At 42.0% G+C, this 59030-nt stretch overlaps 5 protein-coding genes across 6 annotated transcripts; 2 read left to right on the forward strand and 3 right to left on the reverse strand.

Moving 5' to 3' along the window:
• Positions 1 to 27923: 27923 nt before the first annotated feature.
• LOC149662760 (uncharacterized) lies at positions 27924 to 28637 on the reverse strand. Its single transcript, XM_089842300.1, has one exon. It carries the CDS (start codon positions 28635 to 28637, stop codon positions 27924 to 27926), a length of 714 nt encoding a protein of 237 aa, XP_089698426.1.
• Positions 28638 to 34656: 6019 nt separating this feature from the next.
• On the reverse strand, positions 34657 to 35514 carry LOC149662761 (uncharacterized). The gene has a single exon (XM_089842301.1). The coding sequence runs from the start codon at positions 35512 to 35514 to the stop codon at positions 34657 to 34659; it is 858 nt and encodes a 285-aa protein (XP_089698427.1).
• A 607-nt stretch (positions 35515 to 36121) lies between these two features.
• LOC149662762 (uncharacterized) lies at positions 36122 to 36898 on the reverse strand. Its single transcript, XM_089842302.1, has one exon. The coding sequence runs from the start codon at positions 36896 to 36898 to the stop codon at positions 36122 to 36124; it is 777 nt and encodes a 258-aa protein (XP_089698428.1).
• Positions 36899 to 39468: 2570 nt separating this feature from the next.
• On the forward strand, positions 39469 to 39987 carry LOC149662763 (uncharacterized protein F54H12.2-like). Its single transcript, XM_089842303.1, has one exon. It carries the CDS (start codon positions 39469 to 39471, stop codon positions 39985 to 39987), a length of 519 nt encoding a protein of 172 aa, XP_089698429.1.
• LOC149662764 (uncharacterized protein F54H12.2-like) lies at positions 39947 to 41433 on the forward strand. 2 transcript variants are annotated; one of them, XR_016368661.1, is made up of 2 exons: positions 39947 to 40871; positions 40958 to 41433. XR_016368661.1 is itself a non-coding variant. In XM_089842360.1 (2 exons), the coding sequence occupies exons 1-2, from the start codon at positions 39990 to 39992 to the stop codon at positions 40767 to 40769; spliced, it is 708 nt and encodes a 235-aa protein (XP_089698486.1). In that variant the 5' UTR covers positions 39947 to 39989; the 3' UTR covers positions 40770 to 41433. The 2 variants fall into 2 exon arrangements, 1 of the variants encoding a protein (XP_089698486.1); XM_089842360.1 differs by having other exon boundaries at positions 39947 to 40266; positions 40339 to 41433.
• Positions 41434 to 59030: the final 17597 nt, after the last annotated feature.

The raw sequence follows: 59030 nt of genomic DNA on the forward strand, positions 1-59030 counted from the left end.
GATTTGAAACGTGCCTTTTGGCGCTGCAAATATCTGGGATTTGAAACGTTTCCGGGGGCTGCAAATATCTGGGATTTGAAACGTTTCTCGGGGGCTGCAAATATCTGGGATTTGAAACGTGCCCTTTGGCGCTGCAAATATCTGGGATTTCTTGGGGCTGCAAATATCTAGGATTTGGAACTTTCCCTTGGGGCCTTCAAATATCTGGGATTTGAAACGTTTCTCGGGGGCTGCAAATATGTGGGATTTGAAACGTTTCTCGGGTGCTGCAAATATCTGGGATTTGAAACGTTTCTCGGGGGCTGCAAATATCTGGGATTTGAAACGTGCCCTTGGAGGCTGCAAATATCTGGGATTTGAAACGTGCCCTTTGACGCTGCAAATATCTGGGATTTGAAACGTGCCATAGGGGGCTGCAAATATCCGGGATTTGAAACGTGTCCTTGGGGGCTGCAAATATCTTGGATTTAAAACGTGTCCTTGGGGGCTGCAAATATCTTGGATTTGAAATGTTTCTCGGGGGCTGCAAATATCTTGGATTTGAAATGTTTCTCGGGGGCCGCAAATATCTGGGATTTGAAAGGTTTCTCGGGGCTGCAAATATCTGGGATTTGAAACGTTTCTCGGAGGCTGCAAATATCTGGGATTTGAAACGTTTCTCGGAGGCTGCAAATTTCTGGGATTTGAAACGTTTCTCGGGGGCTGCAAATATCTGGGATTTGAAACGTTTCTCGGAGGCTGCAAATTTCTGGGATTTGAAACGTTTCTCGGGGGCTGCAAATATCTGGGATTTGAAACGTTTCTTGGGGGCTGCAAATATCTGGGATTTGAAACGTGCCCTTTGGCGCTGCAAATATCTGGGATTTGAAACGTTTCTTGGGGGCTGCAAATATCTGGGATTTGAAACGTTTCTTGGGGGCTGCAAATATCTGGCATTTGAAACGTTTCTCGGGGGCTGCAAATATCTGGGATTTGAAACGTGCCATAGGGGGCTGCAAATATCCGGGATTTGAAACGTGCCCTTGGGGGCTGCAAATATCTTGGATTTGAAACGTTTCTCGGGGGCTGCAAATATCTGGGATTTGAAACGTTTCTCGGGGCTGCAAATTTCTGGGATTTGAAACGTTTCTCGGGGGCTGCAAATATCTGGGATTTGAAACGTGCCTTTTGGCGCTGCAAATATCTGGGATTTGAAACGTGCCTTTTGGCGCTGCAAATATCTGGGATTTGAAACGTTTCCGGGGGCTGCAAATATCTGGGATTTGAAACGTTTCTCGGGGGCTGCAAATATCTGGGATTTGAAACGTGCCCTTTGGCGCTGCAAATATCTGGGATTTCTTGGGGCTGCAAATATCTAGGATTTGGAACTTTCCCTTGGGGCCTTCAAATATCTGGGATTTGAAACGTTTCTCGGGGGCTGCAAATATGTGGGATTTGAAACGTTTCTCGGGTGCTGCAAATATCTGGGATTTGAAACGTTTCTCGGGGGCTGCAAATATCTGGGATTTGAAACGTGCCCTTGGAGGCTGCAAATATCTGGGATTTGAAACGTGCCCTCGGGGGCTGCAAATATCTGGGATTTGAAACGTTTCTCGGGGCTGCAAATTTCTGGGATTTGAAACGTTTCTCGGGGGCTGCAAATATCTGGGATTTGAAACGTGCCTTTTGGCGCTGCAAATATCTGGGATTTGAAACGTGCCTTTTGGCGCTGCAAATATCTGGGATTTGAAACGTTTCCGGGGGCTGCAAATTACTGGGATTTGAAACGTTTCTCGGGGGCTGCAAATATCTGGGATTTGAAACGTGCCCTTTGGCGCTGCAAATATCTGGGATTTCTTGGGGCTGCAAATATCTGGGATTTGGAACTTTCCCTTGGGGCCTTCAAATATCTGGGATTTGAAACGTTTCTCGGGGGCTGCAAATATGTGGGATTTGAAACGTTTCTCGGGTGCTGCAAATATCTGGGATTTGAAACGTTTCTCGGGGGCTGCAAATATCTGGGATTTGAAACGTTTCTCGGGGGCTGCAAATATCTGGGATTTGAAACGTGCCCTTGGAGGCTGCAAATATCTGGGATTTGAAACGTGCCCTTGGAGGCTGCAAATATCTGGGAAACGTTTCTCGGGGGCTGCAAATATCTGGGATTTGAAACGTTTCTCGGGGGCTGCAAATATCTGGGATTTCTTGGGGGCTGCAAATATCTGGGATTTGAAACGTGCCCTTGGAGGCTGCAAATATCTGGGATTTGAAACGTGCCCTTGGAGGCTGCAAATATCTGGGATTTGAAACGTTTCTCGGGGGCTGCAAATATCTGGGATTTGAAACGTTTCTCGGGGGCTGCAAATATCTGGGATTTGAAACGTTTCTCGGGGGCTGCAAATATCTGGGATTTGAAACGTTTCTCGGGGGCTGCAAATATCTGGGATTTGAAACGCTTCTCGGGGGCTGCAAATATCTGGGATTTGAAACGTTTCTCGGGGGCTGCAAATATCTGGGATTTGAAACGTTTCTCGGGGGCTGCAAATATCTGGGATTTGAAACGTTTCTCGGGGGCTGCAAATATCTGGGATTTGAAACGTGCCCTTTGACGCTGCAAATATCTGGGATTTGAAACGTGCCATAGGGGACTGCAAATATCCGGGATTTGAAACGTGTCCTTGGGGGCTGCAAATATCTTGGATTTGAAACGTGTCCTTGGGGGCTGCAAATATCTTGGATTTGAAACGTGTCCTTGGGGCTGCAAATATCTGGGATTTGAAACGTTTCTTGGGGGCTGCAAATATCTGGGATTTGAAACGTTTCTCGGGGGCTGCAAATATCTGGGATTTGAAACGTTTCTCGGGGGCTGCAAATATCTGGGATTTGAAACGTTTTTCGGGGGCTGCAAATATCTGGGATTTGAAACGTTTCTCGGGGGCTGCAAATATCTGGGATTTGAAACGTTTCTTGGGGGCTGCAAATATCTGGGATTTGATACGTGCCCTTTGACGCTGCAAATATCTGGGATTTCAAACGTGCCATAGGGGGCTGCAAATATCCGGGATTTGAAACGTGCCCTTGGGGGCTGCAAATATCTTGGATTTGAAACGTTTCTCGGGGGCTGCAAATATCTGGGATTTGAAACGTTTCTCGGGGCTGCAAATTTCTGGGATTTGAAACGTTTCTCGGGGGCTGCAAATATCTGGGATTTGAAACGTGCCTTTTGGCGCTGCAATTATCTGGGATTTGAAACGTTTCCGGGGGCTGCAAATATCTAGGATTTGAAACGTTTCTCGGGGGCTGCAAATATCTGGGATTTGAAACGTGCCCTTTGGCGCTGCAAATATCTGGGATTTCTTGGGGCTGCAAATATCTGGGATTTGGAACTTTCCCTTGGGGCCTTCAAATATCTGGGATTTGAAACGTTTCTCGGGGGCTGCAAATATCTGGGATTTGAAACGTTTCTCGGGGGCTGCAAATATCTGGGATTTGAAACGTTTCTCGGGGCTGCAAATATCTGGGATTTGAAACGTTTCTTGGGGGCTGCAAATATCTGGGATTTGAAACGTTTCTTATGGGCTACAAATATCTGGGATGTGAAACGTGCCCTTTGGCGCTGCAAATATCTGGCATTTCTTGGGGGCTGCAAATATCTGGGATTTGAAACGTTTCTCGGGGGCTGCAAATATCTGGGATTTGGAACGGTTCTCGGGGGCTGCAAATATCTGGGATTTGAAACGTGCCCTTTGACGCTGCAAATATCTGGGATTTGAAACGTGCCATAGGGGGCTGCAAATATCCGGGATTTGAAACGTGTCCTTGGGGGCTGCAAATATCTTGGATTTGAAACGTGTCCTTGGGGGCTGCAAATATCTTGGATTTGAAATGTTTCTCGGGGGCTGCAAATATCTTGGATTTGAAATGTTTCTCGGGGGCCGCAAATATCTGGGATTTGAAAGGTTTCTCGGGGCTGCAAATATCTGGGATTTGAAACGTTTCTCGGAGGCTGCAAATATCTGGGATTTGAAACGTTTCTCGGAGGCTGCAAATTTCTGGGATTTGAAACGTTTCTCGGGGGCTGCAAATATCTGGGATTTGAAACGTTTCTCGGAGGCTGCAAATTTCTGGGATTTGAAACGTTTCTCGGGGGCTGCAAATATCTGGGATTTGAAACGTTTCTTGGGGGCTGCAAATATCTGGGATTTGAAACGTGCCCTTTGGCGCTGCAAATATCTGGGATTTGAAACGTTTCTTGGGGGCTGCAAATATCTGGGATTTGAAACGTTTCTTGGGGGCTGCAAATATCTGGCATTTGAAACGTTTCTCGGGGGCTACAAATATCTGGGATTTGAAACGTGCCATAGGGGGCTGCAAATATCCGGGATTTGAAACGTGCCCTTGGGGGCTGCAAATATCTTGGATTTGAAACGTTTCTCGGGGGCTGCAAATATCTGGGATTTGAAACGTTTCTCGGGGCTGCAAATTTCTGGGATTTGAAACGTTTCTCGGGGGCTGCAAATATCTGGGATTTGAAACGTGCCTTTTGGCGCTGCAAATATCTGGGATTTGAAACGTGCCTTTTGGCGCTGCAAATATCTGGGATTTGAAACGTTTCCGGGGGCTGCAAATATCTGGGATTTGAAACGTTTCTCGGGGGCTGCAAATATCTGGGATTTGAAACGTGCCCTTTGGCGCTGCAAATATCTGGGATTTCTTGGGGCTGCAAATATCTAGGATTTGGAACTTTCCCTTGGGGCCTTCAAATATCTGGGATTTGAAACGTTTCTCGGGGGCTGCAAATATGTGGGATTTGAAACGTTTCTCGGGTGCTGCAAATATCTGGGATTTGAAACGTTTCTCGGGGGCTGCAAATATCTGGGATTTGAAACGTGCCCTTGGAGGCTGCAAATATCTGGGATTTGAAACGTGCCCTTTGACGCTGCAAATATCTGGGATTTGAAACGTGCCATAGGGGGCTGCAAATATCCGGGATTTGAAACGTGTCCTTGGGGGCTGCAAATATCTTGGATTTAAAACGTGTCCTTGGGGGCTGCAAATATCTTGGATTTGAAATGTTTCTCGGGGGCTGCAAATATCTTGGATTTGAAATGTTTCTCGGGGGCCGCAAATATCTGGGATTTGAAAGGTTTCTCGGGGCTGCAAATATCTGGGATTTGAAACGTTTCTCGGAGGCTGCAAATATCTGGGATTTGAAACGTTTCTCGGAGGCTGCAAATTTCTGGGATTTGAAACGTTTCTCGGGGGCTGCAAATATCTGGGATTTGAAACGTTTCTCGGAGGCTGCAAATTTCTGGGATTTGAAACGTTTCTCGGGGGCTGCAAATATCTGGGATTTGAAACGTTTCTTGGGGGCTGCAAATATCTGGGATTTGAAACGTGCCCTTTGGCGCTGCAAATATCTGGGATTTGAAACGTTTCTTGGGGGCTGCAAATATCTGGGATTTGAAACGTTTCTTGGGGGCTGCAAATATCTGGCATTTGAAACGTTTCTCGGGGGCTGCAAATATCTGGGATTTGAAACGTGCCATAGGGGGCTGCAAATATCCGGGATTTGAAACGTGCCCTTGGGGGCTGCAAATATCTTGGATTTGAAACGTTTCTCGGGGGCTGCAAATATCTGGGATTTGAAACGTTTCTCGGGGCTGCAAATTTCTGGGATTTGAAACGTTTCTCGGGGGCTGCAAATATCTGGGATTTGAAACGTGCCTTTTGGCGCTGCAAATATCTGGGATTTGAAACGTGCCTTTTGGCGCTGCAAATATCTGGGATTTGAAACGTTTCCGGGGGCTGCAAATATCTGGGATTTGAAACGTTTCTCGGGGGCTGCAAATATCTGGGATTTGAAACGTGCCCTTTGGCGCTGCAAATATCTGGGATTTCTTGGGGCTGCAAATATCTAGGATTTGGAACTTTCCCTTGGGGCCTTCAAATATCTGGGATTTGAAACGTTTCTCGGGGGCTGCAAATATGTGGGATTTGAAACGTTTCTCGGGTGCTGCAAATATCTGGGATTTGAAACGTTTCTCGGGGGCTGCAAATATCTGGGATTTGAAACGTGCCCTTGGAGGCTGCAAATATCTGGGATTTGAAACGTGCCCTCGGGGGCTGCAAATATCTGGGATTTGAAACGTTTCTCGGGGCTGCAAATTTCTGGGATTTGAAACGTTTCTCGGGGGCTGCAAATATCTGGGATTTGAAACGTGCCTTTTGGCGCTGCAAATATCTGGGATTTGAAACGTGCCTTTTGGCGCTGCAAATATCTGGGATTTGAAACGTTTCCGGGGGCTGCAAATTACTGGGATTTGAAACGTTTCTCGGGGGCTGCAAATATCTGGGATTTGAAACGTGCCCTTTGGCGCTGCAAATATCTGGGATTTCTTGGGGCTGCAAATATCTGGGATTTGGAACTTTCCCTTGGGGCCTTCAAATATCTGGGATTTGAAACGTTTCTCGGGGGCTGCAAATATGTGGGATTTGAAACGTTTCTCGGGTGCTGCAAATATCTGGGATTTGAAACGTTTCTCGGGGGCTGCAAATATCTGGGATTTGAAACGTTTCTCGGGGGCTGCAAATATCTGGGATTTGAAACGTGCCCTTGGAGGCTGCAAATATCTGGGATTTGAAACGTGCCCTTGGAGGCTGCAAATATCTGGGAAACGTTTCTCGGGGGCTGCAAATATCTGGGATTTGAAACGTTTCTCGGGGGCTGCAAATATCTGGGATTTCTTGGGGGCTGCAAATATCTGGGATTTGAAACGTGCCCTTGGAGGCTGCAAATATCTGGGATTTGAAACGTGCCCTTGGAGGCTGCAAATATCTGGGATTTGAAACGTTTCTCGGGGGCTGCAAATATCTGGGATTTGAAACGTTTCTCGGGGGCTGCAAATATCTGGGATTTGAAACGTTTCTCGGGGGCTGCAAATATCTGGGATTTGAAACGTTTCTCGGGGGCTGCAAATATCTGGGATTTGAAATGCTTCTCGGGGGCTGCAAATATCTGGGATTTGAAACGTTTCTCGGGGGCTGCAAATATCTGGGATTTGAAACGTTTCTCGGGGGCTGCAAATATCTGGGATTTGAAACGTTTCTCGGGGGCTGCAAATATCTGGGATTTGAAACGTGCCCTTTGACGCTGCAAATATCTGGGATTTGAAACGTGCCATAGGGGACTGCAAATATCCGGGATTTGAAACGTGTCCTTGGGGGCTGCAAATATCTTGGATTTGAAACGTGTCCTTGGGGGCTGCAAATATCTTGGATTTGAAACGTGTCCTTGGGGCTGCAAATATCTGGGATTTGAAACGTTTCTTGGGGGCTGCAAATATCTGGGATTTGAAACGTTTCTCGGGGGCTGCAAATATCTGGGATTTGAAACGTTTCTCGGGGGCTGCAAATATCTGGGATTTGAAACGTTTTTCGGGGGCTGCAAATATCTGGGATTTGAAACGTTTCTCGGGGGCTGCAAATATCTGGGATTTGAAACGTTTCTTGGGGGCTGCAAATATCTGGGATTTGATACGTGCCCTTTGACGCTGCAAATATCTGGGATTTCAAACGTGCCATAGGGGGCTGCAAATATCCGGGATTTGAAACGTGCCCTTGGGGGCTGCAAATATCTTGGATTTGAAACGTTTCTCGGGGGCTGCAAATATCTGGGATTTGAAACGTTTCTCGGGGCTGCAAATTTCTGGGATTTGAAACGTTTCTCGGGGGCTGCAAATATCTGGGATTTGAAACGTGCCTTTTGGCGCTGCAATTATCTGGGATTTGAAACGTTTCCGGGGGCTGCAAATATCTAGGATTTGAAACGTTTCTCGGGGGCTGCAAATATCTGGGATTTGAAACGTGCCCTTTGGCGCTGCAAATATCTGGGATTTCTTGGGGCTGCAAATATCTGGGATTTGGAACTTTCCCTTGGGGCCTTCAAATATCTGGGATTTGAAACGTTTCTCGGGGGCTGCAAATATGTGGGATTTGAAACGTTTCTCGGGTGCTGCAAATATCTGGGATTTGAAACGTTTCTCGGGGGCTGCAAATATCTGGGATTTGAAACGTGCCCTTGGAGGCTGCAAATATCTGGGATTTGAAACGTTTCTCGGGGGCTGCAAATATCTGGGATTTGAAACGTTTCTCGGGGGCTGCAAATATCTGGGATTTGAAACGTTTCTCGGGGGCTGCAAATATCTGGGATTTGAAACGTTTCTCGGGGCTGCAAATTTCTGGGATTTGAAACGTTTCTCGGGGGCTGCAAATATCTGGGATTTGAAACGTGCCTTTTGGCGCTGCAAATATCTGGGATTTGAAACGTTTCCGGGGGCTGCAAATATCTAGGATTTGAAACGTTTCTCGGGGGCTGCAAATATCTGGGATTTGAAACGTGCCCTTTGGCGCTGCAAATATCTGGGATTTCTTGGGGCTGCAAATATCTGGGATTTGGAACTTTCCCTTGGGGCCTTCAAATATCTGGGATTTGAAACGTTTCTCGGGGGCTGCAAATATCTGGGATTTGAAACGTTTCTCGGGGCTGCAAATATCTGGGATTTGAAACGTTTCTCGGGGCTGCAAATATCTGGGATTTGAAATGTTTCTCGGGGGCTGCAAATATCTGGGATTTGAAACGTTTCTCGGGGCTGCAAATATCTGGGATTTGAAACGTTTCTCGGGGCTGCAAATATCTGGGATTTGAAACGTTTCTCGGGGGCTGCAAATATCTGGGATTGGAAACGTGCCCTTTGGCGCTGCAAATATCTGGGATTTGAAACGTGCCCTTGGGGGCTGCAAATATCCGGGATTTGAAACGTGTCCTTGGGGGCTGCAAATATCTTGGATTTGAAACGTGTCCTTGGGGGCTGCAAATATCTGGGATTTGAAACGTTTCTTGGGGGCTGCAAATATCTGGGATTTGAAACGTTTCTCGGGGGCTGCAAATATCTGGGATTTGAAACGTTTCTCGGGGGCTGCAAATATCTGGGATTTGAAACGTTTCTCGGGGGCTGCAAATATCTGGGATTTGAAACGTTTCTCGGGGGCTGCAAATATCTGGGATTTGAAACGTTTCTTGGGGGCTGCAAATATCTGGGATTTGATACGTGCCCTTTGACGCTGCAAATATCTGGGATTTGAAACGTGCCATAGGGGGCTGCAAATATCCGGGATTTGAAACGTGCCCTTGGGGGCTGCAAATATCTTGGATTTGAAACGTTTCTCGGGGGCTGCAAATATCTGGGATTTGAAACGTTTCTCGGGGCTGCAAATTTCTGGGATTTGAAACGTTTCTCGGGGGCTGCAAATATCTGGGATTTGAAACGTGCCTTTTGGCGCTGCAAATATCTGGGATTTGAAACGTTTCCGGGGGCTGCAAATATCTAGGATTTGAAACGTTTCTCGGGGGCTGCAAATATCTGGGATTTGAAACGTGCCCTTTGGCGCTGCAAATATCTGGGATTTCTTGGGGCTGCAAATATCTGGGATTTGGAACTTTCCCTTGGGGCCTTCAAATATCTGGGATTTGAAACGTTTCTCGGGGGCTGCAAATATCTGGGATTTGAAACGTTTCTCGGGGGCTGCAAATATCAGGGATTTGAAACGTTTCTCGGGGCTGCAAATATCTGGGATTTGAAACGTTTCTTGGGGGCTGCAAATATCTGGGATTTGAAACGTTTCTTATGGGCTACAAATATCTGGGATGTGAAACGTGCCCTTTGGCGCTGCAAATATCTGGCATTTCTTGGGGGCTGCAAATATCTGGGATTTGAAACGTGCCCTTGGAGGCTGCAAATATCTGGGATTTGAAACGTTTCTCGGGGCTGCAAATATCTGGGATTTGAAACGTTTCTCGGGGGCTGCAAATATCTGGGATTTGAAACGTTTCTCGGGGGCTGCAAATATCTGGGATTTGAAACGTTTCTCGGGGCTGCAAATATCTGGGATTTGAAACGTTTCTTGGGGGCTGCAAATATCTGGGATTTGAAACGTTTCTTATGGGCTACAAATATCTGGGATGTGAAACGTGCCCTTTGGCGCTGCAAATATCTGGCATTTCTTGGGGGCTGCAAATATCTTGGATTTGAAACGTGTCCTTGGGGCTGCAAATATCTGGGATTTGAAACGTTTCTCGGGGCTGCAAATATCTGGGATTTGAAACGTTTCTCGGGGCTGCAAATATCTGGGATTTGAAACGTTTCTCGGGGGCTGCAAATATCTGGGATTTGAAACGTTTCTCGGGGGCTGCAAATATCTGGGATTTGAAACGTTTCTCGGGGGCTGCAAATATCTGGGATTTGAAACGTTTCTCGGGGGCTGCAAATATCTGGGATTTGAAACGTTTCTTGGGGGCTGCAAATATCTGGGATTTGATACGTGCCCTTTGACGCTGCAAATATCTGGGATTTGAAACGTGCCATAGGGGGCTGCAAATATCCGGGATTTGAAACGTGCCCTTGGGGGCTGCAAATATCTTGGATTTGAAACGTTTCTCGGGGGCTGCAAATATCTGGGATTTGAAACGTTTCTCGGGGCTGCAAATTTCTGGGATTTGAAACGTTTCTCGGGGGCTGCAAATATCTGGGATTTGAAACGTGCCTTTTGGCGCTGCAAATATCTGGGATTTGAAACGTTTCCGGGGGCTGCAAATATCTAGGATTTGAAACGTTTCTCGGGGGCTGCAAATATCTGGGATTTGAAACGTGCCCTTTGGCGCTGCAAATATCTGGGATTTCTTGGGGCTGCAAATATCTGGGATTTGGAACTTTCCCTTGGGGCCTTCAAATATCTGGGATTTGAAACGTTTCTCGGGGGCTGCAAATATCTGGGATTTGAAACGTTTCTCGGGGGCTGCAAATATCTGGGATTTGAAACGTTTCTCGGGGCTGCAAATATCTGGGATTTGAAACGTTTCTTGGGGGCTGCAAATATCTGGGATTTGAAACGTTTCTTATGGGCTACAAATATCTGGGATGTGAAACGTGCCCTTTGGCGCTGCAAATATCTGGCATTTCTTGGGGGCTGCAAATATCTGGGATTTGAAACGTGCCCTTGGAGGCTGCAAATATCTGGGATTTGAAACGTTTCTCGGGGCTGCAAATATCTGGGATTTGAAACGTTTCTCGGGGGCTGCAAATATCTGGGATTTGAAACGTTTCTCGGGGGCTGCAAATATCTGGGATTTGAAACGTTTCTCGGGGCTGCAAATATCTGGGATTTGAAACGTTTCTTGGGGGCTGCAAATATCTGGGATTTGAAACGTTTCTTATGGGCTACAAATATCTGGGATGTGAAACGTGCCCTTTGGCGCTGCAAATATCTGGCATTTCTTGGGGGCTGCAAATATCTGGGATTTGAAACGTGCCCTTGGAGGCTGCAAATATCTGGGATTTGAAACGTTTCTCGGGGGCTGCAAATATCTGGGATTTGAAACGTTTCTCGGGGGCTGCAAATATCTGGGATTTGAAACGTTTCTCGGGGCTGCAAATATCTGGGATTTGAAACGTTTCTTGGGGGCTGCAAATATCTGGGATTTGAAACGTTTCTTATGGGCTACAAATATCTGGGATGTGAAACGTGCCCTTTGGCGCTGCAAATATCTGGCATTTCTTGGGGGCTGCAAATATCTTGGATTTGAAACGTGTCCTTGGGGCTGCAAATATCTGGGATTTGAAACGTTTCTCGGGGCTGCAAATATCTGGGATTTGAAACGTTTCTCGGGGGCTGCAAATATCTGGGATTTGAAACGTTTCTCGGGGGCTGCAAATATCTGGGATTTGAAACGTTTCTCGGGGCTGCAAATTTCTGGGATTTGAAACGTTTCTCGGGGGCTGCAAATATCTGGGATTTGAAACGTGCCTTTTGGCGCTGCAAATATCTGGGATTTGAAACGTTTCCGGGGGCTGCAAATATCTAGGATTTGAAACGTTTCTCGGGGGCTGCAAATATCTGGGATTTGAAACGTGCCCTTTGGCGCTGCAAATATCTGGGATTTGGAACTTTCCCTTGGGGCCTTCAAATATCTGGGATTTGAAACGTTTCTCGGGGGCTGCAAATATCTGGGATTTGAAACGTTTCTCGGGGGCTGCAAATATCTGGGATTTGAAACGTTTCTCGGGGCTGCAAATATCTGGGATTTGAAACGTTTCTTGGGGGCTGCAAATATCTGGGATTTGAAACGTGCCCTTGGAGGCTGCAAATATCTGGGATTTGAAACGTTTCTTGGGGGCTGCAAATATCTGGGATGTGAAACGTTTCTTGGGGGCTGAAAATATCTGGGATTTGAAACGTTTCTTGGGGGCTGCAAATATCTGGGATTTGAAACGTTTCTTGGGGGCTGCAAATATCTGGGATTTGAAACTTTTCTCGGGGGCTGCAAATATCTGGGATTTGAAATGTTTCTCGGGGGCTGCAAATATCTGGGATTTGAAACGTTTCTCGGGGCTGCAAATATCTGGGATTTGAAACGTTTCTCGGGGCTGCAAATATCTGGGATTTGAAACGTTTCTCGGGGGCTGCAAATATCTGGGATTGGAAACGTGCCCTTTGGCGCTGCAAATATCTGGGATTTGAAACGTGCCCTAGGGGGCTGCAAATATCCGGGATTTGAAACGTGCCCTTGGGGGCTGCAAATATCCGGGATTTGAAACGTGCCCTTGGGGGCTGCAAATATCTTGGATTTGAAACGTTTCTCGGGGCTGCAAATATCTGGGATTTGAAACGTTTCTCGGGGCCTGCAAATATCTGGGATTTGAAACGTTTCTCGGGGGCTGCAAATATCTGGGATTTGAAACGTTTCTCGGGGGCTGCAAATATCTGGGATTTGAAACGTTTCTTGGGGGCTGCAAATATCTGGGATTTGATACGTGCCCTTTGACGCTGCAAATATCTGGGATTTGAAACGTGCCATAGGGGGCTGCAAATATCCGGGATTTGAAACGTGCCCTTGGGGGCTGCAAATATCTTGGATTTGAAACGTTTCTCGGAGGCTGCAAATATCTGGGATTTGAAACGTTTCTCGGGGCTGCAAATTTCTGGGATTTGAAACGTTTCTCGGGGGCTGCAAATATCTGGGATTTGAAACGTGCCTTTTGGCGCTGCAAATATCTGGGATTTGAAACGTTTCCGGGGGCTGCAAATATCTGGGATTTGAAACGTTTCTCGGGGGCTGCAAATATCTGGGATTTGAAACGTGCCCTTTGGCGCTGCAAATATCTGGGATTTCTTGGGGCTGCAAATATCTGGGATTTGGAACTTTCCCTTGGGGCCTTCAAATATCTGGGATTTGGAACTTTCCCTTGGGGCCTTCAAATATCTGGGATTTGGAACTTTCCCTTGGGGCATTCATATATCTGGGATTTGAAACGTTTCTCGGGGGCTGCAAATATGTGGGATTTGAAACGTTTCTCGGGGGCTGCAAATATGTGGGATTTGAAACGTTTCTCGGGTGCTGCAAATATCTGGGATTTGAAACGTTTCTCGGGGGCTGCAAATATCTGGGATTTGAAACGTTTCTCGGGGGCTGCAAATATCTGGGATTTGAAACGTTTCTCGGGGGCTGCAAATATCTGGGATTTGAAACGTTTCTCGGGGGCTGCAAATATCTGGGATTTGAAACGTGCCCTTTGACGCTGCAAATATCTGGGATTTGAAACGTGCCATAGGGGGCTGCAAATATCTGGGATTTGAAACGTGCCATAGGGGGCTGCAAATATCCGGGATTTGAAACGTGTCCTTGGGGGCTGCAAATATCTTGGATTTGAAACGTGTCCTTGGGGGCTGCAAATATCTTGGATTTGAAATGTTTCTCGGGGGCTGCAAATATCTTGGATTTGAAATGTTTCTCGGGGGCTGCAAATATCTGGGATTTGAAAGGTTTCTCGGGGCTGCAAATATCTGGGATTTGAAACGTTTCTCGGAGGCTGCAAATTTCTCGGATTTGAAACGTTTCTCGGGGGCTGCAAATATCTGGGATTTGAAACGTTTCTTGGGGGCTGCAAATATCTGGGATTTGAAACGTGCCCTTTGGCGCTGCAAATATCTGGGATTTGAAACGTGCCATTTGGCGCTGCAAATATCTGGGATTTGAAACGTTTCCGGGGGCTGCAAATATCTGGGATTTGAAACGTTTCTCGGGGGCTGCAAATATCTGGGATTTGAAACGTGCCCTTTGGCGCTGCAAATATCTTGGATTTCTTGGGGGCTGCATATATCTGGGATTTCTTGGGGGCTGCATATATCTGGGATTTCTTGGGGGCTGCATATATCTGGGATTTCTTGGGGGCTGCAAATATCTGGGATTTGAAACGTGCCCTTGGAGGCTGCAAATACCTGGGATTTTAAACTTGCCCTTGGGGCCTGCAAATATCTGGGATTTGAAACTTGCCCTTGGGGCCTGCAAATATCTGGGATTTGAAACTTGCCCTTGGGGCCTGCAAATATCTGGGATTTGAAACGTTTCTCGGGGGCTGCAAATATCTGGGATTTGAAACGTTTCTCGGGGGCTGCAAATATCTGGGATTTGAAACGTGCCCTTTGGCGCTGCAAATATCTGGGATTTGAAACGTGCCCTTTGGCGCTGCAAATATCTGGGATTTGAAACGTGCCCTTTGGCGCTGCAAATATATGGGATTTGAAACGTGTCCTAGGGGGCTGCAAATATCCGGGATTTGAAACGTTCCATTGGGGGCTGCAAATATCTTGGATTTGAAACGTATCTCGGGGGCTGCAAATATCTGGGATTTGAAACGTTTCTCGGGGGCTGCAAATATCTGGGATTTGAAACGTTTCTCGGAGGCTGCAAATATCTGGGATTTGAAACGTTTCTCGGGGGCTGCAAATATCTGGGATTTGAAACGTTTCTTGGAGGCTGCAAATATCTGGGATTTGAAACGTTTCTCGGGGGCTGCAAATATCTGGGATTTGAAACGTTTCTCGGGGGCTGCAAATATCTGGGATTTGAAACGTTTCTCGGGGGCTGCAAATATCTGGGATTTGAAACCGCAAATACTGCGGTGGTCAGTTTATCTGCTAAGCCTTGGTTCCATTTTTTGCGGGAACTACGCTAGGTGAAAACGCTATAACGCTGGGCGACAACGTAAAAAACAAATCTGACGTTTGACGACCAGCTGCAAAGTAGTTTCGGTCAAGTGAAAACCATGCTTTAAGCGAAGCTAAAATAAGCTAAGGGCGCACAATTTCAAATAAAAATGAGTTATTATACTGCATGCGACGCATTAATTTCACTTGTATTGTATGTGTGTTGTCAGGCAGTCTTGGTAAAACGTAACAGGACGTGTCCACGTTACAAGGAACATTAACAACGGTGCCCTTTAACCCTTTTTCCGAATCACAGCCAAGAGATCGTATTTTAATGAAGGGAATTCTAAGGCTAACATCAGTCGCTCGAGATTAGATAGCCCTGTAATAGTCTCATTTACGACTGAAAAAAGCCATTAACGGGGCTGAATTTTCGAACCAACCCTTTAGATACGGCTGCGTGACAAGGCATGCACAATTCCACTAATTTGTTTATAAATAAGCTCCTTTTACACTTTTTAGTCGACGTATATATTTTGAAATTGTTCAGCAATTTTCATATCGTTAATTTTTCGATTTGCGGTAAGCTTTTAGGAAGCTTTTGTACTTTTCTTCTTACTCCTATGAATAAGATAGAGGGCGCTATACTGCCCGCATACGCTACTTTCTAGCCTCCGAAGTTGTTATTTACCAAAAGTCCATTTTCTGCAGTTTGAAGATAAAAATCTTATACTAGGCAGAAATGGTGGCAACCCGTAGCTATCGAAATAGTACCCTATACGAGCTCGGTCTATGAAAACCGAGCTCCGGTGAGAGCCCTTTTCGTAATGCTGATCTAGATTTATAATTAACGATGCGAAAACACCCAAAATGTTGGGCATATCTGATAAGGCGAGAATCATTTTTACGGTGGTAGTTGCTGACATTTTAATAATCTACAATTACGTTTCTATTTTTAACGATTTGAATCATTCTTTGAAATTCGGCGTATACAATACAGACTACAGCTTCGGGCAAAGGGTTAGCGAATCCTATGTCCAAACTTAATTGTCCTTGTTTAAAGGGATTCCAGTGGTTTGTTTCGCTAGTCGATAGGTCCGGTGTCAGATCAAAAGCGTACAAAGTTAACCCGTTGGCAAACTCTTTCGGAGTAATATCGTTACCGTCGTCTTTATAATGAATAGCGGTACCCGCGAACAATGTTTGATAAGCTTGTATATACAAGTTTTTACCGAAATCAGGCGTCAAAGGTGTAATCGCGCGCTTTCCACTGAGACCCGGAAACACACGACTAGGTAATTTCAGTGAAATCCAATGTATTTATTAACATGTAAATCCAGTTAAATTATATATACAATACGTTAGTAACAATAAATATACAATCCGTTAAATAACAATCATTAAGTAATAAAATCAATTAGTCTATAAAGTATTATTAACTGCTTCTGATGCCGGTACCTCTCCAACTGCCCCGATTCCCGGTCTACGTTTGAATATATCCCCTCGGACCTCTGGGGAAAAGCCAATCCAGGAGTCGAGCAGACGACAGGTCTAAGGTTCAGCTTTCCGGGCCGTCTAGCGGGGATCCCTGGTATCATTCTTTAGGTCGCTCCACCTGGTGGTGAACCCTTGTAACGGGCTCCCCGTTATATCCTCCCCCTCTGCAAGGAATAAGCAGAGGTCCCGAGTGACGAGAAAATGGCAATGTAACGCCATTGGGAGTATCTGAAAAAAATAAAGGGGACACAACCCAAATCTGGAAACCAAATACCCAACTCGAATAGACCACAAGGAAGGAGTTAGAGAGAAAATATTTATAAAGTCCGACGGTTACGTGGGGACATGCCCACTTTGGGGCTAGGGTACAAGAATAGACATATTTAAGACATTGAGATCAGAAAACAATGAGTAACAAGAAGAAATACATTTTTTTTGAATCAATGCATGTCCCAGTATTATGGGAAAAATTAAATAAGGTTGTTAGCACAAGTTGATCAAAATCAAGACGTGGTTGTGAAGGACTCCGGGAAATGGTGGTGTCCGAAATCACTCTTCCGGGTAAGTTAAGTGTCCAACAAAAAAAGATAGAGGAACAACACCGAGTTCCAACCAGGGGATGTAACAGAGAAGGTCAATATGACCCAATGATCAAATACAAAAATTAATTAATCGGACAATCCGGGAAAACAAATCTTTTGCCCCCTGGTTTAATCGGAATATCTGAACAATTTCTGAGAAGTAGACCACAGGGTAGCGGCCAGGTCCGCGACCTGTAAAGCCTTGGCTTGTGCAATCCGTTGGATTACAGTCAACGCCAGTCCAGGGGATGGCAACGCGGGGGAGGCTCGGGTCAGGGCAAACATCGGCGCCCCTGACTGCGCTAGCAGGCGCTCCACCGGGAGTCCGTGGAGGAACCTACACATATAATGCGGCTCCATAGCCGGGGATAGCGGAAGGGATAGACGTGGGAACCGGGCAAGAGGGGAGGGCTAGGGCCTGCTCCTCCACGGATGGGGTAGGTGTGGCAATCAAACCGGACGCTTGAGTGTCCTCCGCCTTCTCCGTCTCCTCAACTACCAATGGTGGTATCGTAGCCGACGCTTGAGCTACATCCACATTCTCAATCTCTCCGGTAACTTCAACTACTAGTGGTCGAGTCGACACGTAGCTAGGGACGCCGTCTTCGTCACTTGACGACGCGTCCATTAAACCAAAAAGTTGGCCCCAATACGTTTTTGGGCGTGAACTAGCCGCGGCCTGAAAGGTAAAAAGGTGAACTATAGACAGTTAGTCTCATCACGTTATAATCGAAAGGTCCATGCAAATGAAAATCAAATCGTAGTCCGACTGGTCGTGCTTCACCATAGAGCATGGCGGACAATCTCAAACGGGGGATACGCAATCGGTTGGGGCTTCATACTAAAATTCATTCCCAACCGGCGGGCTTGTTCGCGATGCGTTCCGAGAAAGGCTGAAATCTGTTTGTAGGATCGCAGCTTTTCCTTAATTGGTTCGGGGGTGTAATAGTACACGTCCCCAATACGACCTCTGGTATCCTTTCTCAAAACTAGTTCTCTTTTCCACCCAAACTGAAAAGGTGCCATTAACAAATCGTCCTGGGTAAACTCACTATGACCTATCCCCGTGGGAGTCCCTGATTTAGCTATACCCAACACCGGGTCCCTCTGAATCCCACGATTCCGCCTTCCTTCCCCGGAAGGACCTGCTATTGCTAGGTCTACCCCTTCCTCTTCCACAGCCTCAACTCGAACCCGGCGTCGGAGATTATATTACCGCCGTGGTATCGGGGTGGGAACCGGGTCGTTTTCTACTGGGATGCTATGATTCGGACCGGGTATATCCGGTTCTACATCTATCGAGGTCGACAGCCCATCAACTACCCCTTCTGCCTGGCTTTGACGAGGCCGGAAGTCATACACTCTAGCGGGCACCGCATCCCAGACATTCTCCTGTCCGTCCCGGAATATGCCTCAATAAACGACCTTTCGTCCTGCGTTACAACCATCTCAGGTCCTTGCTCGTCATCCGGGTCTACAACGGTCTCAAGCTCCTGTATTACCGGCGAGATTTCAAGTTCCGTGGTTTCCTGGGTTTCGAGGACCACAGAGTTCAGCAGTAGTTTCAACTGACTAATATGCCAAGTACCGGCCAAAGCCCCTGACTCCAAATCCATGATAACATAGGAAACTGGTGATAACTTTTCAACTACCCGATAGGGACCCTCCCATGCTGGGGCTAATTTAGCTGAGAACTTAGCTGCAGCGTTCGATAAGCTATGTCCTACCTTCCACACTAATTGCCCTACCTCTAGTTCCCCATCGGAATAGTTCCGGTCATAAAAACGTTTTTGTTTAGCACTGGCTTGCTCATTCATTTCCTGAGCGAAGTCAATGGACAACTGCCATTCCTGGAGTGGCCCATCCTCATAACCCCTTATTTCTCCTTCTATGTCCTCAGGGACACCGGCGAATGTACGCTCATCCCAGGGTAACGTAGGCTCAGAACCATGATGTAAATAAAAAGGGGATGAACCAGTAGAAGTATGAATGGCACTGTTAATGGCCAACTGAATAAGGAGCAAGCTTTCGTCCCACTTCGTATGGACATTCCCGGTATAAATGCTCATTATTTCGCCCATAACCCTGTTTGCCCGCTCGGTCATATTTGCCTGGGGATGATATGAAGACGTGAATTTTAATTAAATTTTTAACATTCGGCATAAACGCTTCCATAATACTGATATGAACTGAGGCCCATTGTCCGATAGTAAAGCTGTCATCGTACCATGACGTGAAACATATTGTAGTAAGATCTTACACAGTATAGGGGCGGTAACACTTCGTGCCGGGAATATCTCTACATACTTGGTGAAATAATCTACCATTTCCACTAAGAATCTATTATGGGATTTCGTTTCTGGTAATGGACCCATAATATCAATCCCTACCAAATCCCCGGGATGTATTTTATGAGAAGGATACATTAAACCTGGTTTCTTCGTATTCCTGCTCTTATATCTTTGACAAATTTCACACCCCCGGACGTAGTCTTTAACCAGGGAGTACAACTTAGGATGGTAGTATTTAGCTTGCACCCGTTTATAAGTTGCGGTGCTACCTCTATGACCCGAGAGCGGATGGTCATGGTAGGCCAGACATACCCGTGGTACTATCGCGGTTGGAATAACTACCTTTTCTGGTTGAAAACCCTGGGCTATCCGGTATAACATATCCTCCTTTAGTCTATACAATTTTGACGCCTTTCCATTTTCTAAGTCCTGTCTAATAGACTGCCAGTACGGATCACTAGCCTGTGCTAACTTAATATCGGCCTTAGTTGCTACGTCTAACGGGAGACCCTACGCTACCGGGTTACAAGACACCATATTGACCCGGACTGCCTGGGCTTCAGGACCGAGCGACTGAGCTATGTCGTCCGTTTCTAAGACCTTTGGACTGACTGTGTCCAAATATGAAACCGGGCATCGAGACGAGGAAAATTTTAATACCAGTTCGCCACCGGAAAATATGGGGAAAATATGTTTTATCCAGGACGGTTTTAACCGGTTTAAACCGTGGTTAAACTGAGGCATTAGCCTGCATAATTGAGGTATTGGCCAACGTCGTTACCGCCTCAGCCACTTTTGCTTGGGACGCGGCTATATATTCAAGGGCTTTCCTCATGCCTCCATATTCTATATATATTGGGTCTCCCCCAAATGCTCCGCTGCCCGTTCATAAGGGGCGTTTTGCGGCTTTCGGCCCTTCTCTTTTTTCGTGCCTCATTTAATTCTATACTTTTGTTCTTGTTAGTAAATGTCAGGATTAGCCCAAATTATTTGCTATATAAAAATACATTTTGCAGAATCTGCAACGGAGTTTGGCACAAAACCCATTTCATCGTTTCCGCTAGATTCTCCACCGGAAATCTCGCGGCGGGTTGGAGAAGTAATGGTTGGTTCTCCAACCTCCATTGTGACAATCGGTGCCACATCAACCTCGAAGTTGTCACCTAACGGAACAAATGACGAGGTGGATTCCTTGGAGGAGCCGTTGTCCGCAGGACAACGGAGGGATGAAGTTGATGGGGTAGGAACTTCGGGGAACCCAACGTCAATAGACTCTATGCCCGTGACCAACCCCTTGCCAAAAATTTGGATGAGCCTCCCTTCTAAATCCGTAATGGATTCCGGAGATGGCCCACCACCAATCTTGCCAATATTGGCCTTAGAGGCTTTGACTTTTACATGGGATTTCCATGCCGTAAAGCACTAACGGAGTTATTATGTTAAAATTTATATTAAAATGTATTTAAATTAACATACCTTCTTCCACTTTTCAACATTTTTCGTCGCTAAGTCCTCCCACATGGCCTCGTACTTAGCCCTATTAAATGTAGCGCTAAATTTCATGTCTACAAAATTTCTATGAGCTTCTAAAAACTCCACGTAAATTAATTGTTGCTTGGCGTGTACTTTAACACCCATTTTAAATTAATGTTCAAATGAAATTTAAAAATAAATATTTTTAAACCGAAAAAGAAGCACGTGCTTGTTTCTTAAGGAAAGAAATCGAAAGAGAGAAAATTTTCTTTGTATTGAATATATTCCCTATACAAAGACCTGTTTCCCAAATTTTCCACTCCTTGGGAAAAACCAAGGTGTCCATCCCTTCAATTTGAAAGCGCTCCTAATAAAACTGACCAATAAAGAAGAAGTGGGCGTGGAAAAGTACCACATGTAGTCTCACGTGATGAAAAAAAAACAACACGTGGCTTAAGAGGAAGTGACGTCCACTTGGATTGAGAGAAAATTTTCGAAGTATCCGAATGACGATAAGGTGAGGCCGATCCGAATCATAAGGATTCGGAGTGATCCGAATGATTTTCAATTTTTAGAGAATAGGGTCCCAGGAGCCAATGTATATTGGGGTAATACGATACGGAAACGTCCATTGACGAAATCTCCGGTCTTAAGGTTAGTCCACACTATGGCTTTTTTTTTGCGTCGCAAGCTACGTAACGCTCGCGCGCGCGGTACGTCGCTTCGCTCGGATCGTTTACACTATAGAAATTCGCTAAGGTATACGCCCTCGTTTTGACAAACTTCGCAGCATATCCGAGAGCTTCATTGGCTGAATATTATATCCGGGTTAACTTTAGACCTTAATAAATAATCAAACAGAGAAGGGGGTTAGTCAACAATATTGAACATATAGGGAATCATCATAAAGCTCTTTATATAACTGAAGTTTTGGAATTAAATGATGGTAATTACCAACTCTTTCTCTCTGCAAAAACTTCGCGAACCCATATCCTTCTTCTCGTGCAATTTCTATTAAGGTGATTTATTAATAAAAACGAAAATAGTTGTTGATTTCCACTCGTTTACGAGAAACACTAGGCCTATTAACTGGAGACATATTAGTTTTCGTGAAAGTATCTCGAATACACGGCGTCTGCGCCAACCAGGAGACCTCTGATTGGCTGCGAGGCTGCAATCCTTGCGAAAATGTTTGACACGCCAAAGATTTTCGCGAGGTTTGCAAGAACTTGCGAGCATGGCTTTGGCGCGAATTTCAGTAGTGTAAACGATCCGAGCAAAGCGACGTACCGCGCGCGCGAGCGTTACGTAGCTTGCGACGCGAAAGAAAGCCATAGTGTGGACGGACCTTTAGATCAAATCGGATGACGAATCCGATGTGGATAGAACGTACCATCTCCTTAAAAAAATTAATAAAAACGTTGTAACCCTCAATAGAAATTAACTAAAAAGGGAGATTCTACCGAGGGTCATTAAAATAGAATTAAAGACAACTTTTGTTTAATATCCAAAAATAGAAGAACACTCTTGTAAAGTATTTATTAATCAATTTTGACAAGGGATAAACGTGAACTTGTTCTTACTATATTGACTACGGAAAGAATAAATAAACTTGAAAAAATCACAGAAGATTTGAAGAGGAGGAGCATGTAACATGAAGGCATATATACCCTGCCAGATCCAAGGAGTAGAAACTCCAAGGAATCTGGCAACCATGTTACATTCCCCCCTCTTTAGGAACAATTTTTATCATAGCAAAGAATAACAAAAATGAAATAAAAAACGGTTACCCCGAGGAACCCTGAATGTTTTGGCAGGGGTTTAAAATTGAGTATTTAACAGTTTTTTTTCATTGCTTGCTTTGTGTTAGCCCGTCCACACCAACCGTTTTCGCGTTCTTCGCCACGTTCGCCGCATTCGCATTGTTCGCTTTCATCCATCGCGTTTCGTTCACACCAGAAAAAACGTCTACTAAGCGAGGCTTGCGAAGAGAGCAAAATTCTTTGGCGTGTATGCCCTTACGAATAACACAGTGAGCAAGCATGTTTAGAGTTTAAATAACGATTGGGCATTGTAACGGCCATATCGCAAACGCGAAATGACGTTACCCCTGGTAGGCCGTTGCTCCTCATAACGTTAAAATTAGCGAGCTTGGGGTGGCAGCGGAACGAGCATACGCTTGTAAAACTACCAGGGGGTCTAAGAAAGTTCTATAGCACCGCGCAACTGTCCTCGTCGGAATCCCGACAGAGACTTAACCCCTTGACCAAAATTCAAGGGGAAAGGAACCCTTATGCCCGACTCGAGACCTTGTGTCTATAAAAAAAGGGGCCGGGGACCAGGAGGTTATCTTTTGGCTGCTCACGGAAGAGAGAGCTCTTCCATTTTTATTTTGTTAAATTGTATACTTTAGTTTTTAAGCTAAAAAAGATGACTGGGTGAGTTGAAATACATTTTTGTATTGAAACAGTGCTGTATTACTCTAGGGTAATCCTACCAGTTTTGTGGGGCTTACAAACTTGCGCCCAACGTGGGGCATAAAGAACATAGAGTAATACATGTACTTAGTTTAATTTTTCTCTAAGTTTAATTTAAAATAGTGTTGTGGTCACGAGCCGATTTAGTTGATTGAAAGTTAGTTTAGTTTAGAAATTAGTGATTTTAGTATAGTGATACCACTATATTGAATTATGCCGGAAACTAGATCCGGGGTTTCCGCTAATAATGGTGAAGGCACTGAGTCCGGAGTCCCGGCTCAGCAAATGAGCCAACTTATTAGTGATGCCTTGCGTCAAGCCTTTCAAGGTTTTGTCTCAGGTAGTGGGGTAGCTAGTGTTGGAAATCCAACGCAAACACCTCAGGTAAGGTTGCGAGTAGACGCTCCAACCTATTTAGGACCCGCAGATGAGAAATCTCCGATGGATTTCCTCGAGGCTCTTCTGCGGTATCAATCAGCGACCGGCTATAGTGATAAGGATATCCTTTTTCACGTGATCCCTTTGTCTTTACAAGGGCCGGCCGATCGCTGGTTTAAATTTGGGGGGGGGGGGTTCAGCCGCTTTCAAAAATATTTCGGAATTCCGAGATTGTTTTAGAAAAGAGTATCAGGCTACTAATTACTCTAGGCGCATTCAAATTGAGTTGGATAACCGAACTCTAGGAGAAAATGAACCATTGACTCAGTACATCCATTGTTTATCGGAGTATTCTCACCGATTAGAAACACCGGAGTCTGAGTCGGTACAAATTCAGCGAGTCCTACGGCAGTGTCATCCGACGTACCGTAGAACGCTAAGGGGGAAAGCTTTCGCTTGCTGAATTGGCTGAGGAGGCTAAGATTATTCAATCTGATCTCCCAGCCGAGGTAATGTACAGACCCCCACCGTCAATGGCGGAATCCTTAGAACCTGGCTTGGCATATGGGGCAAGCGCTACGATTGAGCAATTGCATCAATCGGTTAGTAAAGCCGTCACTATGTCTGTTTCTGCGGATGCAAATGCATTTGCGGGAAACCAGGTGGGAGTAGGAATGGCAGCCTTGGATCCGTACTCTTATTTTTAGAGTACAGAGACAAGTGATGAGTGGAGTAAATACTCGCTCAGGTAGTAATTCTGGTGCAACTTTTAATGCACAATCCAATGGCGGAAATTCAGTCCAAAGGAGAGGTAATCGGGGTATTGGGCGCTGTTACAAGTGCAATAGAGAGTATAGCAGCCAGTATACGGACAAGCTGTCCGTATAAAGGCGGCATATATGGAGCCCTCATTAGGCGTTTACCCCCACCCACTTGGTGCCCCCCTTTTCTATCTCTTTCCTCTGGATGGTACCGTGCCTGAAGGAGGAAAATAGGGTTAGGGGGGGGGGGGTTGATGACGTCACGTATCACGTGATGTTGTTGGCGGGAAATTTGAATTTATAGGTGGTTTTTTTCGTGTATTGGTATGACGTCACGTAATTTACTGGTGTTGAAGGTATTCAGTGTCACTTAACTCTAGGGGTATTGTAGGATATTGTGTACATGTAGGGGATGATTTATATAGGTTCAGTAGGCCCTTTCTACACGCACGCTTCCCGTAATGTTATTATTATTAAGGTCTCTATGTATGCTTATGTCATACTAAAGAACTAGTTTTAATTGTGATATGGTTTACGTCGTTTATTATAGTTAGCAATTAAGTTACGACGCTGTACTACTGTAGGGTGTTATAGTTGGTAAACGAAAAACAGGGTTAAAACGATACATTTTAGTATCCTAAAAGTGGTATTACGGCATTTTTTACACAACTTAGTAGTTGATTAGATGCTAAAATGAAGCAGTACTGCTAAAACATCATAAATAAAATTTGATTCACATTAGTTTTGATACGATTTGGCGAATAAGCACAATTAGGTAGTTATTAAACTAAAAAGCCTCATAGGATTGACTGAACAATATATATTTTCTAATTAGCACACATTTTAAAGGATATTTTTACGAAAAAAGAATTACATATTACGTAAGGTGCATCGGAGGAAACACGTGATAGCCTTGTCCCCCACAATTTCTCTCCAGAATTCGGAATTGAAATGACTCTCTATAGTTTACAAAATCCCCTTTTGGGGCCACCCTCCAAATGTAGGTTATATAACATAAAGGGGTAAGAGGGTGTCGAACTTGGACCATAACAAAAGAATTTATCCCCATCTGTTTTTATTTATACGTAAACACGTTCAGACGTGTCCAGATTTTTTGAGATAGGGGGCGGGGAGGCAGGGCGACTTGATTCCTTGTAGTCTTATCAATGGAATTTATTTTTCTTTAAGTGGACCTCCAACCAGGTGGTTTAGGACATTAAAAGGGGGCGTGGCTAAACCAGTTGTATTGTTATCAATGGAATCTTAGTGATTTATGACTCATACAAACGTGTTAAGACATTCCATCGGCTTTTTATTTATACGTACCCACGCTCAGACGCGATGGCTCCGGGGAAGGTAGTGGTCGTACCATTTGTATTGCTATCAATGGAATTTATTCTGTGATTTATTGTTTTAATTGGTGACTCACTCTAACACCAAAACATTTAATCGTTTCCAGGTGTTTGCCCCGAGGGTAATGTTTGGAAAATTCTAAGATGTTTTTGTAGCGTTCGCAGAAATCAAGAAGTATTATTAGACCGAAGTATTAACATAATACGCACTATATTTATCAAAATTATCGACCTCGTAATCAAAAATTTGTGGAAAACGTAAAACGGTATTGAAATAAGCATCATTCACAACGCATTTCGGGTTAGAAGTAAAAAACAACCGAAACGTTTTTGATCATTTGGGTTACAATTGACCGACACGAAATAGATCATTTACAATTCCTAAAAACCCATAGGAATACATGGTAAAAATTAGCCCGTTAGGTTACATTTTATCGAAGCGAAAAGCGTCATTTGAAAAGCATTTCAAATTGTTAAAACGATTCGATAAATTTTAGCTTAATTTATCAAAATTACTCTGTTTCACCAAAAACACTTTTTAATTTAACAAAATCTCACACACTGATTAAGAATTTGGGATACATACCTTAACGGTGCATGCTTCAGCTAGGGGTGGAGGTCAATAGATATCTCGAGGGCATAATACACTTTTTTTTATTTCCCCCCCCCCACACCCCACCTCAAGGCAGGCTGAGGATCTGCACTAGTGCATAGAACCCTCGGAATAGTATTGCATCCCAGTTCTCATACACTAGTGCAACAGCCTGCGGCACCTCCAAAAAACGTACCCGGCGATACAGGGCCAGTTGACTCAGCTCGGGGGTTACACTAAGGAAGAGAGAGAGAGTAAAATTAGTTATTACTTGTTAATATTGTGTATATAAGAGGAAGAAATGTATTTAGCTTACCGGAACCCTCGGCAGTTAAAGGCCAGGAGGCTGTAATAGAAATTATAAAATTTAGTTTAAAATATCTAAGGAATAAAACCTTTAAAAAACACTTACTCATTAGGGATGAAAATTGTATGATTGTAGATGACCAGCCGAACTTGATTCAGCAAGCCATCTAAGAAATCATTATCCCTATTGACCTCCGCAAGTACCGCCAGGTACTGTTGGACTTGATAGATGAGGCTACGAGTAAATAGAGATTATAATTTCGCGTTATAATACCCAAAGATAAAAGGTTCACTTACAAGTCGCTGTTGATGTTTAAATCCGCCTCTCCCGGCCGAGGCATGGCTAACCATGGGTAATAAATGGCCGGGAGAGGTTGATATGGGGGCAGGGGTTCTGGACTCTGTGGTGGCGTCGGTGGCAGGCTGGGCGGTGGGGTCGGCGGCAAGCTGGGCGGTGGGGTCGGCGGCAAGCTGGGCGGCGGTGACGGGTTGCGTCGCCGCTGCGGCCCGACGACGCAATGAGGGCGTTGAGGGTAAACCTCGGGTGACCCCGAACGGGATGTCCCCGGCGAGATTTCGGACTCGCCGGGGGAGTACGGAGTGTCCACTCCGTGGACGTAGCTGTAGGGAAAGATTTTCTAAGTTTTTAAAAAGTTTTTTTTCTTACCTGGTTGAAGAAAGGTCCATGGGTTGTTGCTGCTGGTTCATTTTTGACTTTGGCTTGAGAGAATGTGATTTCTATGGGGGCTCAACCTCGTCGTTTTATACTTTTTACTAGGGTCAAGGCGTGTTCGAGATCAAACACGTCACTCCAAGATGGTTAGCATGTGCAAGGGTAAAAATTTTCGCGGGCAAAATTATCAGAAGCCTTGCTATTGGACTATTTTTTAGATGTCTTTCTTTTTGGATACATTTGGAAAAACAGCATTTCTTTGATCTACCGTACAAGGGTCTTTGGTTTAACCGTATTTACCATCTTGAATAGTGACAGTCCTTGTTAAAAGCTTAAAGATATAGTGAAAGGCGGGATTATGTCCTTAGCTTTGAAAATGATTTCAACGCGTTCATGGCGTCTTACGGCCATTTTCAAGTAGTGTTTCATTTCACTTTTGCAAAATCCTCCTCCTCGAAATAAATATAAACTAAACTTTGTAATCATTTTCCCCCTCTTATGAAATAAATAAACAATTGTTCTCAGTGCAATAATAATAACTTTGTTTTATTTTTCTTAATACAATCAACCACATCCTCTTGTTGTCCATATTTTTCAAATAGACTTACCAATGCAATTGGATGTGGTTTTTTACTTATATTTTTTAAGTGTGGGCAGGCTGACCATAGGTAGTAGGCAATGCGGGTTTTCCAGTGTGGCTTTTCAGGGTCAAGAACTCGGTGGTTTGATAAGATTATTACTGGTGTCCGGTTAATGTTCGTACTTGGTTTGTATTTTACGCGCGCGACGAGACTGTCGCCGCCGAACAACATTTTTAAATTTTCCTGCGCGGCGGGTTCCCAATTTGGTTCGTTGAACATTAAAATTCTTCGATTGACCGCGGAGTCTAACGGGAAGTTATTATATCTATTAAAATTACCAATTTCCCCGTAATTCAGAAAAAAAACTTTAACACAATCAAAAAAAAAGTTCTTGCCCCCGTTAGGCGGGGACTCTACGTAAATTGAATTTAGTTTGGGGATACGGCGATCGATTACGTTAATTAAAGTTGTAATAAAATTTGAAACTAATTTAGGGTCATTTTTAAATTGGAATAGCAAAAGTTTTTCAATTATATTCGTAGATTTTTTACCGAGTAGTAATAATCTAGAGCCGACATCTACCCGATTCGTTCGGTCAGATGACCCGACTCTTCGCGATGTATTCGATGTCGTTAATTTAAGGTATTCTAACATGTCTTTAATTGATTTCATCGAATACTTTGCAGAGTCAAAGAGTAGATTCGCCAGTTCATTCAATGACTATGTTTAGCCTTTGGTATTCTTTTTAAGGCTCTTTTAGTACAATGCAAGTAAAAACATCTTAGCTTCCGATCCCGTGCTTACCTAACATGTATATACCATAAAATGATAAAATTCTTGTAGAAGTCTAAAAAAAACGTTCCTTTCGGACATAACTACTTCGCTGTAGGCAAAAATAGGGAATAAATTCGATAACAAGCTAACGCTATTAAGGCAAGGACATATAAACATTTAAATTGAGGGTACAACTCCAACTTGTATCTTACTACAAACGCTACAGGACAATACAAATCTCGAAGAAGCTATAACACGCAGGCAATGGATGCTTTGTCAACGCAAGGTTCCACTCCTAAATTAGAATGAGTTCAACGCGTTCATAGCGTCTTACGGCCCTTTTCAACTAGTTTTAATTCTATTGTGATATATTTTTTTCTTGAAGAGGCTTGTTCGGGGAGAGGGGAGAGGCTATGTTCATTGTTTGGTATTCTATTTTAGGATCTTTTACCACAATTCATGTAAAAACATCTTCGTTCCCAATCCCGAGATTACCTAACAGGCGGATATCATAAAATTCCTCTACCTATTGTAGAAGTCTAAAAAAGCGTTCCTTTAGTGTGATATTATTCCGCAGTATGTGACAGTGTTGGGGAATAAATTCGATAACAAGCTAACGCCATTAGGGAAGGCTATATAAACAATTTAAAAAATGTAAGATATATACGAAATCAGTTGTATCTTACTACAAGCGCTACAGGGCCATTCAAATCTCTAGGCAACAGGCCTGGGCGTGGATGTTTTGTCAACGCAACGTTCCACTCTTAAATTCGGCTTAACCTTTTATGTTTGGTCGATAGTTAGCTTCTTCAACTCTTACACCCCCTCCCCTTTTTCAATTCGGAAGGTCAAAGTGAGAGATTTTACGAACATTTTAACATGTATGGTAGAGAGGTAGTTCTTAGGATTACTGAAGATCCCGTCGCTAGTGTATGTACCGTAACCAAATGTGTCCTTAGTAAGTACAGGCCTACAGACCACGTCCAAATTAGTTTAAAGAGTGCCACAAATATTTGCAGATCCGAACTTGAATTATCTTTTAGAAGAGCAGATCAAGTTGACCCTAATATTCTTTTTGACCAGCTTAGTGTTATGCTCTATGATGACGAAATGGAAGCATTTTTCCTAGGTCCTATTAAACTGATTTTTAGCATTGTAAGAATACCGGTGGGTAAAGGGCGCTCTGTAACCCGAGGGGTTAAACCTTTTAATCTATTCTGTAAAGATAGACGAGGTATTGTACGCATAGTCCTTGCAGATCATCTCTGTCAAGCCAGATCCCTTTGTGTGGCTATAGCGCATAGAGCTTATGCTGATGATACAACCGAAGACAAGATTATAAAGACCCATTACGAATCAATATCTAAATCTAGAGATGAGAACAAAATGCAGAAAGAAGCTGCTTTAGAACTATGTTATAAGGCCGACGTAAGGGTTAGTGAGTGTGGGACGGCAGAGTCTTTTCAAAAGTTCAAAATTTATTTAAATCAATATTCGATTTTCGTCTACAAATTCGAAAATAGCGTTCCTCTCTGTACACAAAGGTTGACAAGAATACGTCAGATCTTGGAGATCAACCCCCTAAAAGCTACTTATTGTATTATTTATTTTATTGATCTTGGGAATACTGGAATTCCTTAATCGCTGGTTTCAGAACTTGGACATAAAAATACGCTTACAGTCTAACATTGCAATAACTAAGGACAATAAATATTTCGCAATAGCTACGTAAGAAATTTAGTATAAAAAGCCCCTGACTCAATAGGGTCAAGTATCATTATTCGAGAAGACCTTAAACGTGCAAGATGGAAAATCAAGAAGCTGGCAAAAGGAAGATAGGTGTAACTAACGAACGGAAGATTCCATAAATCTAAAGAGTTGTTCTTAACAACTGGATTTGTAAACGGTACGCTGGATCCTGAGGTACGCCTATGTAGGAAACAATCTGTAAAAAGCTTCGCCATTTCAACAAGTACATGGGAAAAGCTGATTCCACGTTTACCCGTATTAGCGGGTTGGACGGCTGCCCATGAAGCCAAAAATTTTGAAATCGTGTTAAACGATAACCCCAATGAATAGACAATGGTTGTGGCATACCATAACGCATGTCACATTAAAGACATGTTAAAAGAAGACTCTATTGATTTGAATAGTATGAGTAGATAGGAAGTGTTACCTTTGGGACAGTGGCGTCAGACAGTGCCAGATGGCACATGATCTGGCACCAATAAATATGGCGTCAATGGGCGCCCATAACATTTTTCTTCTTATGGTGCCAGTGAATCAAACATTTTTCCCCCCAATCCTGTTGTGACGTCAGTGACGTGTCATCCTATAGCGCCAGTGAATCAATCATGGCGTCAATGTTAGGCTTAAGCGTCATATTCGACAACGTGGTAAATAACCTTTGTCATACACGTGGTTTAACTATAAGAACGTGATTGGTCTAAAAAGAGCGCCATGTTTACATGGTCAGAAAGTCAAGTGACATTAAAGTATAAAAGACGAGGACGGTTTAAAGATAAGGCATTCTACATCCATCCTTGAAGTACCGATCCAGATCCGAAAAATGTAAGTATAAATTTCTTTAAATATAAGTTTACGGTAGTTAAATCCTCCCGCATTTATCGATATGGATTTAAGTATGCAACACCCCTTTACCGGACTAGTGGCTGGAGTCACCGGCTGTGGGAAAAGTGTTTTCGTAGGAGAATTAATTAAGCATAAGGATATATGTATTTCGCCCACCCCCGAAAGAATAATTTGGTGCTACACGGAGTATCAGTCGAAACTTTACGGTGCTATACTATCCCATACTCCGAGTGTAGAATTTCACGAGGATTTATTAGATGTTAACACCCTAGATGCTAGTGTGAGGAACTTCGTTATATTAGACGACTTACTATGTGAAATAGCGAATAATAAGGACGTGACGAATCTTTTTATTAGGGGCTCGCACCATAGGAATACCTCAGTTTTAATTTTAATGCAGAATCTTTATTATCCTGGGAAGGAAATTCGTACCTTAAACTTAAATGCTCATTACTTGGTTATATTTAAAACACCACGTGATCAGTCTGCCATTAGTAAATACGTGGTAGACTCCTTTAGACAGGCGACTTTGGAACCTTACGGATATCTATTTGTAGACCTTAAGGCCCTAGATAACCACCGTCTAAGAACAGGTGTACTTCCAGGTCAACAAGCAGCACTGTTCACACCGAAATGACGGCCATCGTTGAAGCGAATTTTTTCCGGACTTAGGGGCAATGGGTAATCAAGGAGCTGACGATGTACGTGAAGGAGACCGACGTCCACGAAGTCTGGATCTTCCAATCCCCATGCAAGTTCTCAGAGTTATCCGTCAAGGATAAAAGGCAATGCAGGTGGCTCTCAAGGAACACTTGCGATCTAGCATTCGAGGAGGGAGACTACCCATACGAGACGACGCAGGAGGCCGCCGACTATATTCGAGCTAGAGCATCGTCATACGTGACGAAAGGAGCGGAGAAGGCCGAAACCCTATCAAGGTTCTTAGGGTGCGAAGTTATCAACGCCGAAGACTACGGTTGCCCGAGATTATCAAGTATCGAGTGCGATACCCCCAGGGCTTGCACTTTTCATAGGGACAGCAACAACTGTACCTTGGTGAAGGCGTCCAAACTAGCGGAATGGCTCCGTCAAAACGAGTCGACGATAATTTAAATTTTTTAAAATATATTGCAAATTGTAACTCATGTCAAAGAAATGCCGCAATTAAATTTGCCAATAAAGAAGCGATTAAATCTATTGTCGAGTGCTGTATAAATATCCTACGGGGCAATGTCCCTCTTTCAGTGGAGGAGAAGGAGCGGTTGAAGAAACATCGACACGTTATAAGAAAGGTTACGTCCAACATACTCCCTTCAAAGAAAAGGAAACTATTAATTCAAAACGGAGGTTTCATCCCTTTACTTCTCGGACCGTTACTATCTATCATTAGTTCAGTAGCAGGTGCGGCTATAAGTCGAGCTATAAAGTAAAAATGGCGCAAAAAATGTTATTAATTTCCGAAGAAACGTATAATAGGTTAAATTCAAATAGCGGTTTAAAAGTCGACACTTCAATGGAGTTGGATAAGGAGGATAAGTTGAAATCCATCATAAACGATACTAAATTAAACGATACTGATAAACTATTAAGATATAACCACGTACTTTCGAGGGAAATTAGTAAAACGGTGAAAAGAGCGAAAGTAAAACCAGCAAAAAACCGGAATTGGGGTCCTGAAATCGTCTTTTCGGCTCCTTCCTATAGCGCAGCTGATTGTTTGAACTTGTACAAATGGATTGACCGTATATCAAAAATAAGATGGACACACGCCGGAGAGTTAATATATGAGAACCGTAAAATCATGGGTTCAAATATAATTGATTTATTAGCTTATACCGCGAAGAGTTCTAAAAAACAGTCGTCCGTCATTGGTGCCCCACAGTTTTACCAACTTTTGTATACGGTTAATGTACCAAGAACATTAATTAAAATTAGAAAAACAGACCCACCCCCGCCTTAAAAAAGTGAAGCGAAGAAATAAAAAGTGGAGAAAGAAGAAGTGAAGGAGGATTATTATTTGCCCGCTCAGACTGGTGAGGGTTTCGGAAATTGGATAAACTTGTAGCACTTGTTTTAAATAAAATACGATTCATTTACATTCCACGTTTCATTCATTTTAAGTATTCCGATATGGAAGGTTGTGATAATCAGGTGGGTACTTTTGTGGTGTTAGCCAACCTAGTAGACACATTTTTTAAATCTCCTAAAATTTTAACTGTGGTTTTAGTAATTGCCATATTCCTAATTATAGAGGTTTGCGATTTTCTCTTCAGGCATTATCATAGTGTAACCAACTGCACCCTTAATGGATAGACTAAAAGAGATTTATTCTAATGTTTCTGACCCGGGTTTATATGGAAGTGTTCTCGGGCTATACCGAGCGGCTAAAGAGGCTGGGTTAAAGGTTACGGTAAAAGACGTGGAGACATTTTTAAAAACACAAGATACGTATACATTACACAGGAATGCTAGAAAAAACTTTAAGAGAAATAGGACAATAGTTTATGGGATCGATGAGCAGTGGCAGATTGATTTAGCCGATTTGAAGAACCTAACTCGTCACAATAAAGGGTTCAGATACCTCCTGTGCTGCATTGACGTTTTCAGTAAATACGCCTTTGTGGTGGCTACCAAGGACAAGAAAGGACCAACCATCCTTAGGGCTTTTAAGGCTATTCTCGAGTCCGGTCGCTCGCCGAAGCGAGTGCAAAGTGACCACGGTAATGAGTTCATATGCAGGGATGTTCAGAGAGAGTTGAAAAGAAGGGGGATTGAGTTCTTTGACCCGGATTCCGAACAGAAGGCTACGATAGTTGAAAGGTTCAACAGAACTCTAAAAAGTCGCATGTATCGGTATTTCACGGAAAACAATACCTATAAGTACATTGACGCTCTTAAAGACATGGTTCAAGCTTATAATAACAATCATAAATATTAAAATTTTGATCCATGGTAAACAACTTAATTTATAAATTAGAATTAAAATAAGATCTGCTACTTCATGGAGGATTTTTTTTTAAAAACTTTAATTAAAAGTGTTAATACGGGAGCTTTCGGACCGCGGTCCCTCTTCAGCCGTTGTTAAATTTAAAATGTTCAATTAATACACAACTAATAATTCAGTTTTTTTACATACATATTTTTTATCTATAGACAGTGATACGCCCCCTATTTTTTAAGATTAAAGCCCCCCCCCAACCATTTGTATTTATCAACCCTTGGTCTAAGTTCAATTTTGCTCTATCCTTAATATAACTTGCTTCTTTGAAGCATCGTTTATACCAATTCGTCTCTTGACATAAAACTTCTATTGAATCCCATTCAATTTGATGGTCGTTTTCTTTTTTTTAATGTGAGCTGCCAATCCATTATTTTCGTCTAATTTTTTAACACAATTTTTGTGTTCCATTTGTCTTTTTCTTAATTGTCGTTTTGTTTGACCTACATATTTCTTGTTGCAATTACATTGAATTTCATACACCACTCCCGTTTTTTTCATTTTATCTATTTTTGGTCTATTTTTTATTAATTCTGATTTTAACGTATTTGCTATTTTACTGACTAGGGTTAAATTATATTTTTTAAATTGTCTTTTTGTTTTCTCTGTTATTCCTTTAATATAGGGCAATGAAATGATGTGATCTGGTTTTTCTTTAATTATATTATTCTTTACCTCATGGTTATTAAATATTTGGTCAACAATGTGATTAGGGTATCCGCTTGCTATGAATTGTTTTTTAAATTTCTTTTTATTATTTACAACCTCATCCGATAAAGTTTCTATTCTATTTTTAAACGATTTTACAATACCTATTTTAATATTATCACTATGTGAGGATTGAAAGTTTAAGAAGGTTTTCGCGTGTGTAGGCTTTTGGTACATTGAGCATAACATAGTTTTATTATTATGTTTGACTAACAATTCTAAAAATGGTAAGGAATTATCTTTTTCCCCTTCAAACGTAAATTGGATGTCCTTATGTGTTTTATTCACAGTGTCTAACAATTTCTCAGTTTTTAAGGATTTTTTCTTAATTATAAATACATCATCCATGAATCTTTTCCACATTTTTATATTATCTTTTATAATTGTGTTCTTTAAAATACTGTTCTCTATGTGTTCCATGACCAGATTTGCGATCGGTGCTGATAAGGGATTTCCCATTGCTAACCCTTTTTTTGTGCATAATAAATGTTTTCAAATGAAAAATAAGTATCCGTTAGGCAAACTTCTGTCAATTTTAGTATAGTTTCAAGATTCAAAGTTGTTCTATTTCTTAATGTTTTATCTGATTTTAATTTTGATTTTAAAACTGTTAAGGCTAGTGGTATTGGTATACTTCCATATAGGTTTATGACATCGAGGCTGCTTATTTCATCCTCATCATCCAATTCCTGATTTCTGATATCTGATGCAAATTCTTGACTGTTTTTAATCACATGATTACTGTTTCCTATTAATGGTGCTAATAACCTTACAATTTGCTTTGCGCAAGTATATGTGGGACTATTTATTGAGGATACTATTATTCTTAGTGGATTATCCTTTTTATGGATTTTTACTAACCCATATATATGGGGTACCTTTAATACTGGTGGAAAATATTGGAATTTTTTATCTTTTTCTATTTCTTTGTTTTTTATAGCATTGTTAATTATAGTATGTACTTTCTTATCTATTTTGTCAGTTGGATCACTTTTTAGCATAGTATAATCATCAGTCTGCAGAATTGTTAACATTTTTTCTGAATAATCTATAGAATTTAGAACCACTATTTTCCCCCCTTTATCTGCCTGGACAATCTTAATTGATTTGTCTTTTTTATTGATTGTAATGCAATTTGTTCTTCTTTCTTTAAATTTTTTACTGTTGAGGTCTTTGCATAGTTGTTTTTTACTATAGATCTTATGTCCTGTTTTGTTTCATCACTTAATTTTAGATTTCGTAACTGTTCCTCAGTTTGCGCACATACTTCTAATAAGTCCACTTTTTCTTGGTGTACGCCAAAAGTTAACCCTTTAGTCAGTAGATTTAGTTCTCCCTTACTTAATTTCCGGTTTGATAAATTTACTACGTTACATATAATTTCTTTTTCATTATCTAAAGTTTTATTTAATTTTTCCGATACTAATCTATTTAATTTATTTATTTGCATTCTTTTAAAATGTTGATTTCTTTCTATTCTAAATAGTTCTATTTGGTTTAAGATATAATTAAACGTTTGAAAGTCTATACCTGTTTTCCAAAATCTTTCTTGCTGATGATGTAATTCTTCAATGATGTCCTTCTTTTTCCTTCTTGCCTCATTTATAGCTTCTTTCACGATTGCCTTTTGTAATTTTGTTGTTTTCTTTATAATCAGTTGGGACGATAGTTTTGTTTTACAACGTAGACCATAGGGGGTAATATCACTGTCCATGCATCTATGCAAAAATGTCGTTTGGTTACTCAATTTCGCGAGTTTTTCTGTTAAATGTTTAATTCGATAAAAGATCGACACGCTCATCCTGTCGTTAATATTATCATAAATATTAAAATTTTGATCCATGGTAAACAACTTAATTTATAAATTAGAATTAAAATGAGATCTGCTACTTCATGGAGGATTTTTTTTAAAAACTTTAATTAAAAGTGTTAATACGGGAGCTTTCGGACCGCGGTCCCTCTTCAGCCGTTGTTAAATTTAAAATGTTTAATTAATACACAAATAATAATTCAGTTTTTTTACATACATATTTTTTATCTATAGACAGTGATACGCCCCCTATTTTTTAAGATTAAACCCCCCCCTCAACCATTTGTATTTATCAACCCTTGGTCTAAGTTGGTAATTGCAACAAGAAATATGTAGGTCAAACAAAACGACAATTAAGAAAAAGACAAATGGAACACAAAAATTGTGTTAAAAAATTAGACGAAAATAATGGATTGGCAGCTCACATTAAAAAAGAAAACGACCATCAAATTGAATGGGATTCAATAGAAGTTTTATGTCAAGAGACGAATTGGTATAAACGATGCTTCAAAGAAGCAGTTTATATTAAGGATAGAGCAAAATTGAACTTAGACCAAGGGTTGATAAATACAAATGGTTGAAGGGGGGGGGTTTAATCTTAAAAAATAGGGGGCGTATCACTGTCTATAGATAAAAAATATGTATGTAAAAAAACTGAATTATTAGTTGTGTATTAATTAAACATTTTAAATTTAACAACGACTGAAGAGGGACCGCGGTCCGAAAGCTCCCGTATTAACACTTTTAATTAAAGTTTTTAAAAAAAAATCCTCCATGAAGTAGCAGATCTCATTTTAATTCTAACTTATAATAACAATTATCACCGATCCATAAAGTGTAAACCCGTTGAAGTCACACCCGAAACATCAAGACGGGTATGGGAAAACCTTTACGGCGATATAGACTTCTCTCCACCATTAAAGTATCCTTTCGATATTGGTGACGTAGTTCGGATAAGTAAACATAAGAATATTTTCGAGAAGGGTTACTTGCCCACGTGGTCGGAAGAACTTTTCAAAGTGGTGGAGAGATTACCTCGTAGTCCACCGGTGTATAGGATCCAGGATTTGAATTCGTAACCGATTACTGGTATTTTTTACAAGGAACAATTACAGAAAGTGTGTAAAGACCTAAATTCTAGCGTGTTTAAAATAGAAAAGATATTGAGGAAACGTCGCAGACCCGACGGGACGCTAGAGAAGCTAGTACGTTGGAAAGGATACTCTCCGTCTTTTGACAGTTGGGTTCAGGAAATAGATATAGTATGAGCTTTTACATCACTTTACCTTCCGACTCGTCGATGAGGTATTTCCCCGACAATACGAGAAGTAAATTCAGGACGTACCTCCCCGAACCCGTAAAATTACAGGGATTTTACGAAGTAGGCTAAGCGGAAATTAGCTACCCGCACACTTGGGATAATTTGAGTAGGACATGCTCGCTTATACTCGTGAGTAATAGTAGAGTAGTATATTCTACAATCATAGAGTTACCCGCCGGATATTATGGTAATATCCAGGACCTTATCGAGCAACTTAACTACGTCGAGGATGACGTGGCGGGCGTTATTACGCGTGAACCTTCAATTCCCGCCCAGCTCAAGTATTCCTTTAGTTACATAAAGCGCATACGAAGAGTACAAATTTCTCTCAAAGAGGATTATTTGTTAACTATACCGGGGGAGTTAGCTGTTATTCTCGGATTTTCGAAAGATTCCACGGAATCAACGACTTTTTCCCAGTCTACCATAGCCACGTACCCCTTTGACCTCGACGCGGGACTTCATTCACTCTTTGTTTATAGCGACGTGGTCGAGTCTAGACCCGTGGGAGATGTGCACATACCTCTACTAAGAATCGTTAGCGTGCAGGGTAATGACGGAGAAACGGTAGACAAAGATTTCCCTAGACCGCACTACCCCCCCCCCTCGCCTGCAATACTTTCCAGTCAATTGAAATTAACATAATGAGTGAGCTTGGTACCCCCATAGATTTCGTGAGAGGAAGAGTTCACGTTACTCTACACTTTAGACCCCGTAGAATGTGGTCACCATTATAAATTAGAAGGTAAAACAGGTCCTCGTGTCATTTACACTTGAAGTTTTAGATGAAGAACGTCGTCAAATCAAATATGTCCTTTAACCAATCGGACTACGATCAACACTTTCTAAACCAGATCGGACATGGTGGAAAATTTGATTATTATAAACACTTTCATTCCCAAATTGGTAATTCCTTAGCGGTATACAGGGGACTTCCGGTGCAACACGGATACGGATTGGGAAACTTCATTTCATCGGCCTTCCGCCGGGCTATGCCATTACTGAAAAGGGGTGCTTCATACCTCGGGAAAAAATTTTTGAACACAGGTGCAAAGGTCGTGGCCGACGTGGCAAACGGTGTAAACGTGAAAGCATCCGTAAAATCTCATGGAAAAGCCGCGGCTAAAGACGTCGCTCTTAGTGCGGCGGAAGAAATCCGAAAAATGACGGGGAATGGTAATAAAAGGAAACGCAGGTCTAGATCACTCGTCAGTTCAGTCTCGGCAAGAAAGAGGAAAGCAACATCCTTTAATCATCCAGATATTTTTACCTAAAAAATATAATGACACATGTCCATCCAGGTTCGCATGGGTCGGTCGGCTCCGAAGTTGAACTTTTCGACATACCCCTTACCAATACCAGTATTCTGAGTGGAGAATGGGTCGAATACAGCCCCATCTCTAACATTAACGAAAATTCGACAATCACGTTTACCGTGGCTGGTAGTTCCGACGCGTATTTGAACTTGTCCAAGACTTTACTACATCTCCAAGTCAGGATTGTTAACCCGGCCGATGGAAAAACAATCCCAGCAGCTGCTGATAAAGTTGGACCGGTAAATAATTTCCTGCATAGTCTTTTCAGCGAAGTACACCTTTCAGCTCAAGAGAGATCGGTCACACCATCGCCGCAAAACTACCCTTACAAGGCCATGTTTCAAACGGCGGTGACATTTGGAGGACCCGCCAAAACTAGTTTTCTTGTTCAATGTTTTACAAAGACACGGCCGGAAAATTTGACGTTTTGGACGATAACGAAGGGTTTAAAACACGAGCGGCCTTTGCTAGAAAAGGAACAATAGATATGGTAGGAACTGTACACTTGGATCTTTATCAACAACCTCGATACTTCCCAAATTTATCGGATCTCAAATTCAAGTTTGTTAAAAGTCCAAACGAATTTTGCGTGCATGCAGACGGTGCAGTTAAATGGAAAGTGGTTTACGAGTTAGCATCCCTGTACGTTCGTAAAGTAAAATTACCATCGGAAGTGTTAATCGCCCACGCTAAATGTTTGGAACTGGCAACCATGAAATACCCGATTATTCGCACGGAATGTAACTCATTCTCAATTAACAGTGGTACAAAAATATGTGTTAGAGATAATTTATTCATGGGTCAACTACCCAAAAAAGTTCTTTTCGCTCTTGTAGATCAAAATGCATATTTGGATGATTACGGAAAGTCACCCTTCAATTTTCAACCTTATGATTTAAATCATATCGCCTTGTACCTTGACGGAGCTAGCGTTCCACATAAACCTCTTACCCCAAACTTTTCTGGTGGTCAATATATGAGATCTTATACTAATCTTTTTACTCAAACCTCTCAATGGTTATTGGACGAGGGAAACTACATTTCACGGGAGGAATTCCCCAATGGGAATTGCATATTTGCTTTTGATTTAAGTGCCGACCTCAGTAGTTCAACTTCTCAATTTCAATTGATAAGGAATGGTAACTTGCGATTGGAATTAAAATTGGCCAAGGACTTGCCGAAGACTATCACAGTTTTATATTACTCTGAGTTTCAGAATTTGGTTGAGATTGATAAGAATAGAACAGTTATTTACGATTACAATTAAAAAACTATGAACACTACGCAATTAACTGAAATTATGCAAAGGGATAAATTCACCAAAGATCTGTTTCGAGGTGTTTTTGCAGCCGACCTGCTACCCGAGAAAGTAAAGTTTTTCCCTTCACTGTATATTGTAAATACTGGCTCTTCAGAAACTGAAGGTGAGCATTGGACTGTTATTTACTTTTCTAGTAACAAAAATACCGAGTTCTTCGATAGTTTCGGAAACCCGCCGGACATGTTTCAATTCAACGATTTTGTAGAAAGAAACAGCGTTACCGTAACTTTTAATTCTAAACAACTTCGAGGAAATTCGAGTCGGACATTTGGCGGATTTTGCGTATATTTTTCTCTGTATAGATGCAGAGGTATTAAAATGTATAATATTTGCTTAAAATTTGTAAAAGATAAGAATTTGAACGATAAAATGATATCGGAATTTATGTATAAGAGATTTTTAATAAAGTTTTTTTGATTGAATTTATGTGTTTTTTCTTTAAATCGCGCGCGAACTTATTCCTACACGCGGGAAATTCAAACACGCGCACGCGGTCGGTCCCACGCGTTGGGGGCCACATCCCCTTAACCTGAAAAAAAATGTTTGCCTAAGTTGTATGAAATAAGTGGGATGAAATTTGTATTTAAAAATATTTATTTTGAATGAGAAACCGTAGAATCACTAAGTAAAACTCATTCGAGAAAAAACAACTTAAAACTATACAATTAAACATTGAAAATATATACATTAAATTAAACTTATAAACTATACATAGAACTATGAAATTTTAAAGGAAAAGGGTTGGGCGTGGACCGATTCGGCCACTTCGCACCAAAAGGGTATGGGAGGAGGGCGTGGACCGGTTCGGCCACTTCGCCCCCAGGAGGGAATGGGAGGGGATAGGGTTACAGAAAATAATTATACATTTGAAATTTTTTTCCTTAATTTTAAAATGACCATGAGCGTATGTAGACACCCCATCGATGATGAATCTCTTATCATCGCAAGGGTTAAGAGCGAGTTTCTTCTGGGTGATGGAAAATAGTTCGTGTTTAACACTGACTATCCTCTTCATCTCCTCAGTGGTGAGTTTACGTTGAAGCAGGCATTCCTTGTATTGGGCGTTACGTATCTTCTTTTTGACTACGTGACGACAGATTCCTTTCGCCGTCTTCTTTTCACCTTTTGCCGACAAGATGCTGTACATTTTCGGTCGCAAGCCGCAGAACTCCTGAATCTGGACGCTGTTGAGTTCGTCCTTGAACTTTCCGAGGCCTTCTTGTTCTCTTCGCTGAAGAGAGGATGTTCCTTGGGGTAAGCGGAAAAGTCAAACATCTCCTTCATCTGGGCAAAGTCCCGGGGCAAATCGTCGGTGAAAATCTGATAGGTCAGGCTGTCTGCAATTATATGTAAAAACATTTAATTAGTTTTTTAAAATTGAAAGTAGAAAAAGGATTTAAATCTAGTAAACGTTTTTAAAAAAATCATACCTGTGTCGGTAAAGAGAAGTTTGAGGTCGTCGCCATATTTTGCCTTCATAGTGTTGTAATGGAAGTCGTACATGACCAACTTTGAGAGGTCCAAGATGGCGAAACCGGTGTAAATGGGTCGGTCCAACTTGAGGGATTTCTTCAGACGATGGATCCCAACCAGCTCGTTCCTAAAGATGGTGAACCTCTGGAATGTCGGCGAACTGGCCTTCTTGATTGCCATCTCCCGGGTCTGGACAAGGTCGAAGTTGATCCTGTTGCGGAGGTTTTCCATCGTCTTCCCGAAAACACTGTTAATAGATAAGAAAAATTTGATTAATTTACGTGTGAAATATTAACTTAGCGTAGCGTAGATGCGTACCTATTGTTGGCCAACTTGAAAAAATCCTTCTCAAAGTCGTTCACTGCCTGCTTCCTCTTCTCCGTGTTGAACTCGATAAATGGTTTTAACCACGCACCCTGCTCGAATGTGAGTATTCGATGGATTTTCCCCAATTTCATCCCCTTAGCGATGTAAAACTTGAGATTCCGGTAGTGGAGAACATATTTCTCCCTATTGTAGAGCGAGGGGACTAACTTTGGAAGGATATCCTGTACGTTAATTTTCAGTTTGTTCAACTGTTCAATCGAATACGGTGAAAGCTCATCCGCGTTAATAACTCTACGTTCGGGTGCTAAGGGTAGACAGTTATGTTCTTCGTGCAAACTTTCCGGGTACTCAAGATCCACCTCCAGTATAAAACCCTGAGGATCATCGTCTGGGTGATTCAAGATAATTTCACGAGTGAAATCTTGACATGGTTGAATCCATCGAAATCCTCTCATCGGCAGGTGATGACACATTACGGTGCCGTAAAGGTTATTACAGTCTAGGTAGGTAATGTAAGAGCTACGTTCTGCTGGGTTGAATGTTTCGGGGAGATCCTTATTATTGGCTATGGCTAGTCTATGCGTAATTAAAGAAACGCCCCCTCTTATACCCTTCTCAATAAAGAGATGCATATCAGGATCCTGGAGTAGTTCCAATTTCACTTGGGTCATGTGAAGTGCGCTTTGCCAAGCGAAACCAGGACCTGTATATGCATGCGCGCAATCTAACTTGTAATATTCTAGACACATAGCCCTGAAACTTTCAAAAACATCCGCTAGGAGCAGAACGTCGGTCTTAACGTATAAATCATGGTACTCACCGAGGTTAGTGAGTTGGAATTTTTCCCAAACTTTTTGAGCTTGAGAATAATCTTCCTCACTAACCTCTTCGTCAGTTAAGGAATTGAAGAAGGCATCCTTGGGTGGCAACTCGGTCTCGTCGAATTTAGTCTCGCAGTCGAAGTAATCATAGGGGTAAACCTGCTTCCTCAGCAGATGCGGAACTTCGTCAGCGCTGAAGGCAGAGTTTAAACACTTGAACTTATCGGCTCCTCCTCGAGCTAAATTCGATACGAGTGTCTCTAGCGATGCCGGCATGAACCTAATTGAGTCTAAGAATCGTAAATTACCCAGAGAAAACGAAATGTACGTTTCGGAATTCGTGGGGATACACTTAATCTCGTGATCTTTGACCAATCCAATTTTGTCCATAATAAGATGGGCATCGTAACGAGATAAGTTATGCATGAAGACCGGAACGAAATTCCGGGTCCTCAGTTTCAGGTTGCACGAATTATGAGCAGCTCCCCTGTAGGCTCCGTTAGTGTGGTCGTGGTCACGAACTTTACAGTCATTTACAGTGAAAGCCTTGTTACATAAGTAACAGGATTGGGCCGAGGCGAATTGCGCCTTATCTAAGTCTGATAGATTCATGGGGGCGTTATCTTTAATCTTACGCTGAATAATTGCGTCTTCACGCAAAAGGTTTTCTAAAAACTTTTCCGTGGCATCTATCCCTCGATAAGTAACTGGTTTTGAGACTGTACCGTCGTGACTAACGACGACATAACTAAACCCACAGGAGATATGCTGCGAAGTTTTCGTGGTTGAAGAAAGGCTGGCATCGGGATCGCATCGGTGAACTTTACGGAGAATAGACTCGAAATCGGCATAGATAACGTATTTAACCTGTGGGAAATAGAAATAAAACTATATTAGATAAAATGTAAACAAAACATTCTCTCTCTCCCATGCATCTTATCGTCTGCTCTATTTATCTTGCTATGGGCGCCGTCTGACGTTAGCCTCAGTAAACAATTTTGGCGCGTTATTTAAAATACCCTGATAAATTGTAACCCTCTGTAGAATAATTTAACTATGGGAGTATCTCCCGAGGGCCATAAAAATAGAATAAAGACAACTTACTTTAGATGTCAAAATAATTGAAGACAAGTCTTCCAAAACTTTATTAATATTAGAAAAATAGGGATAAACCCAACTAGACCGTACTCTTTACAGTATGAAAATAATAAGGCAACCGTTCAGTCCGAGCGCTGACTAGAGACTGACCAACAAAATCATAGAAATTATAATCTGAGGAGGGACATGTAACATGGAGGTATAACACCCTGCCAGATCCAAGGAGTAGAACTCCAGGAATCTGGCAGCCATGTTACATCCCCCCTCTTTAGGAACTCTTAACAATATTAGAAAAAAGAGGGTTACCCCGAAGAACCCTTAATAGTTTAGCAGGGGTTGTTATCACAAATATTTAAATATATATATATATTTTTTTTTTTTTTCAATCCAACGAATAACTTTTTTTTCCTAACCGAGCAAGTCGTCTAGCTTCGCGACGGGCAATAGACTCTTTACTACGCCCTCCCGGGCAATCCGCCACGACATGATGTCCGGTTTTCTTGCATCGTTGGCATCTGACCGTATTCCAAATAAGAGGATGTTTGGCTCCTTGAACCTTCGCTGGAATTAGTACTTTTGGTGGTAGTTTCGGGGTCCATCCCATGCTTCCAAATCGTTCCCAGTTAAGCTCGTCCTCTTCATCCAATTCAATTACTGGGCACCATTTACGGGGAGCAGGAGCGACAGGGAACCTAGCAGGGGGTTGTGGCCAAGGAATTTTTGAAACTAGCACAGGTTCCTTTTGGCGAGTGAAAGCTGCTACCGGGCCAAGGTCGAAAACTTGAAAATCGTCATGAGCTTTTTGGCTTTCGTTATTGATGGCTTGAGATTCTGAAGGAGGCGGGAATTGTATAAGATCAATCGAATCTTCTCCTTCATTATCCACTTGATCATGTTCATCATCAGGATGGTAGGCTCCTTCATCGGGCTGAGCCTGGGATTTTCGTTCGTGACTTTGGTCGTACTCAGTCTTTGAAAGTTCAGATTGACTTTCTGTTACTTCGAGGAAGGAATTCCTTTCTTCTTGGGAGATCATTAGAATTAAGGGTATATCTTCAAAAGCGGTCTTGCAGTCCTTTGAAAGGTGATCCCTTCCTTTGCACTCCACACAACGGAGAGGTTCCCCTGGTTCCCTTTTTGGGAAATAACAGTCTCTTTGGACGTGGGAATCTTGGCCGCAGTTAGTGCAATATGCTTGGTATTTAAAACAGACGTCTTGGGATAATTCCACTTTGGACTGGATTTTATTTTGTTTTCCTATCTTGAGTTTAGAAGCTCCGTCTGGAGGGTCAAAATATGTTGGTCTTTTGGTTTCCCTTCCACCTTCGGCCATCTAAAAATAAAATTTTTAGTATTTTCTTTTTGTTGCTTGGGAAATAAATTCCCAAGGAAACATAGAGATTGGCTCTCGGGAGAAACAAAAACATTCCCTTTTTAGGTTCTTTATGTTATTATTGTCAAGGTAAACCTGAACCTCATATGGTGACCTTAACCTTTCATCTTCAGGAGGTCGGTAGTAGATATCTACTTCGTTACCTCCGGGCTGAACCGTCGCCCTCTTACATACCTCTCGGCGCCACCCCAATTTAAAAGGTTCTAAATAACAATCGGGTAAGGTAGCCCTGTTTAAACGTGGAGTTCTCATTGACTCCGACAACGTGGTCGACGAACTGTCAGACGCTCGCTGTGATTGGGATTTCGATTGAGGTATCTGGTCAGGGATAGATATGTCCTCCGAAGGAGTAGAATTCGGTTCAGGAGGTACTACTTCTTCCGAAAAACCAGAAGAAGGAGAGTGGTTTAGTGCTGGTTCCGATACAGAGTGTTCAGAAGCCGCTGCTTTGTCTTCCGGTGTTTGGATTTCTTCCGAAAAACTGGACGGTGACTTATGTAGCACTGGTTCCTCGACTGATTCTTGAGCAGACGGGGAAGCCTCCCCTGCCGCGGAAGGCGGACTATCGTGATTGAGCTGAAAAGCCCTCATATCATGATAGGTACGGAGAAGGAGAGGAGGGTCTTCAAAAAGGGCCATGCCCGGTTCACTATCAGAGTCTGTACGTTGATGTGAATCATCTGGGACTGCTGGAGCAGCTTGATCTTCTACCGTACTTGATGTCGAGGTTCGAGGGACATCCGAAGTAACAGGAATAATCGGACGATTGACTTCCTGACCGGCCTGAGGTGGTGAAGGTGAAGATGATGATTCAGATGAACTTGTTGAGGAAATCTCCGTAGGTTGGTGGTGTGCACTCCCACCATCCGTAGAAGGATTAGTTTCAATTTCATCGGCTACTTCTGATTGAGAAACTGGGGCTATTCCGGCGTTTTCGAAGACGGCTACATTCGTCCAGTATAGTTTTAGATGTTCTAGGTTGACTTTCCCTACATTATGTCCTGAGTTAGCGTCTTCTAACTCGTAGACAACGGGAGAATGTTTTGCTATGATTTTAAAGGGACCTGCCCATTTAGGACTAAGCTTTTTCATTAGTTGCCCTGTCGAACTTGATAAAGGATGTGTTTCCATCCATACTAAAGTCCCAACCTCAAACTCGAGAGGATCATGACGGAGGTCATAATACTTCTTTTGGTGCGCTTTAGCTAACTTAGACAATTCATTACTGAATGCTAATTGTTCCTTAAGAACCTTTAAAGCCTTGCTACGACTAGGGTCGTCATTGTCCTGAATGGGTTCTTCAATATCTAAATCCCAAGGGAGACGTGGCTCCCGCCCTAAATTCAAAAAAAAAGGGAGATCTTCCCGTATTTTCATGGGGTGCGGAATTTATTGCGAATTGAAGAAGGTCAAGGGATTCATCCCATCTATCATGGTGATTCCCGACATAAAATGAAATTAACTCGCCTATTACTCTATTAACTCTTTCAGTGGGATTTCCTTTAGGAGTATAGGGGGTAGTAAACTTTGGGTTAATTCGAAATGCTCTGCAAGTTTGCAGCCAAAGTTTTGAAGTAAACTGTACCCCTCTATCACTAAGGATAGCTTTCGGTGCTCCCCACCTAGTAATAGAGAGTTTAAGCATCCCCTAAACGCGTACGTGTAGCTACCTTCCACAGTGCATTAGACCAATGCATTGTCAAAGGTGGCTACACGTACGCGTATAGGGGATGCTTAAACTCTCTAATAATAGACTTAAAAGCCTGTACACAGGTCTTAGCGGTAATAGTTTTAAGTGGCATCATTTCCACGAATTTGGTCATATAATCGACGAAAACTATTAAATATTTGTAATGGTTTCTACTAGAAGGGAAAGGTCCCATAATGTCGACACTTATTTGGTCCCAAGAACTAGTTATTTCTGAGGGTTGCATTAGCCCTGGCTTTTTTCTGTTCCTAGCCTTAAATTGTTGGCATAAGGAGCAACCTCGAACATAATCCTGGACGTCACTAATTACAGAGGGCCACCAATATCTATAAGTAACTTTACTCAGGGTTTTATCTTTGCCCCTATGAGCTGACAGTGGGTGGTCGTGTAACAACCTCATGGCTTCTAACCTTAACCGAGGCGGTAAATAAATCTTTTCCGGATGATTTCTATAAGGTCTTCTATAAAGAAGATCATTCTTTATTTCAAACATTTTATTCCTAACTGGGTTAGGTCCTTGCAAGGAATTGATAATAGGGGACGCAAATGGGTCTTCCCTTTGAGATGTTCTGACATCTTCTATCGTAAAACTGAGTATAAAGATCTAGAACCTGGAGGACGTATTCGACCTTCTACAGACTCACTAGAAGACGTTGTACTAGTACTACTACCGGTAGAATTTTGACTAGTGCTACTACAAGTTGGATCCAACTTACTCTTAGAATTAGAAGTAGATGAGCTAAAGTTAATACTAAGGACGTTTATCGGAGATCTCGATAAAGCGTCAGCTACTACGTTTTCTACTCCTTTTTTATGCTTTATGGTAAAATCAAATGTTTGGAGGTACATAGCCCATTTAACTAGACGAGAATTGGGTTCCCTAATGTTAAACAACCATTGTAAAGCCTGATGGTCAGTGAGGACAGTGAATTTACGACCTTCTAGAAAGGGCCTAAACTTCTTAACTGCCCAACATATGGCTAAACACTCTTTCTCGCTAGTAGAGTACCTAGTTTCGGCATCTTTGAGCCCTGTGCTAGCATAAGCTATAGGGACTTCTACGTTATCTTGTAATTGGGAAAGAAGGGCACCTAACCCTGCATCACTAGCATCGGTAGTTAAGATGCACGGGGAATCCCTTCTAAAGGAAGCTAAGGGGTGAGCCTTACAAATGGCTTCCTTAATTTTTTCGAACGCTTGCTGCTGTTCGAATCCCCAAATAAATTTTTGATCCTTCCGTTTAAGTTTATTAATGGGTGCTACTATTTGAGAGTAGTGATTAATAAAACGGTTGTGCCAACCTGCCATCCCTAAAAATCTTTGAACTTCCTTAATATTTTTAGGAGGAGGAAATTTTTGAATGGCTTCTATCTTAGAAGGATCTATATGCACCCCTTTTTCATTTACAATGTGACCGAATATGGTAGCTTCTTTCTGAGCGAAACGACATTTCTTTAACTGTAGGGTGAGACCCGCTTCCTTTAACCTATTTAAGACATATTCCAAACACGTTAAGTGTTGATCCCAATCTTCGCTAAGTGAGATTAAATCGTCTAAATAGTCTATTAATTGGAAGTAATCTGCGTCCCTAAAAATCTCGTCAATTAGACGCTGAAAGGAGCTAGGGGCATTACATAGCCCAAAAGGGAGTACATTGAACTCGTATTTTCCCATGTGAGTCACGAAGGCAGTTTTTTCTCTGCTCTTAGGGTGCATTTCCACTTGCCAGTACCCAGATTTAAGGTCAAGTGTTGTAATATATTTAGGTCTTCCAACCCTAGCTAACATGTCCTCTATATTAGGTAAAGGATAAGGGTCTTTAATGGTGACCTGATTAAGTTTTCTGTAATCAATACAAAACCGATAGGGTTTACCCCGTTTTGTTTGATCAACTAAAACTACGGGCGAAGCCCAAGGAGAAACTGATGGTCTGATTATCCCGTCATCTAACATTTCCCTAACATGTTGTTCTATTATTTTCCTTTTTTGGTCATTAACACGATAAGGTTGAGATTTTATGGGCGGACTATTCCCTGTGTGAATCTCATGGAAGATTAGTCCAGTTCTTCCTACTTTATCGGAAAACAACTCAGGAAATTTCAATAAAAGGACTTCTAGTTGATGGCGTTGCTCATCAGTGATAGGGGCTGCAGAAACTGCGTCCCTAATATTATTTACAATCTCCTTATCTATGGGATCCTTTTCTGATGGTATTGAAAAAGGGATCCTTAAGTTACCCACTAGACATTGAGAGGCTTCAAAATCTAATTTGACCCTATTTTCTTCAAGAAAATCTTGTCCTAATATAAAGTCACTATTTAGGGAAGGAACTATGTAAAATTTAAATTTAAATGATTTCTCACTTTCATTTGACTTAAGAGTAAATTCTAACTCGTGAGAACCTTTTGTGAACGTATAACGGCCGTCGCCCCAAACTACACAATCTAGTTGTTCATCTTCAGGTAATTCTGAAGAATTTCTATGTTTACAAATTTTCTGCCACTGGTCAAGACTAACAAAAGAGGCATCGGCCCCGCTATCTAATTTAGCGTGAACTGTCGCGTGTTCAAAATTAACGGGAATAGTAACCCTTTTATAAACTGAACCTTTCTTGACTGATTCAATCCTCAAAGGGAACGCGACACGCTTTTTATTAGGGGAATTTATAGGGCACCGGGAGAGGGACCACGTGGGACCGCTCCCGTCTGGGCTTCCCCCGACTGGATATAACTTTTATTTGGGCAATCGGGTGCAAGATGACCAGGTTCTTGACAACCATAGCAGATGATAGAACGTGTAGAGGGGTAAGATAAGGCCAATTGACGACCAGGGGATTTAGATCTTTGATTATGATATCTAGTAAAAGATCTTTGTCCTCTATTTGGGTTATTAGCCCTGGCCTTAGCTCTAGAATCTAACGGTTGTAAGGGATGTTCCCATTTAGGAGAAGCAGGAGGATTACAAGGGCTATGACAATGCCCGGGGGAACACTGACCATGGGCGTAGCCCTTGTTAACTGGACAAGAGGACTCGGCTGTAACCTTAGGTTTTGGGGGAGATTTCCTCTTTTCCCTTCTCTCAGCATTTCTTTTCCTTACTTCAATATCCTTTTCTATCGTTTTACCAGAAGTTCTTAATTGTTCCATAGTAGTAAACTGTAGGAAAAGGAGGGGAGTTCTTAGCTCATCCCTTAAGTTGCTTTTAATAATAGGAACTAAATCCTTTTCGGGAAGAGGATAGGTCATCCCTAAATTCAACTTCATAACTTCCCCGAAAAAATCCTCTACTGATTCCTTATCTTTTTGTATCCTCTGGGAAATCTCTATTTTTAATTTGGAATCAGCTTCCGAATCTCTAAACTGAACTTTAAAGTGTCTTTGGAAAGTTTTCCAAGTTAAGTGAGGATGGGAAGGGTTTGAACTGCACATTTCGTCGTATTGACGGATTAAATCCCTATACCAATACAGGGCATGCCCTCTTAAAAGGAGAGGCAATGCAGCTAACCTTTCCTCATTAGATAGTTTATGAAACTTAGCATACTCCTCAAAAGCTGCTAAAAACTCGGTGGCGTTTTTATTAGACGATCCCAAAAAAGCTAACCTTTCTGGCGGTTCTATAGGGACTTTTCCCATTTGAGGAGCAGAACTTCTAGTTATTAATGAGGGTAGATCCCTAACTAGTCTATCCAAACTAATAGCTATAGCTTTGTTTATCGCTACATTTTGCTCTACGGCTTTTGCCTGCGTGGTTGAATTATCAGCCAATGTTTGGAGTAACGGTAATATAAAAGCTTTTAATTCCTCATCACTAGTGTTTGGTCCTAATTGAGGAACTTGTTGATGCCAAGACGTTTGGGTTTCGATAGTTCTAACCCTTGGATTAACTTGTGTACCAGCAAAACTAATTTTAGGCTTAGCGGAGGTGGACTCTAATTTAGGAGGTACAAGGGACTTTATCCCAGTTTGAGGAGGGAGATTAGAGGGAGTTAAACTTCCCTTAGGTGGAGGAACATTCTTATGAGGAAATAGTTGATAAAGAGAGAAATCCGATTCAGAAGAGGCGGCCGCTCCCTTCCTTGTCTCTGAATCCTCTTCAATTTCCCCAATTCGAAGCATCCGGTTGAATTCCTCCAACGGATTTTCGGTTTCTGGCGGTGCTAGCATGTCGCCATCGTTTTCCGTAGATGTAATCGTATCTTCGGTTGATTGTTCTTCCCTTTTCTTTAAAATAAAATCCTCCTCGTCCTCAGATGTATGAGGCGATCTCCATTGTTTATTGTAGTTGTCCGAGTAAGCCATAGTATTGAATTCAAATTAAATTACAATAGTCAAATTACTTTACAATCAGTTAAGCCAAGTTTAAACAATATAATTAGTAAGTCATCTAAATTCAGTACATTTATTTACAATGATAATTTATTATTAGATTAACACTTAATTTAATTATGATCAAGTTAGATTTAATTTAATTACAATTATCTTTAATACATTTACCATTGTGGAAGCCGAGGCTTAGTACCACATGGGGCGGATATCCTATACCAACAATGATAAACAAAATTCTACAGGACCGACCGAGGCTTAGTCGAGTCCCTGTTCGGGCGCCAATTTTATGTAACCCTCTGTAGAATAATTTAACTATGGGAGTATCTCCCGAGGGCCATAAAAATAGAATAAAGACAACTTACTTTAGATGTCAAAATAATTGAAGACAAGTCTTCCAAAACTTTATTAATATTAGAAAAATAGGGATAAACCCAACTAGACCGTACTCTTTACAGTATGAAAATAATAAGGCAACCGTTCAGTCCGAGCGCTGACTAGAGACTGACCAACAAAATCATAGAAATTATAATCTGAGGAGGGACATGTAACATGGAGGTATAACACCCTGCCAGATCCAAGGAGTAGAACTCCAGGAATCTGGCAGCCATGTTACAAAATAACAAAAGTTTTAGTTTACCATCTGTTGCCATGCGACGTTTTTGAATTCGAGAATAGGTTCCTTTACCGGCATCTCGATCTTCTGGGGTCCGTGTATACTGCACTCCTTGATGTGGTCCTTGTAGTTTTCCTCCGAGTTTACACCGGAGAATCGATGCAAGCAATAACGACAATAATAGTTCGTGTTTGCGTGTGCGGTGAACACCTTCGCTAGAAGTCGACTCATGCTTCGGATTAAGCAGAAATGCTTCTTCTCACCCTCGGTTAATAGCAATAAATCTACTTGACGCGGTTCCTCAACTCTGTTGGAACTCACGTAAAGGGGGAAGACCTCTTTCTCGTATCCGAATACATTAATCGAAAGGTTATTCACCCGTTCGAAATTCTCTAATTTACCGGTATTTAATTCCACGGGGAACGTAATACCGGCCATGTTCAATTCGTTACTATACTCTAGGTACTTAGTTACACGATGAGGGGCATTTCCATGGTTAACAGGGTGTAAATGTGCCAAAATTGACCATAAGAAACACTTATTGTCTGTATTTTGCACATTTAAAAGGGCTTTTTTAGCTAAAAGATTTTTAGGGGTTTCAAAGTACGTACCCCCGTGAAGCGGGAGGTACGCTATAATATTAATTTGCAGGAAGAGAATTTTATCTAAAACCCACCCACTACCTTGCGCTTCGTACTCCTCCATTAAACGTTTCAGAGTCCTAATGCTAAAGTCTATCTGTCCGGGGATTACGTCGGGGTTCAAAATAGCAAGGTTTTGGGTTCTGTGATAAATTAAATTTTCTACTTCCTCGTCAGTGTCAGCTAACTGACGGGTGTAGCGAGCCCTGACAGTTAAATACCACTTAATCCCTCTATCTCTAGCCAGTTTATTGCGTAAGTAATTTTCAATCGCTACCCTATGTCTACCCACGTACAGCTCTACGTCTGTCTCAGTCACTACAGGTGTGAAACGTGCACAAAAAATAGCCCTACCGAGTACTTCTAGTTCCTCTAGCTCGTCGTGAAGAGGAACTTCCGGTGACGCAACGATGGGTTCCTCCTCCTGCTCTTGACCACCACCACCCTCCTGCTGATCCATAAAGCGATGGATGTCGCGGTTCTCCTGGCTGGAAAGGGCTGGGAAGTCATCCTCCTGGTCCATGAACTCGTTCAGGGCACGATTTCCATCGTCGGACAGCTCATCAAGATTTTCGCAAACGGCGGGTGGAGGAGTTCCCAGTAGAGATCCATTGATGACACCTTCTCGGTTCATGAACGCGTTCAGAGCACGATTCTCATCGTCGGACAGTTCATCTTGGGAGGGAATAAAGTAGGACGTGGACCGTTTCGGCCGCTTCGTCTCAGGAGTGGATGGGTCGGACGTGGACCGTTTCGGCCTCTGCATCCCAGGACAGTTCATCTTGGGAGGGAATAAAGTAGGACGTGGACCGTTTCGGCCGCTTCGTCTCAGGAGTGGATGGGTCGGACGTGGACCGTTTCGGCCTCTGCATCCCAGGAGGGATAAAGGTGGAGGTTGATGGACCCGAGAATGGAATAACAGGAGGAACAAAGGTAGAGGTTGATGGTCCCAAGAATGGGACAAAGGTAGAAGTTGATGGACCTGCATTGGTCATGAGGGGGAGTGGAACCTTAGGGGTAGAGTGTCGGGTAGCCACGTGTAACGTTAAATTCGCAAGTCTGGTATAAACGGCCGGACATTGCGAGCACGGGTATTTAACATCCCCGTGTTTCTCCCTTTTATGTCTCAAAAGCTCCCTGTTCCCTTGGTAGGAACGCTCACAAATATTACACTAAAACATTCTCAAAGAATGATAAAGACAATCTTAATCTCGGAAAAATCGCAAGTACTTGTAAAAATACGCAAGTACTTGTAAAAAAAATACGCAAGTACTTGTAAAAATCACAAGTAATTTCGGTACTAGCCCGTAAACTTTTTCTTACCCTCCGCAAAATAACTTGCAACAGCAAATGTTACCAAGTATTGAAAAATACTATAAAGCAACAAAGGAGCAGGCTGGAGCTCGTCTGAAGTCAGGAACAAAAGTGACTGAGTTTGGACTCGTGCCAGGCTTTTATACTCTTGCCTCTTGGCGTCGTCCATTTAATCTTTGCCCGAACTATCATATGGGTTTTTCCGTTGGCGTCAAGTCGAAAACCGCGCCATGTTTCGAAACTCACGCCAAGTTTCAATCTAGTTTGTTTATTTACAAGTATCCTGGCATAAACAAACATTGTGGCGTCGTCCATTTAATCTCTGCCCGAACTATCATATGGGTTTTCCCATTGACGTCACGATAGGAGCCACGCCACGTTTCGAAATTCCCGCCAAGTTTCAATCTAGTTTGTTTACTTACAAGTTTCCTAGCATAAACAAACATTGCAACCCCAACTATCATCCCATGTTGACACTAACCGCTTTCATACAAGCGCTTATCATGATTTCTAATTATTGACATAGGCCGCTTATTTACCATCCGAGTTTCTCTATTCACGTTCATCGACCTCGTTATTTACATTACCTATCCATGAAACTGCAAAATAGGCCTATCAATAAAGAGAAATTGGTTTAAGTTGAAATAATTTCTAAAGTTTATATTTAGAAGTATTAAATTCAGATATTAAGTTGAAATAACTCCTAAAATTTGGAATATGCCTATATATTTAGTTAAATAGTATTAAATTTGAATATATATAACTCCTAAAATTTGAAATAGGCTTATATTTAGGTTAATGAAAAAGTATTAAATTTGAATATTTATTATTTAAATTCAATGTATTACAGGAATTTTTTAGAGTTACATACACTTAGAGATACCATTTGCTTACAGAATTGAAAACTTAAGAAAGTGGAAATATTAACTATCATCTCGATATTTAAATTAGACACGGCATTAGAATAATGTTCATCCACACGTTCGCTCCATTCCGTCATTATACAATCATGCTGTAATTGTGAAGGATGGTCGATGATGCAGCCGTTGCACGAATTCTTTATTCCCTCAGTAAGTTGCTGTATTACTATGTCCTTAATCGCACTCTCCACACGTTTTGCTTCGGTAATGAATGTCGTCACCTGAATGTGTTTTTCCAATAACTTCTCCCATAGGAATGGTCCTATGGCAAATCCATTCCTAGTTGGGTATTGGATTCCGTAGTTCGCTCCTTGTCCCTGGATCACTTGGCGGATATTTAACATCTTCCTTTCCTGGTAAGTTACATGTTGCATACGCTTGTCCATCGATCCCTCGAAAAAGCACGTGGTGGGTTGAGCGTCATCCTTCTCGAAAAATCCGTTTATGGAGTCCTTCATTCCGTAAAGTTGCATATATTCTTCCTCGCTTAATACGATCCCTGTTGAGCCATCGGTCATTCCTAGTCTAATCCTACAGTCCGGCGTTACAATGACTGATTTAGTTGAAGAAATCTCGAACACGTTGGAGTTATCCCTAAATATTCACATTAAATATGGTAATCACATTTAATGTGATACAAACCAAGGTTATAGCACTAAGATTTTATGGGAAATTATACTTACATTTTTCGGATCTGGATTGGTACTTCAATGAGGGATATAGAATGCCTTATCTTTAAACCGTCCTCGTCTTTTATACTTTAATGTCACGCGACTTTCTGACCATGTAAACATGGCGCACTTTTTAGACCAATCATGTTCTTATAGTGAACATGGCGTTTAAACCACGTGTATGACAAGGGTTATTTACCACGTTGTCGAATATGACGCTTAAGCCTAACATTGACGCCATGATTGATTCACTGACGTCATAGCAGGATTGTGAGAAAAAATATTTGATTCACTGACGCCATAAGAGGAAAAATGTTGTGGGCGCCCACTGACGCCATATTTATTGGTGCCAGATCATGTGCCATCTGGCACTGTCTGACGCCACTGTCCCAAAGGTAACACTTCCTATTTACTAGTATGGAAACAGCGGCCTTGAATCGCGTTTCGAGCGCAGTAAAGGAGCATCTTATTAAGATAAGTAACCATGAAATTGTGTTTATACACATGGCAGATATCATTATAGAGTTTTATAACGCCATTTATGATAATTTATACGGGGACCCCGAAGATATATCTTGCTTGGATGGCCAACCTGAGAAATTCGACGCAGTGGTGGGGTACTTCACTAACTGTATAACGTCGTACCAGGTAGTGACGAAATTCAACAATGCTCTTCAGGAAGAAAATCTTGAAAATACATTTTACAATTATAATTTATTTTCTGTAATTTCGGGGCAGGTAACTTATTTAAAAACCCGTATGCATTTACTAACTCATTTTTAATTTATATCTACTTGCTAATTTGCTTTTTTTGGTGTCTAAAATAAATTGAATTGAACTAAAAACTGGTCTATTTGTATATAACTAATACTAAGCATATCTTTTTTTCTTTTGCTATTTAAGCCTAAAAACTTTGACGCTAAAAAATATAAGCTTAATTTAAATAAAGAGAGAAGTATATAAAGCGAAAACAAAATTTTTTTATTTAAAAAAAAATATTTCCAAAAAAAAACACTTTTTTTACATTTTATTTTTTTTGGGGTGCCGCCCACCCCCGCCCTCTTGTTCACGGCAACGAGAGAGTTTGCACGAGTGCACGAAAGCCTTCGAACATTATATTGTCCCGGCATTCGTACACCCGTGTGTGGCGCGCGGGGACTTCTAAAAATCGAACCCGACGGTATAGGTGCAACTGCGAGAGTTCCTGGATCACCCTGTAGAGAAGAGAGAAAAAAAAGGATTAATAAAGTATTGGATAACTAATAAAAAAAATTAACTTACCGGAACCCTCGACAGTTTAAGGCCAGGAGGCTGTAATAAAAATTATAAAACTAAATTTAGATAAAATCATAAAATAATGCGTGAAAACTCACTCGTGGGGAATGAAGATACAATTATTATACACGACCTGCCTAACTTGGTTTAGCAGGTCGTGCATAAAATCATCGTCCACCACGACCTCGGCGAGTATCGCCAGGTACGCCGTGATTTGATAGATTAAACTACGAATAAACAGAAATTATAATTTCGCGTTATATTGCCCCAAAGATAAAATATTCACTTACAAGTCACCGTTGACGCTCAAATCAGCCTCTCCCGGCCGAGGCATCACTTGCCAAGGATAATAGATAGCCGGGAGAGGAACGTAATGGTCTGGTGATGGTGTCCTTGGAGGCGTGGGCGGAAGTGACGCGCTTGGTGGCGGGCGCCGCTTTGGCCCGACGACACACAATTGTGGCCGCCGATGTGGGGCCTCGGGGGTCCCTGAACGGGATGTCCCCGACGAGTCCGAAAACTCACAGGGGGAATATGGGGTGTCAATCCCGTGAACATAACTATAGAGAAAGATTTTTTTAGGTCTTCTCTTAAAAAACTAAGTTTTAAAAAAGTTTTTTCTTACCATGTTGAAGACAGGTCCATCGCTTCTTGTTGGTGGTTCATCATCTTGTTAAGTCCGAGAGAAAGTGGTGACTCTGGGGGGGTCAACCTCGTTGTTTTATATTTTTTACTAGGGTCAAGGCGTGTTCGAGATCAAAAACGTCACTCCAAGATGGTTAGCATGTACAAAGGTAAATATTTTCGCGGGCAAAATGATCAGAAGCCTTGCCATTGGACTAAAAAAAATTTCAGATGTCTTTCTTTTTGGATACATTTGGAAAAACGCCCTTCAGCATTTCTTTGATCTACCGTACAAGGGTCTTTGGTTTAACCGTATTTACCATTTCGAATTGAGACAATCCATGTTAAAAGCTTATAGAGGTTACTATAGTGAAAGGCAGGATGATGTCCTTAGCTTTGAGCTTTGAAAATGATTTCAACGCGTTCATGGCGTCTTACGGCCCTTTTCAACTAGTAATAATTCTATTGTGATATATTTTTTCTTGAAAGGGCTTGTCGGGGAGAGGGGGAGGCTATGTTCATTGTTTGGTATTCTATTTTAGGATCTTTTAGCACAATTCATCTAAAAACATCTTCGCTTCCGATAACGTGCTTACCTAAGATCTATATACCATAAAATGATAAAATTCTTCTAACTCTTGTAGAAGTCTAAAAAAGCGTTCCTTTTGGACATAAGTACTTCGCTGTAGGCAAAAATAGGAAATAAATTCAATAACAAGCTAACGCTATAGGGCAAGGCCCTATAAACATTGAAAAAATATAAGATATATACGGAATTAGTTGATGGTACAACACCTATTTGTATCTTACAAACGCTACAGGACAATACAAATCTCGAAGAAGCTATAACACGCAGGGAATGGATGCTTTGTCAAAGCAAGGTTCCACTCTTAAATGAGAATGAGTTCAACGCGTTCATGGCGTCTTACGGCACTTTTCAACTAGTAATAATTCTATTGTGATATATTTTTTTCTTGAAGAGGCTTTTTCGGGGAGAGGGGGGC

Source organism: Phalangium opilio, unplaced genomic scaffold (genome assembly GCF_054372755.1).
Source record: "Phalangium opilio isolate 3A_F unplaced genomic scaffold, DU_Popi_V2 ptg000063l_1, whole genome shotgun sequence".
NCBI classification, from domain to species: Eukaryota; Metazoa; Arthropoda; class Arachnida; order Opiliones; family Phalangiidae; genus Phalangium; species Phalangium opilio.

Bases quoted from the DNA above. Each gene is read 5' to 3' on its own strand.
- LOC149662760 (XM_089842300.1), bottom strand. From the start codon at position 28,637: ATGTTAGAATACCTTAAATTAACGACATCGAATACATCGCGAAGAGTC.
- LOC149662761 (XM_089842301.1), bottom strand. From the start codon at position 35,514: ATGGGAAATCCCTTATCAGCACCGATCGCAAATCTGGTCATGGAACAC.
- LOC149662762 (XM_089842302.1), bottom strand. From the start codon at position 36,898: ATGGATCAAAATTTTAATATTTATGATAATATTAACGACAGGATGAGC.
- LOC149662763 (XM_089842303.1), top strand. From the start codon at position 39,469: ATGACACATGTCCATCCAGGTTCGCATGGGTCGGTCGGCTCCGAAGTT.
- LOC149662764 (XM_089842360.1), top strand. From the start codon at position 39,990: ATGGTAGGAACTGTACACTTGGATCTTTATCAACAACCTCGATACTTC. The intron at 40,267-40,338 runs GTACAAAAATAT...TCGCTCTTGTAG, and splicing joins CTCATTCTCAATTAACAGTG to ATCAAAATGCATATTTGGAT.